This window comes from Pseudochaenichthys georgianus, chromosome 9, assembly GCF_902827115.2.
Source record: "Pseudochaenichthys georgianus chromosome 9, fPseGeo1.2, whole genome shotgun sequence".
In the NCBI taxonomy this organism is placed as follows: domain Eukaryota; kingdom Metazoa; phylum Chordata; class Actinopteri; order Perciformes; family Channichthyidae; genus Pseudochaenichthys; species Pseudochaenichthys georgianus.
The window spans coordinates 3592493-3664075 of record NC_047511.1 but is presented as its reverse complement, the minus strand read 5'-3'; the positions used below and the strand labels follow the sequence as shown (position 1 = coordinate 3664075).

Here is a 71583-nt window from a genome sequence, read left to right as displayed (position 1 = left end):
TAGTTCATGCGAACCTTTTTACCCCCTCGAAAGTCCCTGCTAGAGAGCAGGGACTTTCGAGCGGCTCTTTTGTGAGAAAAGAGCTATATGTCTGATTGGCTGGCGGATTGCAAACCACGCCCCGTAAAACTCCCAAAAAGTTTTGTGAAGACGCCATTTTATCATCCTCGCATTAGCATTATTAGCATTAGCATTAGCCCAGCGCAGAACCGCAGAGAGACTAACTTATGGCAACACAAAATAAAACATGGGAGCGGTGGAGATGAGGAGGTGTCGGCGTTCTGGCGATTTACTCGGAAGGCTTCAGTAGAAGCTGCTGGGACTCCCAGCAGCTTCTACTGAAGCCTTCCCCAACTCAGGGGACTTCCGGCCGGGGACTTTGGGCGGCAGTATACGCCGTGAAGTGGTTTGCGGCCTGCCAGTAAACCCAAAGCAGAAGAAGAAGAAGTGATGTCAGCGGCTTCATTTGCCTAATCCTCCCCCAGGGACTTATTCCGGTGTGAACGCGATCTGTACTTAGTTCATGCGAACTAAAGAGTTCGCATGAACCTTTGGGGGAAAAGTACCGCAGTGTGAACGTGGCTAATAGGTGTGACATACAAATGTAATTTCACACACACTGCCCAGAAAAAACTCTACACACTTTTATTTTTGCAGCAAGGAAGAGATTGTTTAACTTGCATGATGAAGAGATCACAGTTCAGTACCCTTTGACTGACATCAACTCAGAGGAATGTTACCTCACACTATTGCAAATAACAGTACTGCTTCTAGTAGGTGTATGTGTAGCAAACAGTACAGTTCTGGCATGGCAGCAGGGAGCTGGTGTCTTTCAACTAACAATCTCTGATCTTTTGGACTTACCGTTGGTTGTGAACACTCTTGATATAAAGCGGCCCCTTCCAGTGCCACGGACTGTAAACATGAGACGTGCACGTCCACATTCTCCACCGCCTGATCAGCTCGTACCCTAAAATACACCAACAATTACAACAAAGACCACATTAAGTGTTGGTTTCAGGGGCAGCTTCCCCACCGCCTCAGGAACTGTTTACCTCAGAGGGAAACCAAACTTCTCCACAGATTCTTGGAAGAAGGCCAGGTTGGTTGACGCGAGGTTGTTGGATGCTGCACCAAGATACATTATCTGCAGATAAATGCGGTTATGCCAATTGAATGAGACAAAAAGCTATATGCAGTAAGCACGATAAACATGTATATTTATATTCATCCCTGAAAACTGCTTACCTTCTGCGAAAAGCCATCTATGCCACCAAAGATGACAATGTTGTAGCTGTAAGTTACAAATACAATAAGTTACATTTTCAAAAGCATCTGATATCATCTTCAATTGAGGACATGTGTGTTCACATGGGCAGTAACATGAAAGAAGCACTATTAAATCAAAATGTTATGATGAATAGGCCTATAGTAAAATATATTTATATTATTAGTAAATTATAATACTTTTATGAATTAATCTGTATTAATCTTACCGGATTAGTTTATGATTTGTGTCAATGTGCATCAAAGACTGGGGGCTTGGAACTGAGTAGGTTCTTCGAACAATGCATCCTAAGTTGTTCATACGGGATATGACTCCAATGGTGTCAACACGGTGCAAGGAAGCTCTAACCCGGTCATACTGCAGTCCTTGAGCTTGGAGAAGTGCTTTCATCATTCGATATCCAGAGTGAGGCTGTCTGGATTTAATGTCTCTCACACACTGGTCCAATTCCTCATCTGTAAGGGTGCTGTACAGTTCCCTGACTGAGAAATCAGACTCAGCCATGCGTCGGTGCATTGTGCGTCTTGAAACTCCCAAAAGTGCAGCTATGCATGGGATGGACAGATTGAGCTCCAAAAGGCTGTGAATATACTCCGGAGAAATTACCATTCTCGGTCGTCCAACTGGTCCTTGCTCAAATTGCACAGTTTTAATGTATTGCTTACTTTTTTCTTTTTCCACGTTTATAAGCCTATGGAGCTCTCTCATGGCATCTAACACAGGCAGAGAAACAGTACCTGCCTGGACATAGCATTTAAGAAGACCAATTCTTGTGTGCAAATAAATTCTAAGTAGTCCAAATCCAGAGGCATTTGTCCAACAACATGCTCTAAACGAGAGTAGAGACGTCCCAAAATATGATCAAGCAGTAGGAAAATTAGAAGGAAGGAAATCAGCTGCATTAGTGAACAAAATAGAACATTTAAAAGCTTAATTTTGCCAAGATTTTAAATGCAGTTTCAGGGCTCTACATTCGTCTTTTCATGCCAATTTCTACATCGCCTCCACTACAATATCTTGAATATAGTAGTTTTTACATCACTAAATGTATCTGACAGCTTTAACATTGTAAAGGTGTCACTTTGGGCTCTGGGTAATTATGACAGCATTTCCTACTATTTTGAGAGTTGTAACCATAGGTTTTAACTAACCAGAGCTTCATCTGTTATTGGAGAAAATAACCAGCATATTAAACCATTATGAAAGTTATCATTATTTAGGTCATTGTTCAAAATGAGCTCCAACTACAACAGTTAGTTGAGAACGCTTTTACATTAATGCATGGTAATAATAATAATAAAAAACAAATAATATCATAATAGTATATCTTTCTTCAACTTGAAATATTTTAACAACATTTTTCGGATAATTCTTCCATTCTTTTACTGAGCTAACTTCTACTGAATTAACGTTTAAATACGGGGCTTTTGTAAGAGAGATTTTGTACAATGTAGCACTAGTAATTTTACTGAAGTAAATTATCTGAAAACTTCATTCACCACGATTACTTCTAACAACTTATGGATGTTCTTACACCCCCTTTAACTAGTCAATTTGACTTATCTAACCGAAGTGAGACGTTATGTATCGTAACGTGTATCACCGCCCCCAGAATCATAAAGTACATCAGGTTTCATAGAGCCAAGCATTTCAAGTGCTACTCAACTGGCTATACCAATGATCGAATGTAATTGTTTGCCTGACTGGCCATCGTAATCGGGCTCTTTGAAGATCCAAAAATCCACGGTTTTCAAAAAAAATTGATCGGGGCCATAATTTTTGCCCGGAAGTGACGTAGGTCTTACTCTCATCTATAGTAACTCAACGAGAGAGTAATGTCAAATGACAGTACAATTGACCAATCATATCTTCCCTCTAAATGGGCGGGCTTTCTTTTCGCGGACTTTATGACAAGTTCCGCCCGCCGTGAGGTCTATGCAAGTATATATATCTATGTATGCAAGTGGTGCAGTGACGCGTCATAAAACCCGGAAGTAAGCCGCGCTCGGATTCCCTCGACAGAAAGCAGTGGGATTTCTCCAGAGGGTTTTGGAAAATAGCTGGAAATAAGGTCTGTGGAAAACGAACCTGTTAGATAAATGCACGTTTTGTTCAGACGGATAATATCATGTCGACCCTACTTTTATTATTTTCGAATCATAAATCTAATCGATAGATTTATGATCGATATATTTATAATTAGCATAAATTCATGATGGCTCACTTTAGTGATAGTGATGACATCGTTGCGAAATTATTAACCGAGTCATTTTCAAGATTGAGTTCCAATGATAAACTGGAGTGGCAAAGGATCAGCTGAATGACCCGCAAGTGCTTCATCCAGAAGGACAGGAGGATGGACTTTGTGTTTCAGTGATTTGATCATCAAAGGTAGGCCTAAGTCATTTTCAATGCGGGCTGCCGTGCCGACTTAATTCATTTATAATTGTTACTTGGCTGTGGGTGCCCTGTCATGATAGGTGTGTATATAAATGGTGTTGTGTTGTGTGGAAGAGGATCGCTGTCATTGATGCGTTTTGCACCCCGGGCCTCTGTTTTGATATTCCGCTGAAGTATCCGCTGTGACGTAATATCTCTTCTTTTTTTTCGAGGGAAGGGGGGGTCAGAGGGCCATGACGCTGAAGTTGGCTTCCGATTCAGAGCATCCGATTCGGCAGTTAAGGGGAAAGTTAAGGGACATTTAATTTACAGCACTGAGCGAACAATCCTCCGTGTTTGAACCTCTTAAATCGCTGCATAGCCGATTTATTTGGACTAGATTATCCCAGAGAGTCTAAAGATTCTTTATAAGCCAGTTTCAGATTTGTGAAACCTTAATTCTATTTGTGAAAATACAAAAAAGGGAGATTTCAGTGCTTTTTTCACATCCTGACCACATTAGACCAGGTCCTGATCTGAAACCACTAGACCTAGACTCATCAAATCTGGACTGGATTATCCCAGAGAGGCTAAAGATTCTTTATAACACAGTTTTAGATTTGTGAAACCTTAATTATATTTGTGAAAATACAAAAAAGGGAGATTTCAGTGCTTCTTTTACATGTAGACCACATTAGACCAGGTGCTGATCTAAAACCACTAGACCTAGACTCATCAAATCTGGACTGATACAAGAAGGCATAAAGGCTTGCCCAGCTGGGAGGTTCACTCTCTGATTCTGATCCTGGCCTGCTGCAGCAACCTCAGCCTTCCACCTGTGTTTGTATGTACGTCTAGTGGTTTTAGATCAGGACCTGGTCTAATGTGGTCTAGATAAAAAAAAAGCAGCAAAATCTCCCTTTTTGTATTTTCACAAATAGAATAAAGGTTTCACAAATCTAAAACTGTGTTATAAAGAATCTTTAGCCTCTGTGGGATAATCCAGTCCAGATTTGATGAGTGTAGGTCTAGTGGTTTCAGATCAGGACCTGGTCTAATGCGGTCAGGATGTGAAAAAAGCACTGAAATCTCCCTTTTTTGTATTTTCACAAATAGAATTAAGGTTTCACAAATCTAAAACCGTGTTATAAAGAATCTTTAGACTCTCTGGGATAATCCAGTCCAAATAAATCGGCTATGCAGCGATTTAAGAGGTTCAAACACGGAGGATTGTTCGCTCAGCGCTGTAAATTAAATGTCCCTTAACTTTCCCCTTAACTGCCGAATCGGATGCTCTGAATCGGAAGCCAACTTCAGCGTCGTCAGAGGGCCTAGGTATAAAAGTCACGGCTCGCCACTGATACAAACAGAGAAACATATTGACATGGTGGACAGCTTATATAAAAAGGCTTCAAATGGATTTAGTATTGCATGAACATGTTTTAATTGGGGGGTGGACTTCACATCCTCTAGGGGGGTCCGGGGGGGCCGAAGATTTTTTTTAACATTTTAAAGTAAAATCCTTCAATCTGGAGCACTTTGAGCGCCCAATTACTAGAGACTGATCAAGGGGATACAACTCTAAAACACCCATGTGAAAAAGATCGGTTTGCATTTTATTAATCAAATAAGTATGTGAACATAACCAATAACCTACCATAGCCAATAACAAATAAATGTAGGCTAACTTATTTTATTTTTGTGGTTCATTTATATCTTATTTTACCATTTAATATTTATTTATGGATATTTTTAAATCTCTCCAGTTTTAAACAATATGTTTGGTTACTGTATATATAGTATACAACACGCAATACTGTTTTTATTTATCCTAATAATTATAAAGGTGTGCCTTGGAAATATTTGTTTACATCAATTGTGATCAAAACGTTTGAGACCCACTGAGATAACTTAGACTAAAGTGAACTATCTAAATACTCAGAGTCCTTTACCGCAGCCTCTCAATCTGACAGGAGAGCTCTCCCTCCACATTATTGTAGAAACAGCTTCTTATATCCGTTAGCGCAGCAGAAGCTAACAACAATCCCCACCGGTACCGGTGCACCCCCTCTCTCTGTCTATCTATCTATCTCTCTCTCTCTCACGCTGGCTGTGAGCTCCTGATAAGCCAACATCCCCCACTTCCATCACTTACAGCGGCCATCGTACGGGGCAAATGGAAAATGTAACCGGGGTGAAAAGGGTGTTATCTTTACTTAATTATGAATGTTGTTACATCAAGGCTGAAAATTCGTTTTTTTGGTATTATATTTGTATTTAATCTTGTGGAAGTGCATATCCCCTGTCCTCCACCAGGGGGTGCTGCAGCACCCTCAGCACCCCTACTTCCCACGGCCCTGAACGCTCTAATATTTCTAATAGCTGGGGATTCTGGGTAGTGTAGTGTCTTCTGCCATCCTTTACTCTGAAAAAATATTTGTTTCTCCGAATCGAAGGGGAAAAATACAAAAGCATTGCACACAATTTAAACCAATCAATGTTGTGTAATTAACAAGGATAATCTGGTGTTTTTTAGTCGATGAGTAGTGCAGATATCACTGTAAAATCAATCGACAGTAAGGGGAATACTTACTTCCGGGTGTACAATTCTCCGTTATCCAATGGGAATGGACGCTCACATTGCCTTTTAAAGGCAGCCGGCATAAACGAATGCCGTGCTTCCATGAGCGTCAAATCCTGACGCAGATGGGAATACATTGCAATCAGTTGAAAGCTATTTGCGTCCAGGCTTGGAATTTCGTCATTTTAGGGGCAAGGCCATTTGGCCTTCCCGTTCACATTTTTTTTAAGGGCACAAAGGCCACATGACAGGGCACAAAGGCCACATGACAGGGCACAAAGGCCACATGACAGGGCACAAAGGCTGTTTGGTTAAATTACGCTGGTCAATCAACATGACTGAAAAGTGTAGCACTAACGTCAACACCAGTCGTTTTACAAACGGCTGAATAGCAATAGTGTTTCTTAAACGTATACGTTAAATTCAGCCATAAACCACATAAGTCAGTCAGGGGTAGACAGTAAGGGTACAATGGTATTGTCACTGGCCTCACCATTGTAACCACTGGCCCGGAGCATTCGTCCACCAAAAAAAAATCGACTAATAATGAAGAAAATTAACACATGTGTTGCAATAATTTATGGACTAACTACATTACTACTTGTACTACAACATTTTAATCATCAGTTCTTCCTCATTTTCCTCAATTGTTCATATTTGGTTTATTAAAATAATGATATTGTGGTCATTGTTAAAAAATGTCTGCTATTATTATGAGTATTATTATTTGTATAATGCACTTTCTGCCTTCCTGTCATTAGGAGTTAGACATGTAATGGCTATGTAATTGATTTGATTAGAACCTTCATTATCCTAAACTGGTGGGACATTTCGCCAATACCTTTATATTGTCTACTCTTCACTTACTTGTCAGCATAGGTCAGCATTGATGTACAGAGCCGACAGAAGACCTTGTTTATACTGGCATCATATTGAGAGGTGCAGTGACGCGTCCTGAAACCAGGAAGTAGCTGCTGGTTCCCTCGACAGAAACCACCATGGCCGTTGTGGCCGTCGTGAAATTCCCACCCTGTTTGCGTCCCTTTATGACGCTGAAGGAGCCTAGGAGCGTCACAATTGGACGCCAAGGACACTGACCAAACGTCGCTATTGGACGCTTAGGGAGTGAGAGTGTGTTGATAGGACTCATCATTGCACACTGTACAGCCTAACTGGATGGTCCTCACTTACTATGCGTAGGATGCAGCATTGGTTTTTATTAATGTAAAGCCATTTTAGGTAAGCTTCCACTGTATATATGTGCCAGATTTGCTCCAGTTTGTGACTCTTACAACCTCAGATCCAGAGCCTGGATACGGTTCCAGGTTCCTGCTGTGCGGACTGAGGCTGGGAAAAGGAATCTTTTTTATGATTTTCCTTGGTCTTGGAATGACCTTCAATCAAGCCTCAAACTGACGGCACTTGTCTCAATAGCATGTTTTAGATTGAAGTTGTCTGAAGTCCTTACCACCAGCTGCTCTTGCAGTAATAAGTAGTGCACCTTTCTTACTGTCCTAATGTGCACAATGTAGTGACTGCTTTTTTGTCTTTTGTTTTCTTAGTTATGTTCTCTGTATTTTATATGTTTGTGTTATGTGTTATGTGTAACGTTGCTGCCTTCTTGGCCAGGTCAGCATTGCAAATGAGATTCTATCTCAATGCTTTTATCTGGTTAAATTAAAAAATTAAAAATGTAACTCTAACGTATGAGTGAGCAGCTCTCTTTGTACACATGTGGACACTACTCGGAGAAACTCGACAGAACTCGGAAGGCTTCGGCGACTACACATGCGCAGTTTGCCACAGAGACGTCAGACCGACGTCATGGGCCATGGAACGAAGCGGGAAGAAAGCATTGTCGAGAGTCTAAGGACATGAGAAGGTAAGTTTTAAAGAGCCTGTGACAGCCTCCCAACAACTGTTGTGCAATGAAATATTGGTCATCTCGAACCGTCAGTTTAAAAAGGAAGGTGCGATACCGTTCCGATAAATATCAATCATTTCGAACATCGCGGGGAAATTCCTTCGACTCATTTTGTAGTTTTGGGGGAAGCCGGAAGTGACGTCAATGCGGGAACGCTTCGAGAGCCAAACACGGACAAAGTGTGTTGTTATGCGTAGAAATGGTGAATTACTGAGATTAGGCACGTTAATAACGTTTTAATGAAGTTGACTACAGTATATTCATATTTGTCAGTGCTTTCATGTCAATTCGGCGACATAAACATAAATGATCGTGGTGAAGATGATGATTACATTAGGATTAAAAATCGGGAGTGAGAGCTGCTGAATTTCCTCCCGTCGGATGTGATATAAAAACAAATCGATTATTTTTGTGGTTATAAACTCAAGTGGATGAAACTACATTTATTAGTGCTTTCATGTCAATTCGGCGAACATATGATACATTAAATGATCGTGAGGATGATGATTAAAAATGGTTTGTTTGAGCCGGTCTGCATTTCCTGATGAGAAAACAAACCGATGCTTTTTGTAGTTGTAGTACACCAACATGGATTAAACGTGTTTTTTTTTTTTACCACAATGTTGGGGAAATTAATGGATAAAATGCAATGATTATTAAAATTATTATTCCCACTCCGATCGGGACACTAGGTCCACCGTTTCCCCCAGCGAGGCTCCCCCGTTGACAGTTTACGTGGGCTGGGTGCAGTGGCGGACTGGCCATCGGGACGAATCCCGATGGGCCGGTACCGAAGTGGGCCGGTCGGATAAGTCACTAGCACATCTCCCACTCTCCCGTTGACAATTTACTAGCGGTACCGAAGTGGGCCGGTCGAGAGTCCCGGGATGATTTTTAGTCCCAGTCCCACTGGCTACATGACCGTATGATCGCCCATATTGACGCACCTCATTCCTAAACTTCTAACAGATACAATAAACCGATCCTTCAGCCTCATGAGCTCTCAGACACGTTCAACATTAACCTGTCATCGCTGTCTGAGCTTGCTGCTGTGTGCGCCGTCGTGCGTTTACATCTGACTGTATATATATAAAGGTTTACATGCAGATGCTGGGATCCTGGACGGTGCAGCTGGAGCGCTGTGCCCGCAATGACGTCACCCATCATTTGGCGGGACTTGAAGAATCCCAGAGAAGATCCAGAATATGGTCAACATTGAAGGATTAATGGTTATCAAAGTACAAATATCCAAAATCAGTTCAGTAACGGTTTTCAAGGGGACAATATGTACTCATTGATGGGTTTGGATGACGGGGGAAACTCGTGTCACAGGCTCTTTAACAAACAATATTGTGCTACAGAGTTGGGAAGTTAGCCGAAATCATTCAGGGTTAGCTATCGTTATTTTTTGTAGTGAGTCATCCTCTTTAGTCAGACGAACACTGACTTTTACCGCGTTTAAGTACAAATCGTGGTAAGGCTATAAGGTAAGAGCTAACTTTAAAGCTAAGAAAGTTAGCCCGTGGTATGCCGTGGAATTAATTCCGGTAAAATAAATGTATTTGAAGAAAACTTGTGTAAAAGCAAAAGCAGCATGTTCGTTAACGGTTGACACATTTAGCAACGGCTGCATTCCCTGTTAGCACACATTAGCCACTGCTGCTATTGTTGTCACTTTAGCCTGTTAAGCCTGGTTGCCCCTGCGGGACGCAACATCTTGCAAAAAACAGCGTCTTAGGGCTTCTTAACATTTAAAAACCTATTAATGATGCATACCCACTTCACGGGAAGAAACTCAGCTAACAGACGATATTAACCATTTTTACTTGCTCATCATCATCAATGAGCTATTTTTAGAATGTGCACGCTACGTTCGTTTTAGGCAGGCTGTGTGTCCTGCTCCTCCGTGACGATGAAGGCTCGAGGCTAAACAAACAATGATAAACTAATTTGAAAGTGTGTGGGACACAAGCGGGATTTTGAACAGTGAACATGGGGAAATGACGCCCAGGACATGACCAACAGCCCAGGACATGACCAGCCCAGCAGCTTCTACCGAAGCCTGTCCCCAACTCCGGGGACTTCGGGTGGCAGTATACGCCGTGAAGTTGTTTGCGGCCTACCAGTAAACCCGAAGAAGAAGAAGAAGAAGAAGAAGAAGAAGAAGAAGAAGAAGAAGAAGAAGAAGAAGAAGAAGAAGAAGAAGAAGAAGAAGAAGAAGAAGAAGAAGAAGAAGAAGAAGAAGAAGAAGAAGAAGAAGAAGTAGTGACGTCAGCGGCTTCATTTGCCTAATCCTCCCTCAGGGACTTATTCCGGTGTGAACGTGATCTGCTCTTTAGTTCTCATGAACTAAGTATGGCAAAGTACTTGGTGTGAAAGCGCCTAATGGCCTTTGTGCCCTGGCGTGTGGCCTTTGTGCCCTGGCGTGTGGCCTTTGTGCCCTGGCGTGTGGCCTTTGTGCCCTGGCTTGTGGCCTTTGTGCCCTAACAAAATGTGTGACACCAAAGGCCAAATGGCCTTGCCCCTAAAATGACGAAATTCCAAGCCTGGATAGACCACTAGCCAATCTGACTGAGAGTTTCTGCAGATACCAGACTAGGACACTAAATAAAAAGACAGAATGGAGACAATAAAAGTGCCATCAAACAAGACCATCATGGTTTTGTCAACGTGGAAATAGAACAGTTTTGTCAAACCAAACAAACGCTGGTGCCCCGTTTTGCACATGGCTCCACAATTTGCTTCAAAGTTCAGTTTTGGGTCAAAAACGTTGTACAAGGTGTTTGGGAAATCTCATGTATGTTCCTAGACTTTGTTTTGCAGCACTGCGCCCTGTGTTCACAGCTATACGTGAACACTTTCTAGTCAGAATAATATTTATTATTATATATTCTGTTCTTTTCATTCTGCGTTCATTGGAGGAACATTGGAAGCAACTACATCTAAAATCACATAGAGGCCATAACATAGGGTTAACAACAGGCAAAATAATCACATTGAAGTGTGTGTGTGTGTGTGTGTGTGTGTGTGTGTGTGTGTGTGTGTGTGTGTGTGTGTGTGTGTGTGTGTGTGTGTGTGTGTGTGTGTGTGTGTGTGTGTGTGTGTGTGTGTGTGTGTGTGTGTGTGTGTGTGTGTGTGTGTGTGTGTGTGTGTGTGTGTGTGTGTGTGTGTGTGTGAGCTTGAGATCTGGGATCGGAACCAACCAGCAGCATCTAATACAGCAGCTGTCTGTCTCCTGGGTGTGGTGCATCTATGTGCTCTATGGCCATGAAAAACTCTGTCCCACGTGACGTGCCCTGCTGCGGCGGCGGTGGAAGGTATAGGACTATAAAACACAATGTTCATGGGGAGAGGACAGTAATGAGAGCGCCTGAATGTATAGGCTGTGTACATGGGAAAGCATGATGGAATAGGATTGGGGATGCACTCCATCCTGCAACAAATGTGGATTAAAATGTCCTTTTATTGCTTTATGTTAGGGTACTAACATTAGTTTCTGTTCTTTACACAAACTCATTGTAAAAACATGGCTTTTTGAAGGTTACTATGTTTACATTCGCGTCACATGTTTCCCCATATACCCTTCACTTGTTCAGGAAAGTGCTTGTTTTTGCAGTGCTGCACTGTTTGACATTCGGTGCCATGCAGTAAGCATAGATAATAAATGACATACAACCACACAAGCTGTCTTTTTGTTGTATTACTCTTGGGAATCAAATTTAATTCATATGCCAACCGTGCATGCATCCTGTTGCAGTTGCTCCTGCTAGACATGTGTACTATTTTCAACTTTTACCTTTCTTATTACACAGAAGTTGTGGCCATTCCAAAAATAAGCTCCAACGTTCAGCGCTCCAACGTTCAGCGCACTTCCAACAACATCAATGGCTTCCGTTCGGGCAACTTTTCGATCAACATTTCCGACATTTGCTTTCATTCTTCGGTTATGTTGTGAAGGACAAGGATTACACCTAGAGCTTCATCATGTCTTCACCATGAGTATGACCTTCAGAGGGTCTGTGCTGTGGAGGACGACCTGCCTCGTTCCTGTGCCTCAGACGCTCTGTCCCAGTGACAATTGTAAATGAAACCTCTGGAGCCACAAAGAGACACAAAGAGAGCACAAAGAGACACAAAGAGACACAAAGAGAGCACAAAGAGACACAAAGAGACACAAAGAGAGCACAAAGAGACACAAAGAGAGCACAAAGAGACACAAAGAGAGCACAAAGAGACACAAAGAGAGGACAAAGAGACACAAAGAGACACAAAGAGACACAAAGAGACACAAAGAGAGCACAAAGAGACACAAAGAGACACAAAGAGAGGACAAAGAGACACAAAGAGACACAAAGAGAGGACAAAGAGACACAAAGAGAGGACAAAGAGACACAAAGAGAGCACAAAGAGACACAAAGAGAGCACAAAGAGACACAAAGAGAGCACAAAGAGACACAAAGAGACACAAAGAGAGCACAAAGAGACACAAAGAGACACAAAGAGAGGACAAAGAGACACAAAGAGAGCACAAAGAGACACAAAGAGAGCACAAAGAGAGGACAAAGAGACACAAAGAGACACAAAGAGACACAAAGAGACACAAAGAGAGCACAAAGAGAGGACAAAGAGACACAAAGAGACACAAAGAGACACAAAGAGACGCAAAGAGACACAAAGAGACACAAAGAGACACAAAGAGACGCAAAGAGACGCAAAGAGACACAAAGAGACACAAAGAGACACAAAGAGACACAAAGAGACGCAAAGAGACACAAAGAGACACAAAGAGACACAAAGAGAGCACAAAGAGACACAAAGAGAGCACAAAGAGAGGACAAAGAGACACAAAGAGACACAAAGAGACACAAAGAGAGCACAAAGAGACACAAAGAGACACAAAGAGAGCACAAAGAGACACAAAGAGAGCACAAAGAGACACAAAGAGACACAAAGAGAGCACAAAGAGAGGACAAAGAGACACAAAGAGACACAAAGAGACCTCGAACTGATGTCAGTCACTGAAGATACAGCATTTGGTCTCGGTCTTGTCTCGGTCTGTTCTCGGTCTCGGACTTATAGGTCTCGAGATTTTATGTCAAGACCGGTAGAGACCGTTCTTTTTATACAGCCATGGTCTCGACCACGGCTGTTGCTGGGGATGTGATTGGATGTAAAACGTCCATTTCATGTGATTCCGAATCTTTGCCCTCATGCGCCGCAATGTTTGTAAACATGACACTGGTCTATACCGGCTGCTGCCCCCTCACCTCTCCCCGTTCACACACACTCAAACGCTCTTCCAGTGAAGATCTTGCAAAATGAGAGAGAGAGAGAGAGAGAGAGAGAGAGAGAGAGAGAGAGAGAGAGAGAGAGAGAGAGAGAGAGAGAGAGAGAGAGAGAGAGAGAGAGAGAGAGAGAGAGAGAGAGAGAGAGACATGTGACACTTTATTTAATATATATATAAATGAACTTGCTGTTCAGTTGGATCACTGTGCTGCTCCTGGCCTCTCCCTCCTAGAGAGAGAGGTGAAGTGTCTGCTTTATGCTGATGACCTTGTTCTGCTGTCTCCTACTGAACAAGGACTCCAACAGCAGCTGGACATAGTAGACCAGTACTGTAAGGACTGGGCCCTGCAGTAGACCAGTACTGTAAGGACTGGGCCCTGGCAGTCAATATGAAGAAAACTAATGTCATGGTTTTCCAAAAACGCCCCAGATGTCAGGAGAACAAATACCAGTTTACCATAAACAATCATATCATCGAACATAGCATGAGTTACACCTACCTCGGTTTCACCATAACAGCATCGGGAAGTTTCAACATGGCAGTGAATGCACTCAAAGAAAAAGCCAGAAGAGCTCTAAATGCAATTAAGAGAACATTTTACAATGTCCAAATTCCAGTTAAAATCTGGCTCAAAATCTTTGATAGTGTGATCCAGCCCATTGCGCTGTACGGTAGTGAAGTGTGGGGTCCACTCAGTCACCAGAGCTATGCCCGCTGGGACAAACATCCAGCAGAGTCTTTACATGCAGAATTCTGCAGATACATTTTACGTGTTCAGAGAAAAACACCAACAAATGCATGTAGAGCAGAATTAGGCAGATACCCCCTGATCATCACCACTCAGAAGAGAGCACTAACATTCTTTAACCACCTTAGATCCAGCCCCCGAGACACCCTCCACTCCAAAGCCCTCCAGAGCCAAGAGCTGACCCAGAGAAGAGTCCCCTATGGCAGCTGGTGCTGAGGCTAGCTGCCCCCTCCAGAGCCAAGAGCTGACCCAGAGAAGAGTCCCCTATGGCAGCTGGTGCTGAGGCTAGCTGCCCCCTCCAGAGCCAAGAGCTGACCCAGAGAAGAGTCACCTATGGCAGCTGGTGCACTTTGACCAGTCTCTCAGCAGCACTGCTCTCCAAACACCAATCGCAGTCAAACGCATTATAGCACAATGTAAAGACAACTATTTACAACATTGGGAAGACGAGACGAGAAGCCAAAGCAGATGAAAATGTTACCTGGCTCTAAACAGAGAGTACGAGCTGGCAGAATATCTCTCTACTGTCAGAGATAGAAAGCAGAGACAGACTGGCAATCGAAACAGGAAGACTCAAAAGATCCTGGCAGCCAGAAGAGAACAGAATATGTGGTCACTGTACGACAGGTGAGACCGAGACAGAGATGCACTTCCTCCTGAAGTGCCAAACATTCAACGAAGTGAGGAGCGTTTACTGGAACAAGTTGAACTCTGTGATCCCAGGTTTCAAGGAGGTTGATGACCTCTCAAGACTGAGAGTACTCCTAGGAGAAGGAGACAAGGCACACCTTGCTGCGCAATATGTATACACATGCCACAACCTGAGGGACAGTGAATGACATACACACACACACACACACACACACACACACACACACACACACGTGGAAATGTAATTATATCACTGTATATATATCATCAATAATATGTAAACATTTGAAATGTATGTTAATGTTGTTAATTATTTTGTATTGTGATGCTTTGGCAACATTGTTTAATTTAACTTTCATGCCAATAAAGCCCCTTTGAATTGAATTGAATTGAATTGAGGAGAAGAGAGAGAGAGAGAGAGAGAGAGAGAGAGAGAGAGAGAGAGAGAGAGAGAGAGAGAGAGAGAGAGAGAGAGAGAGAGAGAGAGAGAGAAACATGCCTCAATACATCTTAGTAATCCCTGACCATCCTCTCAAAACAAAACCTGCCATTGATGAAACCCTCCCACCTGCTTAATGTCTGTATCTCCTCAGGAAACACCGTTTCTAACATCACGATGAAGGATCCATGTTCATGTGCTGATGTCTTCTGATCTGCAAAGTAAAGATACTTTTATTACCCGGCTCTTCACAATTCTGACCTTGCTCAAGTACACAATGTCCAATCCAATCTCTTTAAGTGCACCCAAACATTATGAGCACCATCCCCCCCCCCCCCCCCCCCCCCCCCCCCCCCGCCTCCTCCAACACCACCTGCTGATGTATTGGACCCCACTGACTTCCAAGACCGTTCCTCCAACACTCATAGTTTGTTACCATTTAATAGTCAGGGTGAGCGTTGTGATTGGACGGTGGATTGGTGAGATGGGGTGGGGGAAGGGAAAAGACAGCAGGGGGAGGGTGGGAGAAGAATGATGTGTTGAAGAACCACACGAGCACAAACTGATACAGGATGCTACCCGACCATGTTATCATGTTCAGTGTAGTCAGTGGACCGTCACTGTCAATGCACCAATCAAATTCACCGCTCATTCTCTCTCTCTTACCCATTAGTTCTTACTATCACTCGCCCATTCTTTTTATCTCTCTCATGCACACGTTTCATGCCTTTCTTCCTTCATTTGTGCTGTTTCTGATTTGCTTCTCATCTTGTTAATGTACATTTTTACATGGCTTGGTTGAATACTCAACTCTGATTGGTCAATTTGGAAATGTCAGTGGTTGTTAATACTTGCTAACACATTACGAAGGAAAACATGACCTAAGAAGGATCAAGGGAATATGTGCAGTCATATTAATCTGCAGAAAGAAGTCCAGATGATTTGATGTCAGCTGTGGACACACATTCAAACTCAGCTTTGTTTACAAGAAACTCAAATAGACACGTGTACACAGCTCTTAGCTTGTATTTGATGATTTCTGTAACTTTGCAAAGTGGGCAAATTGAACATAGGGATGAAACTTAATCTCACATCAAATTTCAGGAATCTTTCGGGATGGATTTGCATTGTTTTTGGTGTGCAATAAAGCTTTTATTGTTTCTCTCCATGGTTTCGTTGATGACTATAAACGTTGGATCATGGCTTTTAACTAAAAAGTGTGAAGTGAATTAGTACTGATTGTTTCTGTGAATCATCAGATAATTATTTAGTTGGAGATCTACCAAAGTGCTTATCTAGCATTGCTTGGCTATTAGTCTCTATTTTATGTAATCTGTCATGATTAAGCTATCTGAAAGAAATGTGTTTGCCCTTCATTGATGTAAAGGAGAAAGTCTATGATACAAGGCCTTCCAGTAATGGGGTTGGATTTAGTGCTGAAATTAATATCCTTGGATACACCATTAAAATGTACTACATTTCTCAGAATGACTTTAAACAACCTCCCAAGAACTGGAGGACATTTTTCACTTCAGTGTTTATTTGCGTCCAAAGCTTGAACAATACTGGATAGTCCTTTCAAAATGTCCTCACACGGAAATAACAACACAAGTCAGTTATCGCTGACATCCGAACAATACCAGGCCTGTTGTTTTTGATCTAAGAACTTTTCTTTGACCTTGATGAAATACCCTTCCTGTAAGACCCATGTATGTTGATATTTGAATGTGCTTTTCGTGTGAGGAATTACTCACTGTAAATAGGTCATAGTCACTGCTAGGTCACACCAGGCAGATAGTAACAGCTGTGATGTTCATTTCAATCGTTAAGTAGGGTCTCTGTTATTGGAGTAGACAATGGAAGTATTAAAAGAACTGGTTACAGTGTTGGGAACGGGGCTTTGTTCATTCCTGCTCTGAAAAAACTGAAACAGGATTTTAATTAAATATATTATGTCAACAGATTTCACAACTGTATTTGGTTAATTGAAAGCAATAATATTAAGTATAAATACAAATATTAGGTTCAACATAATATTATTGCTTTCAACTAACGTAATACAGTTATGTGAAATCTGTTGACATAATATATTGAATTAAAGTCAACGTTTCAGGTTTTCATGGTGTAGGAAAGTCAAAATGGCTCACACATGTACAAAAATACCCACATACTGTGTATGTAACCGTCATATAAAAGCAATAGCTCACTTCAGGCCGTGATACCACGCCCCTTAACTGTGATATAATGGCCACCACGGCCTGTCGTGAGCTATTGCTTTTATATAACGGTTACCAAGTGTGGCAATATGAAAGGAAAATACACACTCCAATTTAAATAGTTTTTATTATTAAATGATGATGTTTAAAATAAAATAGTCCCTCCGTTGCCTTCTGCACAAAACATAGTGCGAGGTGGTTGCTATGCAACAACACTAACACCTGGCGAACATATAGACAGACAGCGTTGATCGATTATTTTAAAAACTGTCCAGCATCAGTAGAATGGCTTACGTGGTTATAGGTTGAGGTTGTACAGGCTGTTGCTTGGCGTGGCGAGAATATTGCTCCACTTTCTCCGGTCCCCGAGATTCGGCTTCCAGTAGCTCTGGAGAGAGCTTTCGCACCTGTGGCCACTAACGGCCATAATTTATCTGCTTTGTTTCAAGACCCGCATCAGAAAGCTTTTGAATGGTGGTACTTTTTCAGTTGATCTACCTGCACCTAGCTCTGCATGTCCTTGTTTAGGTGTTTTTTTTCTGGAGATAGGCACTGCTAAATCCACTCCATAGTAAGGCCACCCCGGGGGTCCAAATTAAGTAAGGGATCATATGCAGCGAGGCGGTCATTATGGGTAATTCTAGGAACTACTTTCTGACGGAGATTAACTCAAGCAGAAAGCGTAGGTTTGGGAGCAAATTAGCCCACATTATGAAATTATTTTTTTTACGATATTGTTGATTACACGGTGCCGCAGTACTGTTGTACCAATAATGACGTTCAAGAACGGCCTCTCGTGTATGATTGCGATTCTATTACACACACTATCATTGTAATCAACAATATCGTAAAATAATTTCATAATGTGGGCTAATTTGCTCCCAAACCTACACTTTCTGCTTGAGTTAATCTCCGTCAGAAAGTAGTTCCTAGAAAGTAGTTCCTAGAAAGTAGTTCCCATGGTAACGATAGCCGATCAATCGAACACTCCTGCTACCCCGTTTACAGTTATTGATATAATTATAGTAAATAATATATTATTAACCAATTTATTGAAAACAATTTATTGAAAACAATTCTTGAATTAGGCTATTTAAATATCTGAGTAATCACTGTGTGGGATTAGCGGAACAAATCAAATCAGGCTGTCCATGGTGCTGAAACATTTTGGGTTCAGAATGAAGGTGGATGTTCATGCTGCCATTAAAAGTGCAATTCTTGAAACAGCTCTCCATGAACTCCATGCCAGACTTTTTTGCAGGTGGTGCTGTGGTGTTCACGGGTAGGACTACGTTATAGGAAGAGCTTTCCTCCAGTGGCCGTTTCATGGCGTGTCCCGGACCGGCAAAAAGCGCGTTGCTCCACATCTTTCTGTTGTCTAGAGATGGAGCCCAGTAGCTGCGAAGCGATGACTCGTTTTTAACGGCTGTGTGTCGCCAAACGTCGCTATGGAAACCACACGATGTAGGCTCATGGAAGTAGTTTCGGTAGGCTAGTGGCGTGTGTAGGCCACTGGATACTTTGTGATTAGGCACGTTCTATTTGATCGTTGTTTGATCGTGGAATCAAACACGCCTATTGACCAATCAGAGAGCTTGCTCAAACCTATGTGTTATAGAATGCTTAAAAGAACACCCGTGATCCGACAGGTAGATCAAAAATAGTCCGTTCACTGTTTGAACTACGTAGCAACGCAGCAGGAACTGCTTCGATAGCATTTTTGCGGACCTTTTTTAATACAGATTTGAAAACATCGTTGCTTGCTTTAAAAGTAGCACAATTCATTATGTCAAATCTTGGAAAGTATCTAGATATCCCTGCCCTATTGCGAAAGTAACTGGCAACTGAATAAGTTTTGCCGTTTGATGTCTATGTCTGGACCGTTGCGTAAAAAGGAGGGTTTCTGCCCCGTTACTTCTCCGCTGTTTTCTTGTCCCAGTTTGAAAAGCAAACTGCATGCATTACAGTTCTACCCGTGATATACAGGGGCGCCTCCATACATTTGTCATAGGGGTGGCCAAATGGGGCCACTGAAAATCTTGGGGTGGCCCACCAAAACCAAGCATTTAATTGTTGTAAAAGTTAGATGAAAACAATGGCAAAGAGAATCACCAGTTTCTTATTTTACATTTTCTGATACTATTCATCTGAAGTGAATATAATATGGAGAGTTAACATTTTACTTCAAACAACATTTAAAAGAACCTTGTTTTGTGTTATGTATACATGTGTTGGTGATTTATTGTTTTGTTTTTTATACATGCTAGTTGTTCTTTCCTTTTAATAAGTTCCTTTATTGTAAGGCACCAAATGTTCAGCATTCTCAACACATATAATACACAACGGCAACACAACATGTTCTTCAGTTATATTATGTCTCTAGGTTATAAATAGTTTTAGACTGAACAAAGCTGTTTGTGTCACACTGGGATCAAAGATGATTGACATGACTTTATTAAATCAAGTTTTAAAACATGACTATTTTATTTCAACAGGACCTAAAAACACAAGGGGTATAACATTTCTTTGGATCATTTAAGTTACTAGTAGTATTATAAATGTAGTACTCAGATTTAGCCTTTTTGGTGAAACGATTTCGGAGCTGTCTAAAAACAATCCAATCCACTTGGGATTTCGATTTTCTGGCCCTTGACCAGGCAATATCCCTTTCTTTTAGAATGCTGGCCAGTTGAGGACTAAACCAGGGATTGTTTAGCCCTTTCACCCTAAATGTGCTGAAAGGAGCATGTTTGTTTATAATTCTATTAAAAACCTCATGAAAATAATCCCATTCAATCATCATCACTAATGAGAGAGATCTTGTTCCAATCAAAATCCCACAGGTCATGAAAAAATGCTTGCTCGCAGAAATGTTTAAGTCACGTTTAAAAACTATTTGTGGTCTTGTTTTTGGAATCTTTGCTTGCCTGATTGTAGCTATAGCGCAATGGTCACTCATATCATTTGCAAAAATGCCAATATCCAAAAACGTATGAGGCGCTTTTGTTAAAAATAAGTCTGTGATTTACAGACGTCTCTTTCCCAATGTTAGTCAATTGGGGAAAGTCTTTCTGGGCCCAGTGACGTCACGGACTGATACGGAAATTGTAGTACCGCCGTTTGGACACAACACATTTTTTCCTCAGAATCCGGCGCACTTCCCTGGGGCTTGGTTACTTTAGATGAAAATAAGGAGCCCCTCCCCACGCCCCTCTGAGAGATATTTGGATAAAAATAACACAATGGTGCTCTCGGAGGAGATTGAGGTGATAGGGGGGGGGGGGGGGTACCTTGGTTGGTGATTGGCTCGGTTACACAAGACAAAACATTGTTATGACATCATAAAGTGGCCAAAATCTGATCAGCTCATTTTCAGACAGGTTTTTATTACGGCTGTCAAGTTTGCGTTAACGCAAAAAAAAAATTAACGGCACTAATTATTTTAACGCGATTTAACCGCTCCTGCCGCCTGCTTGCAGCAGACCACACTTCCACGCTCACCGGCAGGCACCGACTGGCTATTGGCAGGACCGGGAGGGTTTGTGTATGTGTGGCCCGAGCGAGCGAGAGAGAGACCTTACGTGTATTGTTGTTGTTAGCATCTGGTGCTAGCTAGCTGCGCTAACGGATATAAGGAGCTGTTTAAATGAAAACAGAGGAGCAACATTTTGCCACAACTGCGCCGAGCACTTGACTTGATGCAGGAAGCCAGACAGCGGGACAATGTACGAAAAGTCAGCACACTCAGCACCAGGGTTGCGAACTTTGGGTACTTGGCTGGAGTGAGATTTTGATATCATGGGTTTAATTACACATATGCGCACTCAATGACTGCTATCGTGTCAGTAGCGGGACCTTAGCATATAGGCCTATAGGATATACAATTGTATATATACAAATACACAATATTGGAAACAGACTATAAAGGGCACACAGTTTCCTTCACTAATGAAAGTCAAACACATGTTTGTTTCCACTGTTTTATTGTGTGCCTGAATAAGCAATTCATTGACTTATCAGCTCCAGAGTATTTTTGTTGGGTAATCTATGGTAGGGCTAACCCATACAGTGGTGGGGCTCAAGTCAGTATTTGCAATGTAATTACATACACGCTATATCGCCCCCTTGACAGTGAAACGCCACTCGTGAGGTTTAGATTATTTCCCTGTCTCAATCCAAATTGAACTGTATGAAATAAAAAGGCACATTTGTCTTGAAGTAAATAAAAAGGGCGACCTGGAGCCAATCCTGCTATTTTTCCACAGGTGACCAACCCCTGCACACATTCTGGTACTCTCTTGAGAAGAAAAAGAAATACATCTATTACTACAGATTTTTAAAAATGAATGCCATTTTAGTTTTGTGTTACTTTGTTCTGAAAGCTGAACCTGCTGCTCCTCACAGAGAGAAGAGGGAAGAAGCTGTGTAAATTACTTTACATTGTGGATAGGGGTGGATAGCCCCCATTGTTCTGTGTGTCAAAATGAAAGACAGCCCACACACCTATCAATCATCAATCCGTGGGGTCTTATTTCATTACGTGTTGATTTCTAATCAACACGTAATGTTGTATCGATGTATATAGAGATCTACTATAGCAAAAGTATTCTCCGTCGGGACTTCCTGCAACAACACCTCGCCGTTATCTTGATTCTGATTGGCCAGAAGACATTATCAAAGATGTTCTATTGAGAAGACGATTACTACGTGACAACAGTTTTCAAAACCATTTCTAGTCTTCGGTATTCTTGTTTTGGCGTGAGAATAGTTTGGGCAGAGTGAGAGCGTGAGATTGAGAGTGAAAGCGTGTGTCACACGCCAGATGCGTGAGAGTTGGCAACCCTGCTCAGCACGGATAGTGCGCACAACATGATCGCAGCGTCCAGGCAGCTCCCGTTCGAGCATATGCCTTGAGTTGCACATAGCTCCAACGATCCATCACACACACACACACACACACACACACACACACACACACACACACACACACACACACACACACACACACACACACACACACACACACACACACACACACACACCATTTGTATTGTATTATTGTATGAGAGGTTCCAGGTTGAATTGAGGTGAATATGTCCACTCATATGTTGATAAGAGTATAAAAAACTTGAAAAATATCCCTCTAAGGTACATTTAGAACAGATTAAAAATGTGCGATTAATTTGCGATAAATCGCGATTAACTATGGACAATAATGCGATTAATCGCGATTAAATATTTGAATCGACTGACAGCCCTAGTTTTTATATAAATGGATACGGACAAAAAGAGAGAGAATCTTTGTTCCTGAAACTTTCAGAAAATAAATGAAAAAGTGGATTTTGCATAATAGGTGACTTTTCAGTATTCAAATTGTGAAGTTGATTCACCTGAACACAACACACTGATTTAGAGATTTTCCCAATGAAAGTCAGTGGCAAAAAGTATTTTTTGGCTCGATGACATCCGGGACTGACAAAGAACCGTTCGGCCAAGTAAAACGTTGCTCACCGTCTGTCGCATTAATTGGGTTTTGGTGTAGACATGTTTTTGAATGCAGGCAGATATATTTATGGCCAGCCTGTGAGTCAGTTAAATACAAAGAACCAAAGAGGGTTTGGCAGAATAAATGGATTCTTGCATTCTTTTATTTTCTGGTAATGTTCATTTGCTGTTTTCCTTGGCCAAGCATTTTAATTAAAGCCATCAGATTGTAAGACATCAGATCCAGTTCTCATGTGTCTTCATTATTTCCAGTCAATTGCACCGAATTTCCTCCACATTTTTAAGACAGTTAATGTTATAACAAACACTTGACTCAATCAAATTGAATCCAATCTGAATTGAACAACAGCATTCATCTCTTACTTTGAATACTTATCGCTGAATCAGTAATATTGAAAGTTGGTGGAGGTGACGGTGATCCTTCACGTGTTTGTGTTGCTGTTTTTAGGTCTCTGATGAGAGGGTGACGCACATCAACAGCACCCCCCCCATCTCCCCGACCTCCTCTACTCATCAGTGATCTAAAATAGACTGCTGCTTAAAACTCTGTGTTTTAGTTCAGATACATCATGTCTACATGTGCCGGAAATTCATGTTTGGCTTCTTCAAGTACAGCAAAGGCACAAAATGCAGATCCAGCTGAAGCTAAGGAACATTTTTCTTAATTATCCAGTCAAATGAAAGTTCACATCGAATTGGAATGTAAGAGAAACAAAAGAAAGTTCTGTAATAATGCCTCCTGACCTAATAGTTTAATAAAAACATGAGCCAAGAGGAAAGCCCAAAATAAAATAATAATACATAAAAAGAACAAGTGAAGCAAATTGAACATATTGGCAATATGACCTAATTTTACAAAGGGTTTCTTCTATGCATTGATAAACCACTTATGACCAGGGGTTACATAAGTGCCATTTCCTAAATAGAAATAACCATCAACTCTTTTAGTTTCTTCATCATCATCATCCTCATCCTCCTCCTCCTCCTCCTCCTCCTCCTCCTCCTCCTCCTCCTCCTCACACCTGTCAAATTACATGTGAGTTCCCCCAGGAATGCACCAATAAAATATTTTTTTATTTCTATTTTTTGAAAATAATACAGCTTCCGGCTTCCCGGGACACGAAGAGGAGACACGAACAATTCTTCCACTTGAAATGCGTTTAAACTGTGTCAGAGAGATGCTTAATCGGTTCATTTCAATTGTTTAATAATTGGTGTTTAATACTGGCAACTTCTAATTGTTGGAAAAACGAAAACGTTCCCAATCGAGACGCCCCATAGTAGATCATTTTGGGGGGGGGGTCGTTCGATCCAGCTTCGATTCCGTAACCTTGACGCACTGCCAATCCCACATCCAATCCCGATTTGAAGTTTAATCACGTGGACTGTAGTCCTAAACGATAGCTGGGGATTATGGGTAGTGTAGTGTCTTCGGCCATCCTCACCTCGATGACAGCGCAAAGTCGAAGATGCTCGAACTGTCCCTTATAGGCCTACGTCTGTTTCCGGTTATTTTTATTTTGAAATTCAGTCGCTGACGGACGCCAAAAAAGCCCGAGATTATTGAATTAAACCAATAAATAAAAGCAAGGACAATTGTGTGTTATTGGTGAGTAAATAACAGTGTGTTATTTTGAAAAGAATAACAAATTAGAAGGAAAAAAAGATTTAAAAAATACAGATTTCAGTATCCTGAGGCTCTGAGCCCCATTTCTTTTCATCACAGACGGCAACAAAAGTCCGACATTATACGATTTAAAATAAAAGCAATAATTGTGGCTTGATATTGAGTAAGAACATGTTTTTATGAACCACACAAAAGACGTGCTGCAGGCAGTAGAAATACATTGCTTTTAACTTCGTGCTGTGCAACACGAAAAAAATCGTGCTGTGCAACACAAAAAAAGGGGCAAATCGTGTTGGTGAACACGAATCAATAGATTAAAAATCGTGTTGGTGAACACGAAATGCCGTGAGACTGGGTTGTTATGTCACATGTGTGAAAAGCGCAGGATGTCCTCTGTGAAGTACAATTGGATGTACTGCTGTGGCATGTATAACCTCAAAGTAATGGACCAAATGTGCACCACAAAGGACACAAATGAATGGGTGGGTCTCAGGAGTGCTCTATATTATATACACATACTTGTACTATGGACTGTTACGAACAGACTCCTCTTGTTAAACTAGTAGTTGTAATCATCTTACAGGCCTACTTTCATCAGATACAGACGTTCTATTTAATATAACAATGTTCTTCTTTGTTGTTTGTACATGATAATATGAACTTCTGCAAATAGGTCCAACCTAAAAAAAACTCCAAATATAGATACTGTAGGATACATTTGGCGGCGGGGACCCTGTTTTTTTTTTTCACGACACTGTGTCTCAGGGCATCTTAATATTTAAAAACCTATTAATGTGTTATACCAGATTAAAGAGAAGAATCTCAGCTAACTGACGATACGAACCATTTTTACCGAAACAAAACACAAGTCTCACAAGAAGCGTTAGCATTAGCCCTTAGCTAAAACGGGCACATGCTACTTCCGGTGCTAACTAGCAAAAACGATCTTTAAAATGTAATATTTTCTGCACAAACTACATATCATCTGAAAGATGATACTCCACAGATTATTTTGTTATATGTATCATCACTGTAGGACACAAACTCACTGAGCTAGCAGCCAGAACAGAGAATAAAACAGTTTTCAAAACCATAACAATAATTATGTCTTACCGTTGCTGTTTTGTAATCAAAGCTCTTGTTCAAGGGAATAAAAACGCTGTTTAAGGTTAATCCAATGTCTCTTAGTCACTTTAGAATTGTTCCTGATAATCTATCATTACATTCATGGCAGCAGAGTAGGTATAAAGTTTCGCAGTCCCGAGCTAATGCTGTCTCACGTGCTGTTTACGCAAACCTCTCTCTACTTGACGTAAGTGTTTAGCGGGACTTACTAACTGTCACTCGATTCTATTGGCTCTAACGGTTCAGAAAAGGTGTCAATCACCCAAATCGACCAATGGGTTCCAAAGATATGATCCTGCGTAGTATAAACTACGCCCGCTCCGGCTTCATTACGCATTACACAGTCAGAAGGGAGAGCTTCACCACCGAGCAGGTGCTAGAGATGCTAGCTGACGATAGTTATGATCATACCAGATGACTCTTCGTCGGATGATGAAGATCTCCTCCAGCCAGACCTGGATCCGGACAGTAGTGACTCGGATGTTGAACTTCCACCACGGGAAAGGTATGTAATCTCTCTGTTTTTATATATTACTTATGTGTTTGGTGAAACTGCATCACAGTGCTAGCTTAGCCAAGAAGCTACAGGAATGATTAGGAAAAATGCTAAATAGTGTTACTTGTCTTTTTGGAGTTACATTTTCTAAATGAATGGCCAGTGAATGAATATATACATGTGTTTACTTATTTATTTGGTGTAATATTATTCCTTTATAGTCCAATATTATCCTTTTTTATATATTACTTTTGTGTTTGATGGAACTGCATCACAGTGTTAGCTTAGCCAAGAAGCTACAGGAATGATTAGGCAAAATGCTAAATAGTGTTACTTGTCTTTTTGGAGTTTTCATAAACCTCTCTAAAAAGGTCAAATGTCACTTGTTTTGCCTCAATCTTGATACAGGGTACTTATTATGTTATACTTTGGATTCCTAAAGCTTTTAGGCTACTAACCCATCATTCAAGGTTGGTCTTCACTATAAGTAATGGGTTTTCTTTAGGCGGAGACAGGAATTTACATTTTTTTGCTATGTTCCATCTGAATTTACTCTGACACAGAAAAATCTATATTGATCCTGACACTTCTACATCCAACTCACAGATGTAACCTTGATTTGATAACAACAATTATTCATATAAACCTTTTAGAAGTGAAGTTATAGTCATTTGTTCTGGGAATGTCATTTTCGAGCCTGAAAAACAGGCTCGGGGTTTAACAGGTTAATGTGATTCAGCGAGGGCAGATTCAAGTAAAAAAACTCCTCAACTGCTGACTGTCATATATCCACCTGTCAATCAAGAGATCATTTGGCCAAAGTGCCAGTGGGGATAGAGTGAGTTAGTTTATTACTATGTAAATCCTCTCTAATTACCATGCGTTTCGATCAGGGCTGTCCACCTGGAGGCTGCATCAACAACAGACTATAATATTCCTCGCTGCTCGCAGTGTTTCTTTTTAGCTGAATGCTCCCATTGTGTCCACATAAAGTTCTATTGACAATGTGGCTTCTCCTTACAATCAGGTGATTTGTAACATTTTAAAAGAGGGACTTTGGTTTCAAACTTAAAGTATTTTGTAATTATTTGAACTTGTGATTTTAAACTCTTGAGTTCGAAAAACAATGTTGCGAATGTTGGTGTACCGAATTTGAGGGGCGCTCATTTCTTGAAAAGCTAAGAAGTTCAACTCTTGGAAATATTTACCCATGTCACGTGACATGTCACATGGGTAAGCACATGTCACGCGTGACCCTTGTCACAGACGCAGATATCTATACTTCTGTAAATATCACTGATGTATAAAGAGAAGTGGATACGGCGTTGGAGGCGGGATCTGCTCATTCATTTGAATGAAGCTAAAGGTGGAGTGCCTGCAGATTAAAGAGTGCTGCATGTGGGCTTTCTTTCCCGGCTCAGTCAAATGAATGGAGAGGGAAATAACTCTTTTAGCACATTTAACAACTTTAAGAGTAAGACCCTAATTGTTTAACTAAGGGCTATAAAAGCATTCGTACTGCGTAGTTAATTTGGCAAAAGAGCGCTAACATAGAGCGTCTCTTTCCGAATGTGAGGGGCCAAATGACGTCAGGGACAAGAACGGAAGTGCCACCATTTGGCCACTACGAACATCAACAGCCTGCGCACTTCCATGGGGGCTTGGTAAATATCAGTCTTCAGTAGATATGTAAGAAAATGCTGATCATAAAGCTGATCTAAAATGTCACAGTATGCAGGAAAAAGGCCAAGAAAGACAAGATACCACAAAATAAATGTAATGACAAAAGTGACTTCTATTGAAATAGTCTGTCAATAAGGAAGGTATAAGAAGAAAGCAAGATAATTGTTTTCTTGGGGCGATTCAACAAAGGCATACGTGGTGGTCTTTGAGAATGAGCAGGTCACCTGCACATTGATCCAATTTCCTGTTGAGACGCGTCCCATGTTTGCACATGTCTGATATCTTAGGGGAACAATTGGCCAAGTGGCAGCATGCACAGTGCACAGCTATGTTCTGAAGGCAGCTGTGCCATGACCCGCTTTGTTTCACCTGAAAATGGAGGACACATAGGCCCTGAGAAATGTAAGGGCAGAGATGGAGAGAAATAGGCAGAGATGGAGAGAAATAGGCAGAGCCGTATTAAGATCTAAGTATCTGGCTTGAAGTAACTCTGTGCTAAATGGGGAATATGCTTGCACTGAACGTGTGAACCTGTTTTTCCCCGCATACAATGCAGAAAGCTGTAAGCGAAAACTTTTAGATGTATTTTAAACAAGCTACATGGGGCCCCGGTCTGGGGAAAAAACATGTTTATGATACTAGTTAGAAAACCTTGTTACAGATATTTGTGTTAATTGCTAAAAAATGTCCTATATTTGAATCTACATCCTTTTGCTCAGCCGAATTAGTGACAGATGCATCATGTGTATCCTTAAGCCACTACATAACAGACAGGATCAATAATAATCGAAGAGTGTAACCGACCGAAAACAATTATAATAAAAGAAGAAAAGCAATTCAAACATTTGAAAAACAATTAAATTGAGTTACAAGCACATATTTTAGTTTGTTGTACAGAATTGTATACAGTGTATCTATCATTATATCTATCTATCCATCTAAGTAAGAAACATTTAAAATAATTTCACTGCAACTAGAAATTCTCCTGCCTAACAGTTAACCCTAATAATAACAACACTTTCTTACATTGAGAGGATGTTTTCAAAATGTCCAAGACATGTCTTAGCTTAAGTCCATAGTTTAAAATGCTCTGCAAAGGGCATGTGTCCAAAGTGGTGAATATAATTGAGTCTAAATTGGGGATTAACCAAATGAATTGTTGCCTTTAATGTCAAACATAACTTTATTAGGTTAGTTGAAAGCAATAATATGACGTTTTACTAAAGAATATTAGGTTCAACTTAATATCATTGCTTTCAACTATCCTAATACAGTTATGTGGAATGTGTTGATATAATACATTTAAATGAAGTCAACGTTTCAGTGTGGGCGAGAAGAAGTCCAACAAATTCATGGCATTACATTAAAACATTTGTAGATATTGCTATTCAGAGTGTGTCACACTCAATGCTCTGTCCCCTCCCAGGACATCGCGATACGTTTGATGAGCTTCCTCAGCCTATCTCTGGGACGAGGGCTTTTTCTTCTGCGGGTCACAGGTGGCTCAAATGTTGAGAGGAAAAACGACGGGTTGACATGCAGGAAGCCACTGTGCATTGGAGATGTGTTTCCTGGCTCTTTTCACTTGTATCCCAACCCACTTCGACTCATGTGGCAAAAGAGAGGCACGGTGATGGACAGGCAAATGAACTGTGAACAAGGAAGATAAAGAAACAATTGTTTAACTACAATGTGAAAAACATGAACAAGCTCAAAAGAAAACTAGGAAAGATCATACTGTACATCGTTCTGCCATGTACAGAACATGCGGCACTGTGCACATGTGACACCTTAAAGCGCCTCTCTTCAATATGTTAATGTTTTCACAACAGATGACATTAGTATGTGCATGATAAGGTGTGTTTAAGCTGTCGAGAGCATTTTAGTGTCTTTCAGCAAACTGTTTGCTTCACTCCTACCGTTCTCATCAACAGTATTTAACAAGAATCTCTGATAAAGCCAACCCGTTGCCTAGCAAACTGTTAGACACTAGCTTTTGAACATAGCTGAGCATTAAGTAACCATAGAGACGTGAATGCTAACTGTTTGCTAGCATGTCCGCCAAAGCAACAGTGGTGGATGGCGGAGGGGATATCAGTCATTAACCACTGAAACATACACATTCAATGTAAATGTCAACACATTTCACATAACTGTATTAGGTTAGTTGAAAGCAATAATATAACGTTGAACCTCGTATTTTTATTTAAACTTAATATTATTGCTTTCGAGTAATACAGTCATGTGAAATCTGTTGACATAATACATTTAATTAAAGTCAATGTTTCAGTTTTTCAGTTGTTAAAATGTATATCTCTCACACACAGAGTATTAAGCAGCTTCTAGTCAATAATGCACCGCTTACTGTTTCTCACGTGGCAGTCTTTGTTCTCACTGAGGAAGACTGAGTACTGTACCTGGATGATAAACAGGGTGACAACACCTGCGCCCGTGCTGACATAGTTACTGGCAAACCAGTCCCTCAGTTTCACAAGACAACCCTGAGAGACAAAAGAGTCCACACAAAGACAATTGGCGTAGTGTTTACAGCAACATACTGCCTGCAGTTACACCAAGAAAAGAAGTACAGTAACAGCAACAGAGTACTTACTACTTTAGAGCAAAGCATTTTGGAAAAACAACCCCAGAGAGTAGGCCTATCGAGTGGTGGAGGAATACGTCCTAAAGCTCAGAAAGGAGTTATGAAAGGACCCCATGCGGTGCACCCGTCTCAGAGTCAATGTGTTTCTGAACGTGTTTTTAGTTTGATTCTTGCAATAAGATCTGTGGTCAGCACACGTTGAAGAAATGCTCATGTTTGTTTTAAGTCAAAACGTCAGTAAATACCTTACTCATGAAGCTTCTATGTGTTATACAAAACAAGTGACTAAAAGAATACTAAACGTTAGCGCCTTTTAGCTTAACGGTGCACAGCCATGCGACCGTGATGCCTAACGTTGGCTTTTTACTGTCAACTGCTTTAAAAATCATAAAAAGTGTTCATATGTGGAGCAGAACAAAAAGCGTGATCTCATTTTCTGCAATCATTCAAAATCCCATTGCTTTTTGTAAAGGGACTTCGTACAATGCGTATTCCTAAGAAAACGATGTCATCAGCATCGTATTGTGCTTCTGTCTTGAGCTGTGACGCAGAGATGATACCATGTGATGGACAGTCAGTACCTCTGGCCAGTTGGGAGGCTTGATGGTGTTACAGGGGTCCTCGGTACAACAGGATATTGGAGTGTCGCCCTTCCAGTCTGCTTCACCATGAACTCCACAGCACCTAAACTGTACACAAAACCTCACTTCAATAGAATGAACTTTTCTTTCAGTTGAGCAGTGGCGAAAGGAAAGCCAATACTCAAATCACAAAGACATTGAACATATCGTATAAGGTGTAGCAGTCCCTTACTTGTTATATTTTCCCTTTCTCCATTCATTGTAGCTGAATGTCACAATTCATATTTCCACGGTAGCTTATTTAAAGGTCCCATGTCATGGCCATTTCCACTGATCATAATTCCATTGTTGAGCTCTACTAGAATAGATTTATACTGTGCAATGTTCCAAACTCACATTCATTGGTTCCTCACAGCATCTCTGTAAACTACGTGTATTCACTGAACGTCACTCTCTGCCTTTAACGGCTCGTTGGAGCTCCAATAGCTCCAGCCCCCCCCCTCCCTGTGAGCCCAGTGTGCTCTGATTGGTCGGGACGTTGTGAATCGCGCTAAGCTCCGTGGAGGTGTGATTTCCTTGTTTAGCGATACACATCGAAACACAGCCAAACTCACCCTGAGCACACACAAAGTCACAGCCGAAGTAAACACAATAAGTGTGGCTTGATATTGAGTCAGAAAAAGGTTGATAGACGCTGTGAGAATGGGTCTGCAGAGAGAATGTCACCGCGATCCCAACTGTCTGTTATCAGCCTGCAGCCAGGGAGGAGAGATCAGCTGAGCTGCACTGCACTCTGTGTGTGAGGAAGTCGTGGATTGGTCAATTTGGACCAATCAGCAGGGGCTTAACGTAACGGCTCCGCGGACGTAACGTAACGGCTCCACGGATTGGTCCATTTCGTTCCGGGTACGGGTTGACATCATGCGTACCCGGAAGAATCAAATGGACAGTGACGTATCTCCAACAACGAGACGTTTTGGGGAGGCTGTGTTAGAGTTGTACTCGCTACAGGGTGTACTTTGAGGGGTTTGACTCTGCACACCGTTTACATGCATAAGAACCTTCATAACACACGAGGGGACGGGTGATAACCGGAAAAGCATGACATGGGACCTTTAAGGTAATCCAGATCACATGTTGTGCATGTGCAGGGAGTATGGAGTAGATACTTATTATACATTCAGAGAAGCTTGTTGCATTTCCTTTTGGGCCCATCAGAGTGTGACGATGCCCTTTTATTAGAGTTAGATAAAAGTAGGTCCTGATCCTTTCCACCTAAAGCAGATTCAGCCAGGAGCTCCCCTTCGAGACTTATGTGCTGCCTTGGATCCTCTGAATGAGGGGTTTCTTACTTTGAGCATACTGAACCTATTTGGAATCAATATTAAAGAGCACCTCTCAGAATGAGAAATCCCATTAGTCCCACAGGGGGAGATGTACATTGCACTCCTCTGGGCGAGCTGCAGATCTTATTCCTGCACTGAGGCTTCAACGTGTTCTCTTTTTGTTTTATTCAATGAAACGCTCTTTATCGTTTGTCCTTCATCAGAGCGTGTTATCAATGTGAAGTCATATGTGACTATTGCTTATCCAACTATTGATGAACGTGGTTGGGATCTGGTTCTCGGTCAGCTGGTTTCCTGGTCCTGATATTTTGAACCGAATAAATGACAGTTATTAGGGGTCATCAGCCTCAGAGACGCGGGTCAGAAGGGGCCTGCGACTGTACATATAGAAGGTTTTATCAACTGTATACGCAATTGAGCACCAGAAGAAGTAATAGAGGAAGATGACACTGACCTCTAGTGATTGGAAATATTATGACAGGCGTGCTGGAGGAAGTCACCTGTTACAAAATACTCCATAGAAGATTACTGCAAATAAACTATTTTTTGTATAATTTTATATTTACTGAGTGAGTGGGGGTTTAAATAACCTACATTTGGTATTTCAAATGTTACAAAGTCAAATTTCTTTCAAAATGTGTTATTGTTATAGTTGATTAAATGTTAATAACTTGTAGTTGTATTGTCTAAACCTAGAAAAGTTGTAATTGTGTTGCCTAAATCCAAAGTTGCTGTTTTATTTTCCAAAACGTTCTGAATCAGATGTTGTTTGTGTTCACAACGTTGCGTTTCAGTCACGTGTTAGGAGTGAATGGATAATAGAATAGGATAGAGAGCTGGTCCTGGTCCAGGCCCATTTCATCAGCTGATACCATCAGAACTGGGTGCTGAAGGCTAGGCTAACAGCACTGCCAACAAGAGACCACAGGACGGTTACAAAGACAAACAGCAATGGACTTCATTGGATCAAAGAGACTGGCGTATCATTTACCAAGTGCTGGACGGCATCAAAGTCCTTTTTGATGTCCGTGTTGTTTTCTGAGCTGGACTGTCTGTAGATGTCCAAGCTCCGCATCAGGTCTTCTTCAAAGTAAGCGTCAATCTGCACAACAGACAGGCAGGTTAAATGATCTGCAATGTACTGCTGCCTCGTGGACCATAAAGACAATGGCATCTAGTTTCATTAAAGGGCCCCCTTTCATTTCAGCTTCACATCAGCCTGTAGTGTCTCTCCTGGGACGTGTCTCCGTGCTTTAATGTTCAGAAAGCTCTTTCTTTCTCTCACTGCCTGTGCTGCAGCACCTCTTTTCACCCTCTGTCTGAAACCAGAGCCCAGTCTGCTCTGATTGGTTAGCTGGCCGGCTCTGTTGTGATTGGTCAACCACTTAGATATGCTTCGCCCATCACGCACAATGTTGGAGCGCTAGCTAATAGATGCATGAGTGTTGCATAATGTTACAAAAGTAACAGGCAGGTGGATGGGGGGGGAGACAAACTCCCTCTGGAGGGAACACAGGGCTTTTAACCATATGCATGCAGAAAAGCTATATAACACACGACTAGAGGAAAGGGAAACCCTACAAAGTGGGATAGGGCTCTTTCAAGTAAGTGGGAGACCAGCAGTGGTCCTTGCCAGATGGAAAACAGCTTTTTGGAAAAGTACAGTTTTAAAAAATCAGACATCAAACTGTATGAAGTAAAAATGTTCCAAATGACTGGAGGCGTGAATCAGATCAGACCTCTTGTCATTATGTTGGACATAAGCACTGTATGGTGTTGTACGGCGGTTCCTACCTTGCGGCTGTACACCAGGAACACACAGGCCATGGCCAGCTCCACCAGCATCAGGACGAACAGCAGGACGAAAAACTGGAGTAGTGCAAATCACATTCAACATGGTTTACCCTATAAGATTCAGTTTGCAATATGCATATAAAAGCAAGTGTGTATAGAATGAAACCGTCAATACGATAAAGTCTAAAAATAAAAACGTTTTCCTATAAATTGTTATGCTGAAATGTGCGTGATAGATGAACTCAGAAGATTTGTAACAAACATCAATATGATTATTGTGAAATGGCAAGAGGGCTGGGAAAAGGACTATCATTTTTCTTTTGGTATTATCTTTCACACAATTTGTATCTGTACATATTTCCCTGTGAGGGCGACTAGAAGACAAGTGAAGAGCTGTGATGGTGTAAATCAGGCCTGCTCACACTGATGAGCATGCAGCGGTTCTCTTTCATGCCTCCTAACATTCCCAGGTAACACACACAGCTCACGATGGTGCCGGTGACCACCAGCGTGTTGGCGGGGTAGATGGGCCAGAAGGAGGTGACGAGGGAGGCGAACTTGGAGTGAATCATCTGGAACTCCCCGAACGCCACCACAAACGCACTGCACAGCTGCAACACACACACACAACAGAATAACAGAACTTCCATATCTTAATTCATGGTATTTAAAACGTGTTAGCCTCCAGAACTGTACAGCTTAAAAAGATGAAACTGAATCTGATCACTATCCTACTGTTTGTTCTTTTTAGTTTACTAACATTACTACAACTTTTTAATATATAAATGTTAAGGAATAGATTGACCATATTTTGTATCCTAATTACACAATCTTGTTAGATGGAATGTGTTACTCCCAAAGCTGGGAGTGAACTGCCAACCGACTGCTAGCTGATTTTCTTTTCTTTGGATTTGTCAGTTTTTGGGGCGTGTTGCAATGAGGTAGTCTGCGAGAAACGTGATTCCTTCTGGTTTTAATCAGGTGCATTATTCTGATATGCAGTGGTGGAAGAATTACTCAGATGTGTTACCAAAGTAAAAGTAGCAATAATTCACAAGTTTGTTACAAGTAAAAGTCCTGCATTCAAAGTACAAAATTATCGTATTATCGTATCATTAATTTCTCAAACGTACCTACCCCACCTTTAGGTGGGGTAATTCTGGAGAAACCGGCTCGAGTGCGCTAGAATTTGAAAATACACAGCCGGAAAAAATCTGCCACTTCCTCACAGAGCCCCTCCTCCAACACACACGAACGCGCACATGACCAATGAGGGCACGAGATAAGCTTGTGCCCAGATGGAAGGCTGACAGGCAGGTAGGCCATCCAGTTATTTTAGCCGGGCCGGCTCAGATGATTGGTCGTGCTTTTTACAGTACCACGGCTTCCAGAGAGGACATTTTTGTATGGATTTTTAGTCAAAGCACTTCAGATATTCATTGCTATCGGGATGTTAAGAGCACTCCATGGAATATAACAAAAAGTGTATATCGAGCCGGTTTCTCAAACTTACAAATCCCACCTTTAAAGGTGGGCTATTTTATTTATTTCAGAAACACTTTTTGTTATATTCCATGGAACGCTCTGTTGGAGGAGGGGCTCTGTAAGGAAGAGGCAGATTTTTTTCGGCTAGGTAGTTTCAAATTCTACCGCACTCGAGCGGGTTTCTCCAAAATTACATAGCCTACCCCACCTTTAATCATTGATTTTTATTTAGAATGTATAAGTAAAAGCTGTCAAATAAATGTGGTGGAGTAAAAAGTACATTATTGGTTTATAAAATTAGAGGTACTTTACTAAACTGGTAAAGTACAAGTACCTCAAAATTGGACTTAAGTACATTACTTGAGTAAATGTACTTTGTTACTATCCACCACTGCTAATGTGTTGTTTCATGTTGATGCACTGTCAAGGCCGGATTAACCATATGGGCAACCTGGGCAAGTGCCCAGGGGCCCTTGAGCAAAGAGGGCCCTCAGTGACAAGATACAAAAAATATATATATTTTTTTTTCCCGGGCACAACCTCACTCATCATACTTTGTTTTAAATGACACTCACTCTTCGTCATAATTAACACAGCTTCTCTATAGGGTCAAATTACTGTAGGTCTCTGTACTGTAGGTCTCACTATGTATGCGCTCAACTTTATTACTACGGCGGTGTATAGCCAAATCACAGCAACCACACAATTTCACTACATATTTTACTTTTGTAACTCTCAATGTTTGTGACTAATAGAACTCCTTGTATACTTGTAGTATACTTGCTGCTCTGACTAAGTTTTGATTGATATTACCCAGGTCTTCTTGAGCCATACACTGTCTTGAGATCTTATCCATTGTATCTTTGTCTTGTGATTTTTGACTGAAAGGGCAAAAGGCTAGACCTACTTTGGTTGAACTGTGTGGCTGCGTCCCTGTTTTTGACAAATAGGTGTGCGATTTGACATGCCAGATTGAATGAACATTCTAAATATTGGTCATGTTGGTAGGATTGGGTAGGCGTGGTGTTACTTGTTGGTACCATAGACTGTATGGTTGGTACGTGGGTTGGGGGGGGCATGAGTGCTAAGTGCCCAGGGGCCCCTGGAGGTACTAATCCGGCCTTGTGCACTGTAAGTGTGAGCATCTGTAACATTGTTCAGCCCTCTATCGACCTGCTGTAGGACTTTTGATGCGGAGGTCGGCGGTAGTTGGCAGTACACCGTCACTCAGTGTTGAAGTCACCCTTAGTTGGTCAGCTCATGTTTTATATTCGTTCTCATACAACCTGAGGAGCCAGGTGTCAGCAAGACTTCCTAAAGTGTCCTAAAGGTCTTCAGCATCATCACATGTTCTACCACAGAAAAATAAAAGGTCCACACCAAAAATGTGGGCCTGGACTGAGCTTCTTCAGTCCTGGTTAAAGCTGCAGTGTGGATGGGACGTTAAGCACCTACCCAGCACAGGAAGTTGAGACTTAGCACCAAAGACTTCAAGCAGTTTACACACGAGCGATTCATCCTTCCTGATAATCCTCTCTGTAAGAACTGCAAAAGTTTTTGAAAAAATACAAGTTAGACTTAGATTTTGGATCAGTCGGTCAGATATCCTGCAAACCCCGAGCAGGAGCACAAGTGAGGCAGCGGCATGATGGCCGGGTGTTTACAGGACACCTCTGTTTGATATGGCAACACTGAGCCATGAGGCACAATGGCCCATGTGACCTATTCGAGATCAGTGAATCATTATTATCTGCTCTTATCTCCTATTTGTTGCAAGTTTGCCCTGAATGTGTGAGAATGTGGTCAGTACTGGATACTGCCCTAAACTCTTCTCTACAACTCCCACACTGACATGTTGTTCACAAAAAGCTTGTTCTCTTAAATATGTCTTCTTTTTGTCTCAGTAGTTTTTATATGAAAGCTGAGCTACCACTATAGCGTAAATACCTTCACTACTGGATATCATTTACATCAATTGTATGTCCTTTGCTTCAAATAAAGGTGTTTTTGTACAAACACATATTACTTAAAACAGTTACATAGTGCTATACCTGATAATGATTAAATATCCGAGGGCTTACCTTAACTACACTGTGTCCAGCAGTGTTCCAGGGAGCAGTATTTTGGTGTTGTTCCTAACATTCCCAGTGTTAACTGACGACAGACAGGTATGAAGAGGAAGAGGGAAAAGAAGGAGGAGGAAAGACAACTGAGGCTTCTGTCTACCAACTGGCAGCAAGAAGTATCTTCATGATCAACAGTGAAGAGGAGGGAGGGGCGTCCACACCACCATAGCAGTGAAGAGGAGGGAGGGGCGTCCACACCACCATAACAGTGAAGAGGAGGGAGGGGCGTCCACACAACCATAGCAGTGAAGAGGAGGGAGGGGCGTCCACACAACCATAGCAGTGAAGAGGAGGGAGGGGCGTCCACACCACCATAACAGTGAAGAGGAGGGAGGGGCGTCCACACAACCATAGCAGTGAAGAGGAGGGAGGGGCGTCCACACAACCATAGCAGTGAAGAGGAGGGAGGGGCGTCCACACCACCATAGCAGTGAAGAGGAGGGATGGGCGTCCACACCACCATAGCAGTGAAGAGGAGGGAGGGGCGTCCACACAACCATAGCAGTGAAGAGGAGGGAGGGGCGTCCACACAACCATAGCAGTGAAGAGGAGGGAGGGGCGTCCACACCACCATAGCAGTGAAGAGGAGGGAGGGGCGTCCACACAACCATAGCAGTGAAGAGGAGGGAGGGGCGTCCACACAACCATAGCAGTGAAGAGGAGGGAGGGGCGTCCACACCACCATAGCAGTGAAGAGGAGGGATGGGCGTCCACACCACCATAGCAGTGAAGAGGAGGGAGGGGCGTCCACACAACCATAGCAGTGAAGAGGAGGGAGGGGCGTCCACACAACCATAGCAGTGAAGAGGAGGGAGGGGCGTCCACACCACCATAGCAGTGAAGAGGAGGGAGGGGCGTCCACACCACCATAGCAGTGAAGAGGAGGGAGGGGCGTCCACACCACCATAGCAGTGAAGAGGAGGGAGGGGCGTCCACACAACCATAGCAGTGAAGAGCAGCCGCGGAGAGAGAAGTCAGGTTTTCATTATAAGCGCATTGAGTAAGACTTCTTACACAACTATGTAGACTTATACACAAATATTATCTTAATCTAAAGAGAACCTGCTGCCTTCTGTCTGTTTTTCTTTATTGAATATAAGAGCCATACAAGATTATGCTTTTTGTGGTTCCTCCTGTAGTGTGTTATATAGGTTTTAGTGCATGTAAATGGGGAAACGTGTCCATGCTTTTATCTTCAGTAGACTGGACTACTGCAATGGTGTCTTCACAGGTCTCACTAAAGAATCTATTAGGAAGCTGCAGCTGATTCAGAACGCTGCAGCTCGAGTCCTCACTAACACTAAGAAAGTGGATCACATCAGTCCTGTTCTGAAGTCTTTACACTGGCTTCCTGTGTGTCAAAGAATAGATTTCAAAATACTGCTGCTGGTTTATAAAGCACTGAATGGTTTAGGCCCAAAATACATTTCTGACCTCCTGCTAAATGATGAACCATCCAGATCTCTCAGGTCTTCAGGGACTGGTCAGCTTCCTGTCCCCAGAGTCAGAACTAAACATGGAGAAGCAGCGTTCAGTTATTATGCTCCAAACATCTGGAACAAACTCCCAGAAACCTGCAGGTCCGCTGCAACTCTGACTACTTTCAAATCCAGCAAGAAGACTTTTCTTTTTGTCGCTGCTTTTAATTGAACTATTCACATCTTAGACTGCACTGTAACTTTTATCCATGTATTTTATACCTGTGTTATTCACATTTTATTATCTTTGCTTTTTAATGACGTTTTTTAAATGTCATTTTAGAACGTGTTTCCGCTGAACAATTATTTAATGCTCCTAATGTCATGTATTTTTGTAAACCACTTTGAAATGCCTTGTGATGCTATAGAAATAAAATGGCCTTGCCTTGCAAATCCTAAAATCCCTGCGTTTCATCATTCGACCCACACGCTTGTGGATTGACTCCAGGTGGAACTAAAGTCGGATTTAAGAGTCGATTAGATTTCACATCACTCATCCACATCTGTAAAGTAACTAAAGGTAATAAATGCATGCAGTGGAGAAGAAGTACAAAGTAAGTTTAGTACAAGTCCCTCAACATGTTACCTTACAGCACTTGAGTTGATCTAGTTACTTTATGCCAGCTAACCAATCAGAGCAGACTGGGCTCTGGTTTCAGACAGAGGGTGAAAAGAGGTGCTGCAGCACATTAGAGCATGTCACTGTAGAGACACGACATACAAATAGGAACCTGGAAATTAGCATATGTCCTATTTAAAAAAACATGAATACAGTATTGATTCAAACAGTTGGAGAGAGAGAAAGGAAAACAAAACAAGTCTCAATAAAAACCTTTACTGAAAAATTAAGAGCTCTTGAATCACAGTTTATTCTCACATGGGTTTATATCGGAAGCAGAATTGTATTGAGATTATTTATCAAATGATCCATTTAAGGTTGTTTGACACCATGGAGACGGGTGAACGGGATCAGGTGGACAAACTGAAGAACAAAAAGCACCTCGTTAGACATCAGAGGAAAACATAAGTAAACCATTAACCCTTTGAGAGTGACGACATTATTAAAACCCGTCTGCAAAACTTAAAGAAGCAGGTTTGTTGGTGCAGTTCTAACTAAGCGTGATAATAAAAATGTATCTGCAAGAATACATAAGATTGAAGAGTTAAATACAAATATCCTGCCAACATGTGAATGTTAGGAGCGGAACGCTTTTCGGGGCAATGGCCAAACAATAAAAGCGGATTACATTTGAATAAATTGAGTGCTGGTGCTCTGTTTTAAGCTACTTGTTCTTCTACACGGATTAACACACAGATCATATTCGACAGTAGTTAGACATTAAATGGGCGTTGTGCAGTTTTCAGTGCAGTAGTCAATGAAGCCAAAGAACTCAACAGGAAGTAAGACTGGAACAGAGTGAGAGCTAGGCACTTCCTGTTTCAATAGCAGTCCTTTGCAAACAGCTAACAAAATATGTTATCTTAAATACACGGGCGCTTTGAGTCCAGCTAGAGGAAGTGCTGAATGACCCACAGGGCTGCTGGTCTGTAGTCGGATTACAGCAGCCCCGAGTGGCCGTCAGAGGTCACTACGCGACTGCAGAAACTCCCGTCAGAGGACGTGAACTACACACAGCGTCTGGGATTTTGAGGTTCACGTTTGTCTCTTCCTGTAGGCAGCATCAGAAACTCATAGGATTATTTTAAATCTACAGCATCTCGGTCAGTGCTTGAGATGAGCATATTTCAACACAAAGCAGCTTTGTCTCATCAATCTTCCATAACACACAAACATTTCACAGCTGGCTCACGTGTTCGCGGCACTTTATGTTCTCGTGGCTCGTGGCCTCAGACCCAACAGTTCATCAGATGCTATGGTTCCGTAAAGCTATGGCAGTCTGGGCATTGTTTTTAGTGGATGTGGATTAAGAAACGGACGCTTGCTCTCTGATCAATAGAAGCGCTTGCGTCGGTTTTCCTTCCAGCGGCCGTAAACAACGAGCCCTACGACTGCCAGCACCCCCAGGCCCAGGATGGAGAAGAGGACGGTGAAGAAGAACTGGACTCCGCTCATGCTTTCCTCCTGGATCTCCACTGTAGAGAAACAGCACCAAAAAAAGCCGTTAGAAATGACACAGGTGTTAATTTACCTTTGTAGTTCTCCCCATTAAAGGGGGTACCGAGAGAACACCTGGTCCTCGTCCCTTAATGGTGGGTTTAAGGTCGGAACAATGACATTTAGTCATCCTACTGCACTGAACAAAATGAAACGTTGAATTTACTTAAATGCATTATGTCAACAAATGTCACATAACTATCAGGTAAGATGAAAGCAATAATATTAAGTTGGCATCATGCTGAGAAAGTGAATACCTAAAGTTCAGCAGATTCTTCAAGTCTTCCAGAAACACGGTTACCAAGTAGTGGTGCAGGAATGGCATGCACAGCATGTTTTGCTGTGATGCCACATTTATTGTTGACATGTATGTTTAGTGTTTCTTTTTGTTCCGTTATAACGCCTTGTGCGGAATGCTTTGGCAATGCCATGTGTAATATGTGGGCATGCCAATAAAGCCCCTTTGTGTTGTGTTATAGTGAACGAGTTAGTGAGCATTCTGCTGTGTTTGGTTTCAGTTGTCTGATGTTCACGTTTTGTTCGATGCAGAAGAATGCGTCAGTAAATTCCTCACTAGTGAATGTCAGGAGCTTTTATGCGTCATGTAGAAGGGAGGTTGGCAACAAGTGTGTAAATGGGACCGCTCGGTGACATCTTGCCGAACATTAGCCGCCTTTAGCAGTGGTGACGTGAAGTCATGCGATAGGGATGAAGTTCCTTTAGAGATTCGATCTTCTTGCAATTACGCTTCGAAAATCATAGTATCACTATCTTCAAAGTATCATACATTTGTAAGATGTTGTTTTCTCCAGTTATCCCAAATCGAACGGAAAGACCCCCGTGCTTTTTGTCGAGGGAGCCACCGTGATGCCAACTTACAGGTCGGCCTACAAAAACCCATCCCCCCTGAGCCACTCCGTCACAGTTTTTACATCAAGTTTAAGGTCCACTGACTTTACAACCGAGTTTCAGTGTCGTCGCGACGGGAGATCAGTTTCATAATGTCTTTGCTGGTTCCAGAAGAATCTTTCTGAAGTCTAAGAACATCCTGATGATCTTGAACTTGATTTTTTTGCCAATCTAAAATGTTAGTGGATTATTATTTAGTAAATGATGCTTTCATTGTTTAAGTGAACAAAAGGGTAATTACTCGACACCATAAACAACACACGTCTATCAGTACAGTATCCCTATTTGTACTTTGTAACTTAGCTATGATAATATTATTCTATAATAAGTCTAAAGGTTTCTCTGAAACATATTATCATTTCCGAAGAAGGGGAAGCCTAATTAAAAAGGCTACCAAATTGCAATATGGGTCATTTCTGGACTCCTTCAAGGGTTTAAAGGCCATTTTAGCCTCTGCTGCTTTAACATTGATTATCACACCAAACAAAGGAAGTTGCGAGAAACCACAAATGAAAGTCTTCAGCTACTTGTATGACGGAATAAGTTGCTACAGTATGGAATCTAGGTGCACCAACCTGTGAACTGGTCCATGTCGTCCACTCTGGGGACAGTCACGTCCTCTTCTTCCTGCTCCTCTTCAAGACTCCTCTCTATTGTCAGCTGGTACAACTTCATGGAGATGATGTCATGGTTATCTAGAGCAACACGCACAACATTAACCAGTAAATAAACAGGGTCGCAGTGTGAGAGCATCCTTCAGATGATTCCTGAGAGTTCTTACCGGACAGGTCTCCGGTGGCAGAGGAGGCTCCGAAGAAGTATCCAGGAGGAAGTCTGAGTCCTGTGACGTCCGCACAGTCTTTCCATTCCTGCTTACCATCTACGTCCACCATGAGCTGGAGGGGGAGAAGGCTCATAATGAATTACCCTATGCTAGTAGTTATCTATATACACACTTTGTGCACTGAAAAACTCAAACTTTAAATGTATCATGTGAACAGATTACACATAACTGTTTTAGGTTAGTTGAAAGCAATAATATTAAGCTGAACCAAATATTGTTTATTTAAACTTAATATTATGGCTTTCAACCAACCACATGTTTTATTAAAGACAATGTTTCAGTTTTCTCAGTGTGACAAATGTGTGTCCCTCTCTGCCCTGCTTTGACCCGTCATCTCTCTATAGGCACTAATCGGGTGTGAATCCAGGGGTTCCCTTGGGAACAAAGGGAGAGGGAATTGTTTGTTTGTTAGCTTTTGTTTGCTAGGAGCCAGAGGGAGAAATAACCTAGCAGTGTGCTGGAGGGAACTGTGTAAGACCCCATTTACACGCAAACGAAACAAACAAACCGAATACGATATCCAAAAGGTCTTCCGTTCACATGAGATCGCTCGGGAGCACTGGAGACGCTGTAGTACATATGCCAGGCCTGTAAGTGGCGCTGTAACTTCCGCCACAAAATACACCAAAAGCAGGGAAGAAGACCCCCGAGCATGGTTGCCATGGTTGCCCTTCTGTTTATGCCCCGCGGTGGATTTAGCAACATGTAGTTCATTAGTTCTCCATGGCCACTTGTTGCTGATGGTTGTGGTGGAGGAGCTGTAGATGTTGCACTAACATCTGTAGCATGGTCAGTAGCTACTGTCCATGCTACAGCAGTGAGCAGCAGAGGTGGGGAGAGGTGGGGCTATGGCTTCATCGTTATCAGGAAATGATTGGATAGGGCGTACACACGGAGCCGTTTCCCCCCCAGAGCGTTCCGGTTGCAGATCTATCCACCTTGGGACCCGTTATCGTTTGGGGGTCCGTTTCCGCGTTTCCGTTACGGCCTCGTGTGAACGAACGGGCTATACGAATCAGAAAAGTAGCGGATGCAACCGTTTGCGTTCTCATGTAAACAGCACCTACATGTGGGCAGACTTGCAGTGTGTGTTAGGGAAATGATTGACCTAGACTCCTAGATAGGACGTACAGGACCAACCCTGATGTCTGTTTATCTCCTTTAAGGACACAGGCTGCTTCAGCCATAATGTTATTGTTCCCATTCTGTGACCGGTAGACACTAGGTCACAGGTGGTCTGTTGTTGTGGGCGCACTGGGACACTTCCTTCTTTGTTGTTTGTGGACTCCAAGGTATGACATCTTCGAGGCCATAAGTGACTCAGTGTGCCCAACTGGTTAAACTACCTTATCAAAATATGTTGATTACTCTCTGTGAAACCAGTTCAATGGGCTAACGAGAGAGAGGCGCTCCACAGTTGGCGTGGCAACCACCCGTGCAGTCAGACCGTGACTGCTGTGACTTGTGATGTGAATCCTCCGGCCGTAACTCCAAATAAACCTGCAGTGTTCGACATCGAAGCTCCTGCTCCACCGTGTCTCCTTCCTGAGTCGGTGACTCCACTGCATCGCTACACAGAAACTTCCCTTACAGTGTTTAGCTAAGTGTTGGTAATACCTCAAGGGTTAAGAATTTATTTCTTAACTTTTCGGCAGCCGGTGAGTAACTTGGATATTTTTCGATTAAAAAATATTACGATAAACTCACAGCTATTCCGCAGCCCGGCAGTAACACCTCCCGGGGGTGGGCAGTAACACCTCCCGGGGGGTGGGCAGTAACACCTCCCGGGGGGTGGGCAGTAACACCTCCCGGGGGGTGGGCAGTAACACCTCCCGGGGGGTAGGCAGTAACACGTCCCGGGGGGTGGGCAGTAACACGTCCCGGGGGGTGGGCAGTAACACGTCCCGGGGGGTGGGCAGTAACACCTCCCGGGGGGTGGGCAGTAACACCTCCCGGGGGGTGGGCAGTAACACCTCCCGGGGGGTGGGCAGTAACACGTCCCGGGGGTGGGAACCCCTGATTTATATTACACATTCATTTCATCAGCCCCTCCCTTGGCCTGGGTTAGAACACCCCAGTAGCTCCTGAAACCTTTCAGTGGTAACTCGGTTAAAAATATAAGCCGATTGTTACAACCTTAACCTCTAGAGATTCAACTTTTAACATCACAACCCAGACACAATGCCTATCATTAAATAAACAGCAGTGAAAGCATGACCTTTCTAAGTTTTAGAATGGATGGGCAGATTTAGATTTGTGAACCTGTGTGAACATCCTAACTGGTTTACATGAAAACCATGACGCTTTTGTACACAGCCACATAGAAGACACATTCGTCAAATGTAATAATGGATTCACTTAAAAGGCCATCCTTGGGATAGAAACCCTATCCACAATATTAGTGGTGTGTTTTTATTTCTACACGACTATGTGTGTATGAATACAAATGTCTACCAATTCAACACGTGAAGATAATCCCACCTCACTTTGTGGCTTTCATACCTTGAGTCTGTTTTTTGAGTATCTGACGAGGAGGAACGTGTCGTAGATCGCATTGCGCACCATCGCCGTGCATCCTCCCAGCTCAGTGTGCCGTCCGTCAGAATCGTGGTCATATGACAGAGTCCCGTTCCCCAGCATCAAGGACACGTAGGGGAAAGACTTCTGAGGGGGAGACAAGGGTTTAGACTCCACACAGACACCTGCTGCTGCACACCACACTGTTATTTCTGTTGCAGCAGACACCAGCCGGCCCTGACCAATCAAAACTAGTCATGTTTCTTAGCCATTACCGGTGTTTAAAACAACAATTTAGCCGATGCCGCTTCCCATAGGCCATCACCATTTTCACTAGGGACGCTGGGGACATGTCCCCTCCACTTTTGGAAATGGACAATTTTGTCCCTTCCACTTTGCATTCGGATCATCTGTTAAAAACGATCAGTAGAAGGGTGTGCACAAAGAATTGTACACTTTGAGAATCTGAAGAAAGTGTCCCCACCCCACTCTTACAACGTTACGCTCAATGCAGCTTCCAGTGTTTTCTTGTTGTTATTAGTCTTTTGTGCAAGGGAAACGGATACATCTTAATAACACAAAATGATGAACTGCCTTTCAACTCCAGAACCTCGCGCCAACTTAACATGAGCACAAATTCCTGAATAATAACTTCTACAAAAGCCTCTTTATGGAAATATACAAAAGAAGCTTTGAGTTTATGCATGAATAAGGACATGGAGAAAAATAAATGAAAAGAGATTGCACGCAAATGTTGTTTACAGCAACACATGCAAGTCAGATACAATTATTTATTTCTCCCTGCAGCAACAGGGAGGCCGCTTAAAACCAGTGTTGGGACTAACGCCGTTATTTTTGGCAGTAACTAGTACTCAGTAACTCAGTTACCGTTACTACATGGTGCGTTACTCCGTTACTGCGTTAGTTTTTTTATATAGTCAACAGCCAGGCGAACAGAGATGAGAACTGTACTTAAGTACAGTACTTGAATAAATGTACTTAGATACTTCCTGTGTCACATGCGGAGACGGGCTGTGGGCGTGTTTGTGTTGTTTACTAACAAGACTATCATGGCAGCGGCGGAGCTCAAGTCAAGTTTCTCCACCTGGAGATATTCTCACTATTTCACTTTTATCGAGCACAAAGAAAAGAACGTTTTAGTTAAATGTAAGTTGTGTCCTGGCGGGTCAAAGAGCCTATCTACTGCCCAAACCAGTCATTCAAATCTCTTAAAACATCTGCAGAGACAACATGCTGGGACGAAGCTAGTAGCTAAGACCACAGAGACTCAGCCGACGCCACTCCACCTCCACCTGCACCTAAGCAACAGCGGCTGGATTTTAACCGAGGGACTGCTAGCCAGGGAAAAGTCGATAGAGCCATTGCACGGTATGTTGTAGAACACATGCAGGCTATTGCTACAGTGGAGTCACCCGCTTTCAGGGAGCTAGTTAGCATGATAGCATGTCCGGGCGGCACACCGGCATATGGGACGGAAAACGTTTTCCAACTACCTGGAGAAAGAATATACAAACATGGAAAGCCAGCTAATATCGATGCTATCCAGATTGCATATAGTGCATGTCAAGTTGATCAACAGATTGTATTGTTCTCCAATGCAATAACAGTACTGAAATTAAGGCTATAAGGGCATTCATATAATGGGAGCCCTTTTTTAAGTAACTAAAACGTTACTTTTCACAGTAACGCATTACTTTCTGGTGTAAGTAATCAGTAAAGTCACTGAGTTACTTTTGAAAAGCAGTAACTAGTCATGGTAACTAGTTACTGGTTTTCAGTAACTAGCACAACACTGATTAAAACACTACGGCATTGTTCCAAAAATCTCTCAGCGGTGCATTTGATTGACCAATCCTGACAACAACACGAGAGGAAGTCCTGCAGCAGGAGGGCCGCTGAGGAGACGCACCGAGTGGCTTCGAAGGTACGGTAGATTGCCACAGTCAGTGTTCTAATCTTTCAAAATGATGAGCGGACGTCAGATTTTCAATAACACGACCTCTTGAACAGAGCTAAATGAAATGGCCCAGCTAGACAGTGCTATAGGCGCATATCCCCAATGTGACGATGAGGGGAAGGGCTGAGGTTTGTGACAGAACAACATAGGGGGGTGCACTGGTGAAGATTATGAATAAACAGATGGCTGAAATGAGTTCACCGCCGTGTCCTCGGCGCACTGGAGAGGGTTGCAGAGAGAGATGCTTTCACTCAACAAAAGATACCAGCAGGACAATAACTCAGGCACTTTACAAAAGCTTCTTCCAACTGTCACTCACATCATGGGTCTTGTCAGCATTGGGGTAAGTGTCCAAAAGTATTCCAAGTCCAACAAACTGATCCATGTTGCCGAACACAGGACCTGCAAAGTGCACAGATTATTTGAGTTGCTTGTTAGAGGCCTATGAAGAAGGCTTATGCACTCATACAGACGGGATTGATATTATCTGGGAACTTGACACGCCATCTTTTGGCTTTGTCAGTTGCCAAATGTACGCCATGCTGTCACAGCTTTCAAAATGCTGAGAAAAAATAATCAAGGGAATGTTTTAGATTTAATAAAAGCTACAAGCTTAATAAAAACATGTAGTTTGAAATCTCATCAGGAAAGCATGCACCTATGAGTGGGGAAACTCATTTCAAAAAACGAGATGTGAAAACGGGGGTCCATCCCGTTTGTTTTCACATTACATGAAATCATTTCCAGCATGTTCACGTCTCGCCTTGATCCAGTCCGCCTACCGTTCTGCATGCGATCTTTGGTTAACCAGATAGCCATGCCGTCCCCATTCAAATTCTTCTTTCCAACGCCGTGGATTTTGAATTGCACCTTAAGCTCCCAGTCGCGCTCGAAAAACGGCTGGAAAGAGACCGCAATGAAGACAAGCAGGTTATTATTGTATATTTGGAGACGACAACATTTGTCAACGGAATTGAGAAACAAGCTTAACCCTTATGGTTTAACATTTCTTATCTTACTATCATACCAAGGTGATGGTGAGTGGTTATGTTAACAAGGCCATGTCAGAGTTACTGTGTCACAGTGAGGCAGATGGTGAGAGGGCAGGGTGTGGGATGTCTGCTCATGTGTTTGGACTTACGATTCGACTCCACACGGCTCCCTGTCTGCTCTGCAGGTCCGGGGTCAGCCTCACATGATCAGGTGTAACCATAGCAGTGCCCATGAGATCCCACTGGGACGAACTGGAGAGACCCAAGCCTGCAACACAGTAGCATTGATATCCCCGTGAGCTCCATCTGTCCCTTTCAAACTAAAGTCAATGAACAACGCAGCAGAACAGAAATCGCTCTAAATGCTGTGTATTCTATTTAATTGTACTTGAACGGGAAAATACACATCAGCTAAACACTAACTCCAGATCTCTAAACATCATGTTATCATAGTCAATTCGGAATATAGCAATATTAGTGCTAAGCTGGGTTAAGTGTAAACTCAAGTGTATACATGCTATCTGAAACGGCCATTGTTTTTTGGTTAATGGCAGCGGTGTAAAGTAACTAAGTACATTTACTCAAATACTGTACTTATGTACAATTGAGGGACTTATACTTTACTATTTCAATTGTTTGCTACTTTGTACTTTTACTCCACTACAATTCAGAGATAAATCATGTACTTTTACTTCACCACATTGATTTAGTACCTTTAGTTACTTTACAGATGTGGATGAATGATATGAAATATAATCTTCATTAAGTGTTGAATCAGACTTTAGTTCCACCTGGAGTAAATCCACCAGCTACCCTGCAGTCTACAAAGCCATTCAGACTAGCTGCACCTTCACCAGCTTTGAGAACACTTTCATGATCAATCATTATAAAACACATCATATATATTATTCTGAAGTGGACCAATCTGCATAATGACTACTTTTACTTTTGGTAAGTATATTTTGATGCTAATACTTTTGTACCTTTACTTGAGTAATAATTGATTGCAGGACTCTAACTTGTAACAGAGTATTCCTACACTGTAGTTTAACATTTACTCAAGTAAAATATCTGAGTAGTTCACCCACATCTGATGTTTTTTTATGGTAGATTTGGCATATATGACACAAAGGAAATATGTCATGCTTCGCTGGGTTAGGTGTGACTGAGCTCTATACATGCCATCTGAAACAGCTATTGTTTCGGGTTAATAGTCACGTTAGTTAGCTCTAATGGTCCTTATTGAGCCTCTAGTTAAGATTAATAATAACCAGCGGCTTAACGGCAGCGTTCTTCTGAGTTAATGATTACACTCAGCAGCTTATACAGCCATGTGGCTAGGTTGAGATACATGCTAATTCACGCTACTAACATTAGCTCAGTTTAGCTTAGTATCACTTGTTAGCTAATTATCCTGGTTTAATTGAGTCACTGTAAACTTACCACGGTACGGTTTTGCAAGAGAGTATTCTCGCTTCAAAAAGTCTTCTATAAATTCCTGGTCTTCAGCCAACGACGGGCTCATTAATAGGCAGACGGTAAGAAACAGACATGTTGTTTTACGGATGTTTTTTAAATGAAACATTGGACATAAAAAAAAGAAACTCCTCAATAGACCCAGATTTGACTCGGTGACAGTGGCGACCATCTTTACACTCCCACTTCAAACTACTCTCAGTCACGTGACTTTCCTAACATCCTACTTCCGGTTTTTACTTTCCAAAATAAAAGCTCTTTGACCAACTTGATTAAATGAATATAGATAGCCATTACAGTCTATGGTTTAATCAGTGTATTCAGAATAACAATTTACAATTAAGACCAGTGTTAATAATAAAGCTTTATTTGTAGAGCAGCTTCAACAAGAATTCCACTGGCCAGATGTTAAAACCTTTTAGCACAAATGCAGAATAGAAACATAACAGTTTAACAATTCAAGGGACACAGGAGGTAAAAGGTATAATAAAAAAAAAGATCCCTCTCGGTTAAATAAAGGAAGAGAAAACCGGCTGTGGCGCAGTGGTTTGGGTCTTGGTGTTCGGATCAGGGGAGCACAGGTTCAAACCCCACTGCAGTCAGCATGTCGTTGTGTCCCTCAGACACTTCACCCCAAATGGCTCCTGTGGGGATTGCCCACAGTATTGAGAGTGTAAGTCACTTTGGATAAAAGCGTCTAACAAGTAACATGTCATGTAATGTAATGTAAAAATACGATAACATATAAAAACCTATACAATAAATAAAGCAATAAAATAAAAACCCATACAATTAAATAAAAATAGATGGTGACAAAACTATTTATGTAATTAAAGCAAGTGTTAGATTTTAGTTTGCTTGGATTTAGAGCTGGGTTTCAAAGAGCACCTGGCCGTTTTAAATAGCTGCCAAAGATACATACGTAAAGCCTGTTTCACTCAATTCTGTTGACAGATGCTAACTTCACATAGTACAGTGATAACCTGCTTGTTGTGATGATTCAGTTTAGTTTTGCTTTTGTTGTGTGCTCTTTTTGTGTTTTTTCTTCTGTCTCACCCTCCCTTCTCTGTGTTCCTCTGCAGGGCTGGTGTGTGACAGGGACTTGGCTGGCTCCTCCCAGCAGCAGACGAGGCACACCTGTTTCCACTCACCACTTCACCTGTTGACATACAAGCCCAGTCCTCTTGCCAATTCCCTGCCAGATCATTCCTTTGTGTTCGACCCTCCGGTGTGGCTCGCTGGCTGCTCTCCTCGTCCCTGTGATCTCTTCGCCTGGATGTTTGCCTCCTGTCCCTGACGTCTCCGTGCCAGCCAGCTTCCTGCCTCCACTGCCGTTTTCTGTGCCTCTGCTTAAAATAAACGTTTTGTTTCTTTCTTACCTTTTTCAAGGGGGATTGGGAGTTACACGTCACTTTAAAATCCAGGGGGTAGGAAATAATGCCGTGACTATCTGGTTAACCATTACATTCAGATTTGTAAGGATATTTGGCTAATAAAGTTGGTATTCTACTCGCAATGAAAAGGAACAATAGCTACAAATTATTTATTGTAACATTACAAATATAGGATGGATGCCAGCCTAATAATAATGGACTGTATTATAACTAAAATATTGTTTTTATATTTAACTATAAGCCCACTATTATTGCAATCCTCTCTTAACATATTTTCAAACCTATTCAGGTCAAACGTCCATATCCATTGCGGCATGTATTATTGTTTATATTATCTCAGGCTTGAATTGTAAATTTCATAAAGCACCAAAATGTCCTTATTTTAGTCCTTATGTTTTAGAAAAGTATTACCACAATACATTCCTAGAATGCAGCAGGTTTGGTGATGACCTACATCCAATGGTCTGCAAGCCTGAGTGAAAGAAGACTCTGTCAGGGGTCCTGAGTTATTTGGTGGAAAATTGCTCCATCTCCTGGCATCTCATGTCTCAATAATCCCCTCATTGTGCTGGAACCATACATTAAACCTCAAGGCCCGCGGGCAAAACGCAACATCTTGCAAGAAACAGCATCTGAGGCAGTAGCGGACGGCCCATAGGGGCGCTAGGGGCGCCTCCCCGCCTCTTCCCACATACTAAAAAAAATATTTTATATTTTTATTTAAATATCATACAATTGGTATCACTAAAATGTATAATCTACAATAAAATCTCGTTTAAAATTGTGTTACGATGTCTAAAGTTACTGATAAGTCACATGTTTCCTGCCTGGCCTTGCCCATGGCATTAGTTTATCATTACGGGGCAGAGCCCCCGAGCCAAGCAGCAGCAACCAGCACGTTGCAAAAGTCTCAATAGTAAACTGTGCCGCCGAAACATAATTTCAGCCAATCAGCGCCGTCAAATATTTTGGTCACGAGGGCGCTCACGTTGGAGCCCACGTTGCTTACGTGAGTTGTTGTTTAGACTCGTGAGTGACCAAGGTGACGCAGTAGTTGGATGAGAATGGTGTGCAGGTGGAGTCGGCGGACCTCGGTCCGCACCCAATTCCGTGCAAGAGCTACTCTCCAATCCTTTCGAAAGGAGAAGTTTGGGAGATAAATTGATACTTAAAGACCTTGGACCGGACCAACCCGATTTGTATATATCACAGCAAGCTCTTGAAAAAGACAACGTATCAACAAGGCTTCTCACATGGCTAGCTGGATGCAAATGATGCAAACAGGTAAATGCTATCTTTTGTTTCCCATGCTTGCTCTTCAAACAGATACGATCAGATACGATCTGTTCAGAAACTAGACAAAAGTTAAACAAGTACAAACCACAGACTGTCTGTGTCATGGAGAATACAGTCGCTGGTTTATTTATGTCTGTATAGGCCGTTGTTGTGAGTGTGGACGGTCGGATATAACCTTAGCTTAGCCAAGCTCCATTCAGAAAACAAGCATTCTAAAAGGTTTTTCGCCTGCCGTCTGTCTGCAGACTTGTCAAAGCATTAATTCATGGTTTTTACTAACCGGTATCAGTATGTTGTTACTTCGGCATCATTTTGAAACGTGTATTACAATTTAATCACACTAAAATATGTTCATTTTGTTGTAGTTGTAGCTCCCGAGCCAGTGCGTCTTGTTTGAATGATGCGAGTAAACACAGCTGGCAGCCGCGGTGAAACTCGAGCGACTAGAGCGATGCGATAGGAGCGTTTAGAGCGAAGCGAATATTCGCATCGCGTCCGGTCTGAACGCAGCATTAAAGCGAGCTCCGCGCTGCACTGGAAACGCGCCATTACATCACCAGAAGTCCTAATTTAAGGGGTCATTTCTCCCAAAAAAAAAATGTTTACTCACTATATCAACAGCTCCACCAAAAATATTTTCCACCAGCCGCCACTGGTCTGAGGGCTTCTTAACATTTAACAAACTATGAATGTGTCATATCCACTTAACGTGAAGAAACTCAGCTATCAGACAATATTAAAAAATGTTAGCTAAACAAAACATAAAGGTAATATCAAAGGCTCTGAATTAGCCCTGAGCGAAAAATGCTAACACGCTTAGCACAAAACTCACGTTAAAATACCCTTAATACTTATCGTATCTGCACAGACAAGATATCGATTAGCAAGCTGAGATCCCACAGATTCTACAGGTATTAGTATCATCACTGAGAGATCAGAACTCGCGCCAAAATGACAACAAACAACAACAACAAAATTAGCTGTACGGGACCAAATCGGAAAATAAGTCTTATCGTTGCTGTGTTCTGATCACAAGTTGTGTTCAATGGCATTAAAACGATAAAAACGCTGCTGCAGGTTAATCCATAGGTTAATCCAATGTGTCTGTGTCACTTTGAAATGATTACTGATAATCCATCATTCCATTTTTATGTCAATAACGGAGATTTACCAGAGTGTATGACAGCTTCCGGTTCCGGGGCATTCTGGCTACACATCACTCATTCACCAATGGGTAATGTTTAGATGGATTTGAGGAACTTCCCCTCGATTCTATTGGCTCTAACGGTTAAAAAGAGGTGTCAATCATCAAAATCGACCAAGGGGGGCCAGAGATATGGAAACATTTGTTTTCCTAAACCTCTCTAAAAAGGTCACATTTCACTTGTTTTGCATCAATCTTGATACAGGGTACTTGTTATAGTGTGGATTCCTAAAGCTTTTAGTCTACCATCCCATCATTCAAGGGTGGTGTTCACTATAAGTAATGTGTTATTTTTGGACGGACACTATAATTTACATTTTTGTTACTATGTTCAATCTGAATTTACTTTAAAATAAAAAAATTCTATATTGATTCGGACTTTTCTACATCCATCTCACAGGTGTGTCATTGCTTTGAGAAAAAAGATTATTAATGTATCCCTTGAAGTGAAGATATAGTCAATTGTTCTGGGAATGTCATTTTCGAGCCTGAGGCCTGAAAAACAGGCTCGGGGTTTAGGACAGGCTTGGGGAGTACGTTTTTCCCTTACCGTAACATAAAAAGATATAATCAGAGTACTGTTATATTTCTAACATATAGGGATTACAATCAGGAATACAATGTTAGTAAAGACTAAATAGAGTATAGTGTTTGTTTAGAAAGAATCAGATGTTCTCTCTTCTCTGTCAGCTGTTCTGTTCTGTAGGATAATACTTTAAGTCTGAACACGCCTACTGCCTGAACCTGCTTTATGGTTTTCACTTTCTTTGCTTCATATGTTCTGTTTTTAATTCAGAAGGTGAACCTATATGTTCATAGATAATAGAGCAATAAGTAATCAGGTTATAACTTTGATATTTTAATTTCTCAGATTAGGTTACGGATTACATTTCTTTACAGTTAACCTGCCAACCCTTTTAAATGGACAAGAGATTTTAAACTGGATTCACTTCATACAAGTTGCAGCGATGTGGGCCAAAAACAGGAAGTATGATGCATTTGTTTCCAACTCTGACCTCGAAGCAGGTTATGTCCACTGCCTTGCTTTGCTGTATACAGATCATACATTGGGTGTATTATGTACTGAAATTGAGTGGAAGCCAATCATGTAGGCCCACAGGAAGCCATTGTGATGGTCTTGGCTTTGTCGTAGTGATGGTAGCATATGTCCATTTCAATATCCTCTAGTATGGATTTGATGTTTGCTTGCTTTCTATAAAATAAAGAGGAGTCATACAGGATCAGCACATCAGCTGCTTCCACCATAAGCTTTGCTGAAAGTAATTGGTGCTTGTATTTTTAAAGTAAAATCCAATTACTTCTTATTGTAGTCTGCGTAACTAAAGCTAGCTGGACATAAATGCTATTCATGTTCCCTTTGGCTAGCTCTCAGGCTTGGCTCTACTGAGAGATCATTAGAAACCACCAGTACCAATAATTCAACATATTTCTGAGCACTTTTTGTAGAGGTCCGTTTATGAGCACATGCTGTATGTGTTTGAGGAAAGTTTTAAAGATGATTAGCCTCTCATAGCTTTCTAAAGTAACAATGGTCCTACAATACTGAGGACATAAATCGATATATTATTAATAAAATAATTATAAATAATTATTTAATTTGTATACATTATTATTTTATTTGTATTTATATCATATTAATCGTTGATTGGTTGACGCCCATTTACCCCCTCAGGTTGCCAACGTACACTTATATAAATCCTACGCTTTCCAAACTCTGCATTTTTTCATGATTTGCCTCAACACAGAAAACATTTAATGACACAGTCTGACTCGCAGTCATTTGACTAACCCTTCATTGTGTCCATTTCCTCTCTCAAGCATGTGTTGCGTCTCATAAAGAATGGCCCTCGGTTCGACTAATGGACAGGGCCACATATTGACATGTGATGGTGGACGCAGGCTTTTGTCAGGATCCTGGGACAAATGACAGTAATGCAGTTAACTTGCTTGGTGATGCTATTGCTCCTCAGAGAAATAAAAAGAGACAGAGTGGGAATAAGAGAGCAAACATGAAGGTGTTTATGATCCAGCGGTGACTTGGGGCCCTTCCTGTTTCCTGTGTATGTCCCATGAGTAGATATATCATTCACTTACATTGAGAAGGCTGCAGGAGTCCAGCTGAGCCCTGAAACCTGAAACATCAGCGTCTCGCACCTCTCCTGACACCCACGCATCACCATTTGTGTATATCCCGTAACCCGTGGTGGAGAGCAACACATACAGCATGGGGCCGTCTGCAGGGCCATAAATTCGAAGGATCGCAGGGCATGCAGCGTGCAGCCGCCTCCTGCTGCGGCTGACTTGCACTGTAATCCCTGTTTGCAAGGTCAAAAGATATTTTCATATCCCCGGTCACAGTCAGACTCAGTGCTTATCTTTATTAAAGCCGTCCACACCTGTTCTAGTGTAAAAAATTGGAAGTGAGAGTTTCCCAGGGGAAGAGAAGGCATCCTTTCACACACACATGCTCTGCTTCCAGCATGTGCCTTCATGGTTGGAAATGAAGGGACAGTACAGTACGTTGCCACACTGAAACAAACACTGACTTTAATTAAATGTATTATGTCAACAGATGTCACATTACTTTATTAGGTCAGTTTTAAAACAATAATATTAGGTTTAAATTAGTCATTAAAAAGCAAAGATAATTTAGCAGTTTTGAGACAAAAGAATGCTTATGTGGTATGGCATGAAAAGTTTAAAGAGGACATATTATACTCCCTTATAGGTTCATATTAATAGTGTCTGTACTGTGTGATGTATTCTTTAATGTTCAAAAAGCTCTTTATTTTTCTCATACTGCCTGTGCTGCAGCACCTCTTTTCACCCTCTGTCTGAAACCAGAGCCCAGTCTGCTCTGATTGTTGTGATTGGTCAACCGCTTAGAGATATCCCGCCCCTTAGCCTATCAGTTACAATGTAGAGCACTAGCCAATAGAAGCCCGAGTGTTACATAGTGATGTCACTATAAGGAGAAACTTACTGTCACAGTGACCTCACCTGGATTTGGGCTGTAAGCATTTTCTTTCCAAAGGTCAATGTCTGCGTTTAGTTTACAATGTATAGCATAGACCAGTGGTTCTCAAACTTTTTCATAGCAAGGACCACTTAACCAATAAAAACACACTCGCGGACCACCTAACTCCACAAATATCCAAAATCACATCGCTTTTCTAGAACAAATTACAAATTGTCTGAAAATGGTACAAGCAAGTGGCAAGATGTGTGACGAAGGTGTTGCGCTGGGCTATGTCATGCAATGGAAAGTGAAACGTAAGCCCCCTCCATTGCGGAGATATTCCCGTGGGAGTGCGGAAAACTTAAATGTATTTATTTTAAATGTGAAATGTTACCAATATACTCACGGACCACTAGGGGGTGCTCACGGACCACCAGTGGTCCGCACACCACACTTTGAGAAGCACTGGCATAGAGCTATCCCAGCAGGGCCGTCCCTCCCTACAGGTTGATCATGCAGACTGCATGGGGCCTCACCTCGCGGATGGGGCCTCACCTTGCGGATGGGGCCTCACCTTGCGGATGGGGCCTCTCCTTGCGGATGGGGCCTCACCTTGCGGATGGGGCCTCACCTTGCGGATGGGGCCTCTCCTTGCGGATGGGGCCTCACCTTGTGGAAGGGGCCTCACCTTGCGGATGGGGCCTCTCCTTGCGGATGGGGCCTCATCTTGAGGAGGGGGCCTCACCTTGCGGATGGGGCCTCTCCTTGCGGATGGGGCCTCACCTCGCGGATGGGGCCTCAACTGACCTGAAAATGCGGCGCACCTATGCGCTTATGCGGCGCAATGAGTGTGGCGCGGCACGGTTTCGCCGCTGCGAGGCTCCACTAGCACCCCCGTTGACGATGCTCGCGAAACAGAGGGCCTCATCATATCACTTCGCGTGGGGCCTCATGTTGGCCAGGGACGGCCCTGTATCCCGGTGGGTCCAGCCTTCTGACAAGCCCACAGTGTGAAGCAGTGAATGATTCAATAATGAAGAGACCTTAATGCTTCTTCTGGCAACACAAGCCTCTGTTAATATACGAGCACTTACAGCAGACAATAACTGTCCTCTGTGTCTTCTCAGAGAGCACAGGCATTAAGAACAGGCAAACACCTCCTGACATCAATATTCACACTATTCAAATCAACAGGCCTGAGAGAATATTGTCAGAGCAGTTAGCGGGGTGAAATATAGCCGCAGCTCTTTACAGATGCCCTTTAATGGGCTTTTCATCCCCTGCTCTTTGTGCTGACAAAAAAGAAAACACATCGGCTTAATTAAAACACTAATTTACGAACAATTTTCTCTCCAGGACCTGTTAAATGTTTAAAATGACAGTGATGACATGCAGAGTGTTATTTTAGGTATGATATTTAGATTCATGACATCATGGTAATCACAAATAGTATTGCTTAACCCTACATTCCAGTTCATCCACTGATTGCACAGATATTATTATTATTATATTATTATTTCAAGACAAATAAATGGATCCCATTCGTCCACATGTTTACTCCGCTGGCTGGGCTCAGAAGGAGAGTGGGAAGTTGTCTAGGTTTGGAGCTCATTTGTACACTTCGACCCTCCTTAAAAAGATTGACTTCCTCGCACAGTGAAAAAGCTACTTCAGAAAATTAGCAGCATCTGCCAGCGTCTTTAAAGGATCCAGGAAAGTGCACTGATGCTCCGTTAGGGCATTCCACTTGAATGCAAGCTGAGAGAATATGCATGTGAGGTAAAGTGCTGACAGAGGACTGTTCTAATAATCAGAGAGACAAAAGATAATTTGTTGTTATTATTTGCTCACATGACATTATTTATCTATTTGACTATATAGCCAGTACAGTGTACAAGTGTACTTTCTCTTTTGTTATAACATAAAAGCATGGAGACATGTCAAAGTAGAGACACAAAATACAAATATGAAACTGAAAATGTGCATTATATTATAATAGCAATATAATACAATTATATTATATTGTTTTTATATGATTTTCTAAAACAGTAACATCCACTTGAAATGGAACAGAAGTGTTTTTAAATCTATGATCGATTATTATGCTAGTTTTTTAAAATATTGTTCATTTCATTACTTTGCAAATAAATGGTGTTATGGTGGCCCTGAATACAAATGTAAAGGACTTTTACACATTTGAAGCTGACTCGTTGTCGTCTCGAGAACACAGCGGAGAGATGTCGGCGTGTTGCTTCTCACTTTCCATAGAGCTCATCAGTGGAGAAGCTGTACTCCCGTTACATGCAGCCTTCAATCCATCTCTCACCTCTCAATAAGCTAATAGGTCTAATGTGTCAACATGGATTTCCAGGGGCCTTCTGCCTCCTCCTCACACAGCTCTTTTTATCCCCTTTCTTTGCTCACGTTCCTTTACAGCTGATTTATGGCCTTGCTAGTGCTGGACAACGACATTGATTTTCTTTTTATTTGCATGAACCTTTCTTTTGTGTAAATGAACTACTAGACAAACCAAATTCTTGCATAGGCTTCAATGAGATGTGAAAGGTTTTTCAACCTGTGACTACTATGAATAAATAGAAGTCGTAGACAGTCGTCTTTGTCAGGTTTAATACAAAATGTCATTCCAGGCTAAGAGATAAATCATAATCGTATTTGAGATAGTAAGCTCAGAGAGAAAACATACATTTATCAACAGCTCAAGCCTGACATTCATGTGTGACTCTGCTCAGACTACAGAACGCACTTGCATCAGTGAATAAACCCTAAAAGACAAAGTGGCAATAATGACAAGTCAAAGAATTACAAAACAATATTAACATTGCATCGTTTTTATACTGTAGAATGCTACAATATTGCTTGTATTGTCTGAATATGTATTTGCAAAAAAAATGTTGGGCTAACATTCATCAGGTCAGTCTAGAAACAAGACACTGTGGAGATAAGCAACTTACTGCTTGCTAGTTCAGCATATTGACTTCAATGTTGTGTCCACGCCCCCCTGAAGCCAAAGCTGAGTCACTGTGCTTTTATGGCTAGTCTAGTGAGAGTGAAGACACAGAGACAGGAGGCAAGTAGCCAATAAGAAGATGGTCAATGTTTGGCCTGGAAGAGAGACCTGCTGCGACAAAGGCTGAGGCTAGCAGCGGCTAGCCTTGTTTACGCTGCTGTGGCAGCATGAACAAGAGCAGTGCTGGCACACTTTCAGGTCCTCGGACGGAAACACATGGAACAAGAGAGCCTGGTCCCCTAGAAAAAGAACAGGGAAGCATATCTAGTGAGGTATTGGTGGTATGCTCCAGTCAGAGCAGCTGGGAGCTAGTGGTGTTGGCAAAAGGGACACTGCGGACCGGTGGCGTAGCCAGGAATTATTGTGTGGGTGGGCCTGGAGAAATGTGGGTGGGCCAGGGGGAGACTTATTAAGCGTGGGGTATGAGCTGAAACTTCATTAATGATTTTATTTATTTTTTAATGCACTAATTAAACATAAGCATAAGCCTAAAGTGAAAACAAAAACATAGGCACGGCGGCCTCAGAATGTGTGTAGCAAAAGGGTCAAAGGAACAGTTCACTGTTTAATTACGGCCAACAATCGAGGGCTGCTGCCTCCGAGGGAGTAATGAAGCAGTCTGTCTTAATACCAATTAGCATGACTACTGATCCTGCTGACTCTTGACATTTTCAAGATGGCGACGGAGGTCTTGCTAGTCAAGATCTCAAGGTTTCTCACAGAAGAGTACATATTTGACCGTGTAATGAAGGAGTTCTGAAAAACACATTGAAGAGCATTCCTTTTCTCAGCCGAGGTAGTCTACACAATCTATGGCTTCCTTGGGACGCTTTACTGCCTTCTCTATGGAAGGTTAAAGAACGTCCCCAAGTCAGAATAGGAGAATTCCGACTGAGGAGGCCCAGATGAGGGAGGCTCCCTTCAGAGAGCCGAGCGACAGACAAGCAGGAGATCCAGGGACCGGCTGCAGTCCGGCTGGGGTGACCGCAGGTTCAGGAAACAGGTATGAGACAATACAGATCAATCCTGACCGAACAGCAGCGATAATCAAATGACTCGTGGTGCGACTAACTGCTGGAACAGAGTCTGGTGGTCTGAACAGGGCTAATCATGATGGATGGCAGCTGGTTGCCGGACTCCTGCACACCTGTCTCCGCTATTGCAATTAGACACACACTCAAGATACACATAAAGACTGCAGGCCAGGTGGAAGAGAACACATAACAGTACTAATACATTTTGGAAGGATGATAACGTGTAATGTGAAAGATATCGCTTCATGTCGTGCTACGTATTACGTATTTCATTCCAAAAACGCTTTTGACTCAACCATACTGGTGTGAATTATGTCCAACAGACACTTCTCCTCCAAAAGACAGTGCTGTGGCCTCCATCTTGTTTACTGCTGGCAGCCTGTGTGTTTGCAGTCTTTTGTATTGATGATATGATTTGCAACTGAAGGAGCGTCATAAAACTGTATTCCAGGGAAATAAGTCATCACAAGCATCCTGTCATGGTCTTGAGGGCTGGGGAAAATATGAATATAATATATTGTTATTAAATGTTTTAGTTGAGTACTTGGTTCTGATTGGTCGATTTGGACATTTCAGAGGTTGTTAATACTTGCTAAGACACCGCTGATATGTATAATAGACCGTTGCTATGCAGTAAAGGGAATTTGTGCACTCATATCAAATCGCAGAAAAACGTCTCAGCTGTGGAGAAAAAAAACATTCGTTTTTTCATTTAGAAAACACCATGGACGGCCATTTTGTTCCTTAGCAGAAGCAATACGATCATTTATAAATCAATACAATTATTGTTGATACCATTTTCACCATCGAAGCCTGACAGTACAACTAACCTGTAATTCAGGCTACAACATTAGGTCTCAGGATACGCATGAAAGCATGCACTGCATTAGGCCCCTAATAATTTAGATCGTACCGGCTTTAGTGGTTTTGATGGGAACGACAGGTAAACAGCAAAACAAACAAATTACTTTAGTAAAAATAGCAAATGGTTGTAGTTACTTTTATAAATATTGTGCTTATTGTGTAGTGTCCACCTATTCGTCGTCATTGAAAACATTTGTTTACCTCAAAACAATTCTTCAATTACTTAAACTGCAATCAAGAGGAAGACGATTCTGACGTGTCAGACTTGCTTTATGGTGTCGGAATAATCTGTAATAACTTTGTCAACACTTTTCGAGTTTCTTTAAAACAATTTGAACTTGTGTGAATGCTGGTGGACATTTGACAAAATAACAAACATATATATGGGACATTTTATACCAAATTGCAAAGTATTTTCACACCTTGATTGCCATATTTTTCATTTCTTCAAGTCCTTAAATACATTCCCTATGAATACTTGAAGTAGTACAACAGTATACTCTTGTCTCTCAAAAGCTTTGGACAAGGTTCAACACTGGCTGAACAACATGTGCTTACAGTTAAACGTAAAAAAACAGATGATGTTCAGTAAACGACCAGTCAGAATCGAAGGATCCAATGTGTTTTTAAACGGAGCAGAAATAGAACTAGTCTCCCACTTCAAGTATCTTGGAGTCATACTGGACTCGAACTTGACTTTTAAGAAACATATTAAGAAAGTATCCAATACCGTTAAATTCAACTTGCAACATTTTAAACAAATCAGACCTTTCTTAACGGTCGATGCTGCAAAGTCAGACCTCCACTGTGATTCTATCCCACATTGAACACTGTTTGTCTGGTCGTTTGCTTGAGCCTCAAACCTGAAACCCAGAGAACAGCTGTACGAGAGAGCTATCCAGGTGTTTGACAGAAAGCCTTATTCATACCACCACTGTGCCATCCTGGAGAAACACAATTCCCCCCCCCCTCCCCCCCCTTAGGGGAATTCATCCACAGAAACACACTGGACGCAGCACCAGGTCAGAAACCAGAGGAGACTGTGAGGTCCACCGCAGACGGACCACTTTTGGACAAAATGTCCTCTCCGTTAAAGACAGCTCGTTGTGGAATAGCCTCCCAGCTGAGACACGGGATTGTCCCACTCTCAATGGGTTCAAAGGTCAACTCAAAGAATGGATGAGAAACAAACAGACGTGCGATCACCGCTAAATGCACTTTAACTCAGGGGAATCTCCTCCTGCACTTTAGGCAGCACTTGTATCTCCTCCTGCACTTTAGGCAGCACTTGTATCTCCTCTTGCACTTTAGGCAGCACTTGTATCTCCTCTTGCACTTTAGGCAGCACTTGTATCTCCTCTTGCACGTTATATGTTGTTGCTGCTATATTGTACCTCCATGTAAATACTGTGTATGCTGCTCTTGCTCCTTTGCACTTTTTGCATATCATGTATTTTGTTTTTGCTATGTTTGTAACATTTAATTTTCTTAAATGTTTTATGTGATGGAAATGAGCTCAAAGCTAAATCTGGCACTGTTACGCTTGATTTTTTATGTTTTAAGTGTTCATTACTGTGCATTGTCCCAGCCAAATAAACAATTAAATAAATGAACAATTTCTTAATTATTGAATATAATATAAATATTTCTATATGAGGTAATGTCCATCACTTCTTGGACTGAATATCACTTCATAAGAAGACTGCCTACACTTGACCATGAGAACATGAGTGGTCTTGCCCCACCTGCAGACATGTGGCCGCTGTGTGTGTGCGTGTGCGTGTGCGTGTGCGTGTGTGTGTGTGTGTGTGTGTGTGTGTGTGTGTGTGTGTGTGTGTGTGTGTGTGTGTGTGTGTGTGTGTGTGTGTGTGTGTGTGTGTGTGTGTGTGTGTGTGTGTGTGTGTGTGTGTGTGTGTGTGTGTGTGTGTGTGTGTGTGTGTGTGTGTGTGTTTGATATCGACACAGGCTCCAGCTCCTTTAACACCTCTGCTCTGCTGTTAAACTACATTCCTCCCACCTCCGAAGCCCGTCTCTGTTCACTCACACTAACCTGTTACCATTCGGCCATTCATCAACGTTCAACTGTCCAAACATGTGAGGTGTTAGGGAGACAGTGCGGCCAGAGCGGTTTGGAAGATTTCCAGTGACCCTGGCCCTGGAGAGGATTTCCAGTCAGAGGATATAAAGTCTGCAGGAGCTCTACAGGGAGCCTTGATCAGAGTGTTGTGAATAACTGATGCTTGATGCTAACTGACCTGCCTTTATATCAATAGAACAATAATGTCATTGTTAGCTAATGAATGTTTCCATGCTGAACAACGGCAACATGACAACGTTTCCATTGGTCCCTCTTCTTTAGAGAAGACCAGGAAGTGATGGATACACGGATCATGTTCAAATCAATAGGCACGCAATGACTCTAAAGAATAATGATCACGCACCAAACACACATTCAGACTAAAGGAACCAGGATGTTTGGAAAATGTTAGAAGTAAAAGTAAAAAGTCGTTCAAAATACTAAAAATTACTAAAAATAAGTAGTGGAGTAAAGTACTGATACCAGAAAAATGTACTAAAGTAACAATAACGAAGTATTTGTACTCCAGTACTTCCCACCTCTGTTATTTGGTATCAAAATGGGAAAGTGTCCAACCACCATAATGCCCAATACTCTACTTCAGGAAGGAATTAAGTATTTGCCAAAGTTATTAAATGGTGTGTATCCTTTACAGATCTATTTGAAACTTTGACTCTTATCTTTTGACATCTTGATAACCTCTGTCGCTACAGGGGTCCATTAATGTATTCATTATTTAGCGTGCATACGCGATCCGTGCATGCAGCCTATTGCAGTTAGCTGCTAGATTTGATCCTAGTTGTAATTGTTCTTTTAATAACCTTTATGAGTAACTTATTAAGCTGTGCCCTCTGTATTTTCTTGAAGAGACATTTGGTTTGGGTTGTTTTCGATATTGAGTTGTTGCTTTTGCATTCATGTCATTGTTGCAAAGCAACCCCATGGCTGCCCTGTTTACAACGGGGAGAAGCCAAACGCTCTTATGCCAGCTGGGATAGTGGTCTGAACAACGGCTATCCCCACTGAAGTTTGGAGAGGAACACCGAGGATGCTGGGTAAACAGAAGAGATTAAGGAGAGGAGCTGAGTTCAGATTTATGGAGAAAGTGTTATGAACCTTGACACAAAGTACTAGGACTCAAATGCACAACCAGAGGCAAAAAATGGTGTGAAAAAAATAATCTTTAGCCTACTTTGAACAAAGGGTACAACAAAATGTATAAAGTAAAGCGCTCACATGGAGGATGAAAAAACGAAAACACTGAGGGTGCGTTTCACTTCGGTTAAATGGATTCCTTGCATCCCACGGCCCGTCCACACAGCGGCGTGCGTTGACGCTTCACCATTCACTTTGAATGGGGTGACGTCACTTTTAGCCGAAATGCATCGTGGGAAGCGACGTGGAGCGTAGCTGGCGTGGCTCGCTGCAAAAGTTGAGCAATGTTCAACTTTTGACGCCTCGGCAGAAGCGTCAGCCAATCGAATCATATGCCAGTACAAGCTCTAGCCAATCAAACCGCTGCTTGTGTGTCAGGGGCGGGAGATTCATGTGATTGGTTGTTGGTCGAGTTTCAGACACGCCCGCCGGCAAGCGTCAGCGCACGCCGCTGTGTGGACGGGCCGTAACGGCCCCTACACACGGCGGCGTGCGTTGGCGGTGGGCGTGTCTTGAGCTTGGGGAGTCAACGCGAGCAGCCCGACCAACCACATGAATGTCCCGCCCCGGACATACAAAGCAAAGCATTCATGCTACATCCATGCTGGCTAAATATACTGTCTATGCTTGCTAGCTGTCCATTCAAACGAAGTACACTGGATATAAACTCCCCGAACAAGCGAAAACCTCCCAGTTTCTCCCACTGTCTCTGCCACCTCCCCCCATGCCTGGCTCCTCCGGTTTGTATCCCTGTATGTAAAGAGGGACTGGTCATAGAGTAACGGGTGATTCCCTTCCGCCACGATCATGTTTCCTCCTTTTGTTGACATATGGGAAATAACTGCGGTCTGGCTCTCCCAACATACACCCGGTTTGATTAGCTAGTGCTTGTACTATCAGATTTACATACGAGGGATTTGATTGGCTGACGCCTCCGTCGAGGCGGCAAAAGTAGAACATTGCTCTACTTTTGCAGCGAGCACCTCGAGAGAAGCTACGCTTTGCTCCCACAATGCAGTTCGGCGAATCGTGACGTCACCCCATTCAAAGTGAATGGGCAGAAGCGTTGAAGCGGCAACGCACGCCGCCGTGTGTAGGGGCCGTTACTTGCGTAGTTTCCCTGCGACTAGTCCCTCCCACCAGGGAAGCATGGAGAGACGGGTGAGAGGCTTCTCAATCATGGATGTATAATAAGAACTGGATACAGCGTGGGAGGCGGGGCCTCATTCATTCCTATGAGAGTTGCTCATTAGCGCATGATGACAAAATGGCCCAACTTTTGAGAGAGCGAAACGTCACAGATTACCCGGCATGCCTGAGAAGTACCCGTATGTGCACTCATAGAGCATGCGCAACTTTAACCACGCCCCCCAAAAGGCTCGTTCACATTAAGCACGTGAATTTGCGTACACGTAACAGCACCACGCGTTCATGACAGCATGGTACTGGATTTATATTAACGAGGCGGCAGTTAGCAGCTAGCAGCTAGCGGCTAGCTAGTAAAGTTACACATCAATCGTTATGTACTTTTATATTACGCTGACATCAGGATCTCGTGATATCCAAGCAACAGAGCTTCATTTAGCATGATACTTGTGTGGGTTGTATATAAAACCACTTGGTAATATATAAAAATGTATATGTTGAAGCCTGTTATGATCAATTGTGAGTTAAAACTTTATCTAAAAAGTAAAGCTGATGATGGATTACTGTGGTGGAGTTAAAATAACAATAGCCTATTTTAAATGTGATGGAGTAAAAGGATAGTAACTGTGATTATTCATGTTAAGTAGCCCACAAGTAACAGGAATGTTAATCTACGTCGGTAATATTAACTTTATTTAATACAACATTTACGGTACAAGATTTACATCATACAGCCATTGTAGTATAATATTTTACAAATGATGAATTACAGCAAACATCCATCCATCCATCCATCTTCTCCCGCTTATCCGTGGTCGGGTCGCAGGGGTAGCAGTTCCAGCAGAGAGCCCCAAACTTTCTTTTCCCTGGCCACATCAACCAGCTCTGACTGGGGGATCCCAAGGCGCTCCCAGGCCAGCGAAGAGATATAGTCCCTCCACCTGGTCCTAGGTCTACCCCTTGGTCTCTTCCCAGCTGGACGTGCCTGGAACACCTCCCTAGGGAGGCGCCCAGGTGGCATCCTAACTAGGTGCCCGAACCACCTCAACTGGCTTCTTTCGACGCGAAGGAGCAGCGGCTCAACTCCGAGTCCCTCCCTGATGACCGAACTTCTCACCTTATCTCTAAGGGAGACACCAGCCACCCGGCGGAGGAAACCCATCTCGGCCGCTTGTATCCGTGATCTCGTTCTTTCGGTCATGACCCATCCTTCATGACCATAGGTGAGGGTAGGAACGAAAATGGCCCGGTAGACAGAGAGCTTTGCCTTCTGGCTCAGCTCCATTTTCGTCATAACGGTGCGGTAAAGCGACTGCAGTACCACTCCCGCTGCTCCGATTCTCCGGCCCATCTCACGCTCCATTGTTCCCTCACTCGAGAACAAGACCCCGAGATACTTGAACTCCTTCACTTGGGGTAAGGACTCATTCCCTACTTGGAGTGGACAGTCCATCGGTTTCCTGCTGAGAACCATGGCCTCAGATTTGGAGGTGCTGATCCTCATCCCAGCCGCTTCACACTCGGTTGCGAACCGATCCAGTGAGTGCTGAAGGTCGCAGACCGATGAAGCCATCAGAACCACATCATCTGCAAAAAGCAGTGGTGCAATCCTTAGTCCACCGAACTGCAGACCCCCTCCCCCACGACTACGCCTCGAAATCCGATCCATGTATATTACAAACAGGATTGGTGACAAAGCGCAGCCCTGGCGGAGGCCAACCCTCACCGGAAATGGGTCCGACTTACTGCCGAGGACTCGGACTCAGCTCTCGCTTTGGGAGTACAGAGATTGGATGGCCCTGAGTAGAGACCCCCTCACCCCATACTCCTGCAGCACCTCCCACAGTAACTCCCTGGGAACTCGGTCATACGCCTTCTCCAAGTCTACAAAACACATGTAGACCGGATAAGCGTACTCCCAGGCCCCCTCCAGGATCCTTGCGAGAGTAAAAAGCTACAGCAAACATGTGCAATATATCCATTATTACAGCTCCGTGGGCTGGCAGTAAGGCGATATGGTCCGTTGTTATTGTGCATCCATGGGTAAAGAGAAACTCGTGTAGTACTGAACACGTAACATGAACGTGCCGGGCGGCGCGGTCCCGTGGGTTAGATGCGCGTTCATAATGCAGAGGGAAATAACTCTCAGAATAACGTTATTAGCACATTTTTACAACTTGAGGAACGAATGTTTTTAATAAGGGCTATACAAACGTTCATACTGGGTAGTTTATTTAGTTTAAAAAAAAGTATCCAACGAGTTACAGACCACTCTTTCCCAATGTAAGTCAATGGGAAAAAGTGTTTCCGGGCCCAGCAACCTAATGGAAGTGTAGTACCGCCCTTTGGCCACAACGAATATTCTCATCAGACTCCGGCGCACTTCCTGGGGGCTTGTTCTCAATACTCAAATGTCCCCTCCTCGACTCCTCGGTCCTCCGGTAGTGACCCGGAAATGAATTTCAGCGCGCCATTTTGAAGGACATCTAATTTCTCTAAATGCTTACCTCGTGTAATTTACTGGAGGGAGCTACAGTGAGAACTCGACTGCTCCGCATGAGTAGACGAGTAAAACGGCGCCAGACGGCAGCGATCCATGGACGGCATGGGACATCTCCGTCGCAGCGTGTGCATCTGTAGCAGCCATCTACACAGCAGCACAAGATCCAACTACTTCTGGAAGGTCCAGGTGTTTTAGTGTAAATGTAGGTGCAACAAAGAGACTTTAAAGTGCCATACAAAGAAAATGGGACATTTGCATCGTTCATATAATCTGTGTTAATGTTATTTACTTACCTTTCTAATGGAAGTTAAAGGTTGTCAATATTGATTTGTGTATTAAGGTATCTGCAGTAAGTATTTGCAGACTAAGTAACACAGTACATTTAAAGATTTAAAGGACAATATCTTTCAAGTAATAAGTGTTGAAGAAATGTACCAAGTTTTTTGTTGTTTGCCTATATCATTATCACTTGTGATTTTCATTTAAATAAGGCTCAATAGCTGCGTATAAGCTTAAGATAACTCAAAGCTAATATCTAAATTGGCTAACTACTTAGCTTTAAAGATAATTAAATATTAGAGTTAAAAACAGACTTAAGTAAACAAGTAAAATGTCAGATGTTGAGTCTTACACTAAGAGTGATGAAGTGAGTGTAGTAGAAAACGAGCAACCACAGGCAACTGAAGATCCAAAAATGGATAGCCTTTCCACACAAGAGCCACAAAGGAGCCAAAGAGTCCGGAAGTTAACGGAAAAGGGTCCAAGAACTGCATGATGAGCAAGTAACAAGACTTGTACACCGTTTCAGTGTGAGCTACAAAAGGTGGAAAGATATCACAAAGGAAGCCAAACAAGCGCTAAGTGGTCAATGCTCTAATGACCTGCTGCATGAATACATCACTAAGGTAAGGAAGACCTCCAATGATGTGAATATTGCTTATGAAGAGTTGAGGCTCATTGACATTCCTGACCATGAAACACGTCGCAGAGAAGACACCTGTGAAGCAGTTACAAAGACAATCATTGAGACTGCAAGAGAACGAATGGACACAAGAAAGGACGAAAGTCATGAGGAAGAAGAAATTGGTAAAAAACCAGACAGAGTCTGTATGCAAATCTGTTGCCTCTGTTAAGAGAAGTAATGGCTCTCATGTCACCAGGTCCTCGACTCATTCTCGTAGCAACTCGAGAGCCACATCAAGAAGTTCATTCCTCTCTTCTATCAAAAGACAAGAAGCCGCTGCTGAAATTGCTGCAAATGAAGCGACTTTAGAAGTAATGCTAGAACAGGAACAACAGATCGAAGAACTTGATATACTGGAGGCTGAAGCTGCTCAGTTAAGAGCCAAAGAGGAGGCAGAAAATGCTGAGAGGCAAAGAGAGTTACAAGCCAAGCGCAGACAACTAGAGCGATTAGAAACAGTAAAGAAGCTAAAAGCTGCAAAGGCGAGACATCAAGTATATGAACAGAATGCATGCTCAGACGAAGAAATTAGCGAGCTGCTCCATCAACATGTTCCTCTGGTTGTGAAAGAAGAACTCAAGCATAAAAGCAGTGAACTGCAAAACCACTCACCACCTCAAGCTGCGACACAACAAAAACAAGAAGACAGTACTTCAGCTCTTGTCAGAGCTCTTGCAGAGTCCATCAGTGCAAGTCGTCTACCTGTGCCTGAACCTTCAACTTTCAGTGGTGATCCACTGAGGTTCAATGACTGGAAGGTCTCCTTTCGTACACTCGTTGACAGGAAAAACATCCGAGCTGAAGAAAAGATATACTGTCTAAGAAAGTATGTGGGTGGACCCGCCAAGAAGGCCATAGAGAGCTACTTCCTGCTAGGCACTGAGTCAGCCTATCATGCCGCGTGGACCATCCTAGAAGAGAGGTACGGTAATCCTTTCCTCATTGCTAAGGCCTTCAGAGATAAGCTTGTTGCATGGCCCAAGATAAGTTCCAAAGACAGCGTAGAACTTCAAGAGCTCTCTGACTTCTTTCGCAGCTGTGAGGCTGCCATGTCACAGATCAAAGGACTTGAGGTACTTAACGACTGCAACGAAAACCAAAAGATGCTTGCTAAACTTCCAGACTGGTTGACCTCAAGTTGGAACAGAAAGGTCACAGAAATGGAAGAACAAAATCACACGTTCCCAACCTTCAGCCAGTTTGTTACATTTCTCACACGTGAAGCCAAAATAGCTTGCAACCCAATAACATCTCTCCATGCTCTAAAATCAAGAGAAAGCGAAAAAAGCAAGATTTGAAGGAACAGAAGTCCTGTAGCAAACGTATTGACTACAGACCCAGATGAAAGAGCAGACGCCACACTGTCTTTTCTGTGAGAAGAAAGGACACGATCTGCACAAATGTTACAAATTCATGAACGAGACAATCTCTGAGCGAGTCAAGTTTGTTCAAGAGAAGAAGTTGTGCTTTGGCTGTTTAAAATCTGGCCATCGCTCAAAGGAATGTAAAACAGAAAGATGTGCGAAACATGCGAGAGAGGACATCCAACTTGACAATCGCACCAGAGAAGAAAGAATGTCAACAGAACATGATGGTGCAAGAGAAAGCATAATGGAATGGCCACACCGTAAAGCGGCAAGCACACCACGTGAGGCAACATCCAACACAGTCGTCCAGAATGTTAAAGACACACATACATCCACAATCATTCCAGTGTGGGTGTCAGCCACAAGTGAGCCACATAG

The 71583-nt window shown here is 42.4% G+C and overlaps 2 protein-coding genes across 7 annotated transcripts; both read right to left on the bottom strand.

Moving 5' to 3' along the window:
* Positions 1–28581: 28581 nt before the first annotated feature.
* On the bottom strand, positions 28582–39567 carry LOC117451995 (leukocyte surface antigen CD53-like). Of its 5 annotated transcripts, XM_071204241.1 has the most exons (9): positions 39318–39567; positions 37839–37911; positions 37213–37302; positions 34695–34883; positions 34273–34347; positions 33470–33580; positions 31133–31240; positions 30367–30450; positions 28583–29599 (listed from the first exon to the last, which is right to left on the bottom strand). In XM_071204241.1, exons 3-9 carry the CDS (start codon positions 37273–37275, stop codon positions 29531–29533), a joined length of 699 nt encoding a protein of 232 aa, XP_071060342.1. In that variant the 5' UTR covers positions 37276–37302; positions 37839–37911; positions 39318–39567; the 3' UTR covers positions 28583–29530. The 5 variants fall into 5 exon arrangements, with proteins under 5 accessions (XP_033946283.1, XP_071060342.1, XP_033946282.1 ...); XM_034090392.2 differs by lacking the exon at positions 39318–39567 and having other exon boundaries at positions 28582–29599; positions 34761–34883; positions 37839–39309; XM_034090391.2 differs by lacking the exon at positions 39318–39567 and having other exon boundaries at positions 37839–39309.
* A 613-nt stretch (positions 39568–40180) lies between these two features.
* LOC117452813 (VIP36-like protein) lies at positions 40181–50399 on the bottom strand. Of its 2 annotated transcripts, none has more exons than XM_034091586.2 (8): positions 50161–50399; positions 48867–48985; positions 48508–48625; positions 48045–48127; positions 45733–45894; positions 43168–43282; positions 42962–43081; positions 40181–41455 (listed from the first exon to the last, which is right to left on the bottom strand). In XM_034091586.2, exons 1-8 carry the CDS (start codon positions 50363–50365, stop codon positions 41313–41315), a joined length of 1065 nt encoding a protein of 354 aa, XP_033947477.1. In that variant the 5' UTR covers positions 50366–50399; the 3' UTR covers positions 40181–41312. The 2 variants fall into 2 exon arrangements, with proteins under 2 accessions (XP_033947477.1, XP_033947478.1); XM_034091587.2 differs by having other exon boundaries at positions 45733–45891.
* Positions 50400–71583: the final 21184 nt, after the last annotated feature.

Bases quoted from the DNA above. Each gene is read 5' to 3' on its own strand.
- LOC117451995 (XM_071204240.1), bottom strand. From the start codon at position 38,790: ATGGTGGTGTGGACGCCCCTCCCTCCTCTTCACTGCTATGGTGGTGTG.
- LOC117452813 (XM_034091586.2), bottom strand. From the start codon at position 50,365: ATGGTCGCCACTGTCACCGAGTCAAATCTGGGTCTATTGAGGAGTTTC. The intron at 48,986-50,160 runs GTAAGTTTACAG...ACTGTGTTGCAG, and splicing joins TCTTGCAAAACCGTACCGTG to GCTTGGGTCTCTCCAGTTCG. The intron at 43,283-45,732 runs GTATGAAAGCCA...CTCCCCCTCCAG, and splicing joins ACTCAAAAAACAGACTCAAG to CTCATGGTGGACGTAGATGG.